The sequence below is a fragment of the Hemitrygon akajei genome, chromosome 16, assembly GCF_048418815.1.
Source record: "Hemitrygon akajei chromosome 16, sHemAka1.3, whole genome shotgun sequence".
NCBI classification, from domain to species: domain Eukaryota; kingdom Metazoa; phylum Chordata; class Chondrichthyes; order Myliobatiformes; family Dasyatidae; genus Hemitrygon; species Hemitrygon akajei.
This window is the reverse complement of record NC_133139.1, coordinates 83098382-83170470: the sequence shown is the minus strand read 5'-3', so window position 1 is coordinate 83170470 and position 72089 is coordinate 83098382. Positions and strand designations below refer to the sequence as shown.

The 72089-nt window shown below is 43.2% G+C and overlaps 2 protein-coding genes across 2 annotated transcripts in view; both read left to right on the top strand.

The window, feature by feature from the left end:
• LOC140740242 (intercellular adhesion molecule 5-like) overlaps nt 1–8867 on the top strand; it is a 12984-nt gene extending 4117 nt beyond the window's left edge. Inside the window, exons 3-6 of the mRNA XM_073069343.1 lie at nt 330–641; nt 2241–2534; nt 4086–4367; nt 6447–8867. Coding sequence (XP_072925444.1) covers nt 330–641; nt 2241–2534; nt 4086–4367; nt 6447–6556 — 998 coding nt within the window. The 3' untranslated portion in view covers nt 6557–8867. The remainder of the gene's footprint in view (nt 1–329; nt 642–2240; nt 2535–4085; nt 4368–6446) is intronic.
• An 11264-nt stretch (nt 8868–20131) lies between these two features.
• LOC140740241 (vascular cell adhesion protein 1-like) lies at nt 20132–58842 on the top strand. Its single transcript, XM_073069342.1, has 9 exons — nt 20132–20317; nt 33146–33421; nt 39323–39634; nt 40987–41298; nt 44252–44545; nt 46038–46319; nt 53477–53722; nt 55116–55406; nt 58527–58842. Exons 1-9 carry the CDS (start codon nt 20251–20253, stop codon nt 58802–58804), a joined length of 2358 nt encoding a protein of 785 aa, XP_072925443.1. The 5' UTR covers nt 20132–20250; the 3' UTR covers nt 58805–58842.
• Nucleotides 58843–72089: the final 13247 nt, after the last annotated feature.

Below are 72089 nucleotides of genomic sequence, written 5' to 3'. Positions count from 1 at the left end.
ATGTCAGAGAAATATATACAATATACATCCTGAAATGCTTTTTCTTTGCAACCAGTCACAAAAACAGAGGAGTGCCCCAAAGAATGAATGACAGTTAAATATTAGAACCCCAAAGTCCCCCAGCTCCCCCCTCACATGCATAAGCAGCAGCAACGTAACAACCCCCCTCCCCACCAGTAAAAAAAGCTGACTTTTGGTGCAGACTGAAGAGATTCATCAAACTGGGAATGTCACAGGGTGGGAAGATCTACAGGCACATTGGTTGTTGGGTTAATTTTCATTTTGGAATGTTCCAATCTCTACTGTCAGTCATGATTCTCCTTTAACAGATCGAAACTTAAGTGTTGTTCCACCTCCTGAAGTGCTGGAAGTTAACAAACCATATCAGCTGGAGTGCACTGGCCCGAAGGTCTATCCAAAGAACTATCTCGTACTCACCTGGCTCAGAGGGAGGGAGGTTGTTCAACGTAATTCCACAGAGGACCCAGGTTTCCCGGAAGATGGTCCATTGAAGAATGTCCTGAATGTCACTCCAAGTATTTCAGACGATGGAATGGTGTACACCTGCTTGGCAGAGTTGAACTTGGACTCTAACTCCACCAAATGGATCGCAAATGCATCTGTAACTCTGCAAACTTACTGTGAGTTCCACATAACAATAAATTTACTCCTGCTTTTGGGGATAGTTTAAACTGAAGTATTTTGTTAAAAATAAATACATTACTAAGATGCTACCTTCTGATCATTTTCTCATCATTCCTATTTGATCCATTCCATCCGATCCGGGGAAGTGAGAACCTGGGTAATTTTGCAGCTATCCAAAAGATAGTTTTCCTCTGTGTAAATATAACTGACTTGCATATTTATTTAAATCCTGACCAAACTCTGGTTGATTAAGCAACTATGATAATTTTCAAGTATTTAAGCCTTTTTCTTGGCCCGTAGGTTGAGAGTTCAAACACTGAACTCAAGCATTGCCTCAATGTCCATGTATCTCATGTTGTGGACCACGTGAGCTACCAACATGGTCTGCCCAAACCAGTCCTGTTCTTATGAGGTTCTCACCATTGGCAAAGGTGGCCTAACTTCAAATGGAGGAATGGAGATTTGTGTCATAATGTACAACCAAGAGTGATCTTTATGGAACAGAGGTTGTAGTTACAAGCTGGCTAATCCAATAGAGGAAGTGAGATCCAGGCTTCCTGTAGGAGCAGGAAATAGGATGAAATAGAAAAGAAGGGAAAAGAGTAAATCTGAAGATAAAAACAAAAGTTAACACCATGAAGGGATTGAAAACTCTGCAGATGTGTAAATCGTATGTGGGTTCTGAAGGTGGACTGGAATCACTCAGAAAGCATGAAAGTGATCTGTGCCTACAGGCAGAGGGAATGGAATACGGAATGAATACTTTGTTCACTCTTTACCAAGGGGGAATATGATGCCAACACTCAGAGAAAGCAGAGGGAAGAATGAGAATGGATGGGTAAATATGAATGGGAAGTTATTAGTAAGATAACCATGCTTGAAGTTTGTAACTCACCTGGTGCAGAGAGGATAGAGAAGGATGGAGAGTGTGGAAGGGCTTGACATAATCTCCCAATTCTCCCCGAATAGGGAAGGTGCAGGGAGGTGGGAAATGACAGAAAGGTCATAAGGAGGCCATCAGCAGCTGCTGGTCCATCGCTATAGTCGCAGTGATGGGGAAGATGTTGGAAACATTAATATGGGAATACTTGAAGACAATTGAGTTTATAAAATAACCAGCAGGCTTTGTAGATGAAATTGAGTTATTTGATGAAGTAATAACGGGGATTGATGAAATTGAGTGATATCCTCTTGAGGATTTTCACACTGTTTGACATAGTTCCATATTGAAGTGTGGTGAGTGAAAGAGGCTCATGGAATATTCTGCTCAGTTGGACTAAGGAGCGAAAGTTGGCTTGAGGACAGAAAGAGGAAATTTAAATCTCATCTGTGATGCTAAAACAAGATTCAAGTTAAGGTTACATTGAGATTGATTCATGAGGGCATGATGTTGTACGTACCACAGCTTGTGGTGAGCATCAGACAGAGTGAGAAGCTGAAAATTAGGGAAAATGATCTAATGAAGCATGTGGCCATTAAGTGGTGGATTAGGTATAAAGGGCTCCCAGATGTGTGACCTGGCCAGTCTCCAGCTCCGTCCATCAGTATTTACCAGTGCAAACTGAACTGCAGTGAATTTCTTGTGTGTCTTGCAGCCTTTCCAGACCCTCCGAGGATCCTCGGCAGAGACGTTGTAGAAGTGAATCAGGAGGTCACATTAACATGTGAGGTCCCAAACGTCTATCCAGCTGCGAAGATGAGAGTACGATTGTTTTGGAGTGGTGAACAACAGAATTCAGTAACAAATCGGTCAGATGCCACCACTGTCAGGGCAACAACTACATGGACACCACGAGAGACCGGTCTGACTGAAGTCTCCTGCACGGCAGATTTTGAGGATTATCCTTCAATTCCACCGAAGATCGATAGCATTTCCATTGAGGTTTACAGTGAGTATGTTCACTGCACTCAGACAAGGACCAGAACTTAGTTTCCTGTTGTTCGTTGGTGGTGTTTCCTCAAGCGATTGTGTCTCTGTTGATTGAACTGGTAGCCTGAGTCACAAAACATCCCCAGTCAATGGGACCATTTCCCAGTGAAATTACTAGTTTTTAATTGTAAAATGGTGATCAAGGAAGATGAGCATAAAGCCGCTGATCTATATTGAATTATGATCTTACAGAGTGGTGGAGCAGGCTCAATGGGCCGTGTGACTAGGTTCTGTTCCTAGTTTTATCTTTGGTTGATGATGTTTCCTGAATATACTTATCTGAGAAGCAGTTAACTGTAAGTAAATTTCTCCACAACTTCCACCATCTTTAGCGGTATCCTTGCGCGAGGGACATCTATACCTTCGCACGCCCACACCCCACTCTCCACATTTCACAGGATTCACTGTTTATGTGATCCCCTTGTCCATTCATCCCTCCCCATTGATCTCCCTCCTGGCATGTACCCCTGCACGTGGAACAAGTGCAACATCTGCCCATTCACCTCTTCCTTCACTACCACTGAGGTCCCGAAACAGTCCTTCCAGGTGACTCAACACTTCAGCTGCACGTCTGTCAGGGTTGTCTACAGTATCCGGTGTTCCCAGTGTGTCCTCCTCTCCATCAGTGAGACCTGATGTACTTTGGGGGATCACTTTGTCGAGCACCTTTCATCCGTCCACAACAGGGATGACTCTCCGGTGGAAAACCATTTTAATTCAACTCCCCATTCCTATTATGACAGGTCGGTCCCTCTCTATGACACGATGAGGCCACACTCATGTTGGAGAAGCAACATCTGGTATTCCATTCGAGTAGCCTCCAATCTAACAGCATGAACATCCCCCCCTCCAACTTCTGGTCATTTATTTCCTCTCCCCCTTCTTTCCATTTTCATTTCCCCTTCAGGATCCCCTCATACCCCCTCTCTTTGTCTCACCTGCAAATTATCTGCCTCTGTTCCCCCTTCCTCCTTTCCTTTCTTCCATGATCCACTCTCCTCTCCCAGCAGATTCCTCCTTCAGCCCTTTCCATTCTCCACCTCTCACCTGACAGCTTCTTACTTCATCCCCATCCACCTTCTCCCTCGCCTGGCTTCACCGATCGCTTTCCAGCCTGTACTACGTCCCTCTCCCCAACTTCTTATTCTGGCTTTTTCTCTCTTCCTATCCCATCATGATGAAGAGCCTTGACCCAAATTTCAACTGTTTATTCCTCTCCATTGATTGTGGCTGATCACTGAGATCCTGAATTTTGTGTGTGTTGCCAGTAAGAACTGTAAATCAGTCACAATTTCCCACGTAATGAAAGCTAAAATTGTACACCAGGACATCAGCATGCAGGAGTCTCAACTGAACGTTATTGATAACCCTCTGCTTGTACAGTATGTGAACTCCTCACACATGGGAGAGGCTGACCGCACAGTTGCTTTAGCAACATTAGTCCAGTCAGGCACAGGGAACGCAAGACTTGTTTTGAGAAAGTTTCTAACAATGTTTTCTGTTGTTACAGTTTTCTCCAACCCTGAAATCCACATCCTGACCACCACTGAGGGTATTCCGGTGAATATTACCTGCAGTGTGTTTAACGTCTCAGGGGAACTTCAACTCAGACTGAAGAAGGGAAGTGAGATATTAGTGAGCAGGTCAGCCAGTACTGGGCTGACTATCTACCACACTGTGAATCCAGGAGCAGAGCTGAATGGACAGCAGTTCACCTGCGAGGCCGAGCTGACACGTCACCATCACTCCAACACCATTGTTAAACAACAGTCCACTGCTCTCGCTGTCCATGGTGAGTAGCAGCAACAGATCGGCACTAAGGACTTGCGATGGTCTGAGGTTATCTTTTCTAAGGTTCAGGGACAAGAGAGGAAAAGACTTTCAGGATCCACATCCCATCAGCCCAACAGGTGCATGGTTGTCAGCACAAACTTCACAGTGGCCTATAGTATTTGTATATTAACACAAAGATTTTATTTTAAGGAAATGAGATTTCCAAGTAGTAAGGCTTATTTATTCTCTGCCTGGGCACCGTTATTGCACAGTCCAACCCAATAAGGGAAAAATTATTGATCAGAATATAAGGAAGGGATTCTCTTGTCTTTTACATAATGTAATCTTAATTTAGCATCTTATCAAAAGACAGCACTTAGTAATCCCTCAGTACCACATTGGATATTCAGCTGAGATTTTACGCTCAAGTTGCTAGAATGTGACTGAAATCAGAAACAACTGACTGAGAGATGACAGAGTTCCCGGACACAACAGCCGACAGATTTGTATGTTTCATTGTTGAGTCTCAGCATGTTCGATGTTTTACATCCTGACGCTAATCAAAGTTCAAAGTAAATTTGTCATCAAAGTATGTATATGTTGCCAAGTGTTACCTTGAGATCCATTTCCCTGCAGGAATTTACGAGGGAAAAGTAGAAATATAGTGGAATTTCATGAAGTACTATGCATAACTTCACAAAAACTAAAAAAAGTTCAAAAGAAGGAAAGTAGTGCAAATAAAAGAATACTGAGAACAAGAGTTGTAAAGGGTCATTAAAATTGAGTCTGTAGGTTGTAGAACCAGTTCAGATTAGTGATGATTGAAGTTATCCTCCCTGGTTCCGGAACTAATGGTTGGTTGTAGGGTAATAACTTCCTGAACCTGGGGATGTGGTACGTAAGGCTTCTGTAGCTCCTGTCCGATGGTTGGGGAAAGAAGAGAGCATGGTCTGCATGATGAGTGCAGCACTCCACATCATCATTCCAGTGTAGATCAGACATTTGGCGTACAGGATGACTTCCTCAGTCTCCTCTATCTCCACTTGACACTACATCCTGTGCATGTGGAGTGAATTAATGGTCCCAAAGTTCAACAACCTATATCAGTTATACTTAAGATTAATGGAAACATTCATGGAATTGGAGGCCAAGTATGGTATAAATCAGTGAGCAACCATCAAGCAACATACACAAAATGTGTTGCTTGAATTTCCAGCATCTACAGATTTCCTTGTGTTTGAGTAGCGATCAATTATGTTTTAAAATTTTTTATTGAGATATGGAATAAGCCATTCTGGTCCTTCAAGACACATTGCTCAGCCATCCCTTGATTTAATCTGAGCCTAATCAGGGGAGGACTCACAATGACCAATTAACTGACCAACCGGTACATCTTTGGAATGTGGGAGGAAACCAGAGAACCCAGAAGATACCCATGCAGTCATGGGGAGAATGTACAAACTCCTTCAGACAGTGTCAGGAATTGATCAATGAAGGAACTGAGCTTGCTTAACCTGAATATGGAAAGTAGTAGATGATTAACCTCATTTATATCTGACTATCTGGGAGCCTCATTGGGTAGTCCATTTCCCCAATATGTTTGTGGGTGGCATGGTAGTGTAATGGTTAGCACAACACTTTACAGTTCCAGTGACCCAGGTTCAATTCCTGTCATGGTCGATAAGGAGTTTGTCCATTTTCCCTGTGAACATGTGGGTTTCTTCCAGGTGCTCCAGTTTCCTCCCACAGTCCAATGATGTACAGGTTGGTAGGTTAACTGGTCTTAGTGAATCGTCCTCTGATTAGGTGCAGATTAAATCAGAACTGATAGGCAGCCTGGCTCAAAGGGCTATCCAGGCCTATTCTGCACTGGATCTGAATAAGGAAGTAAGCAAATAGATAAATAAACAAACAAATAAATATATAGATAGATTGATTGTTTAATACTTGATCATTATAAGCTCGCCTGACACTTGAGTCTACTGAGGAAGCATTCTCAGAGGTAAGAGTGATCAGAAGAGAAGAGTACTTCTGTTATAAAGTGTTCACCTGGGACTGTCAATGACCTGTACTGTTGATTTTGTGATTGTTTTTATAGATCAACCTGGATCTTCAGTTTGGATATATGTGGTGGCTATCTTTACATGTTTAGCTGGTGCTTGTCTGATATTCTACCTTTGGAAGATAATAACCCAACAAAGAGCATAAACAAAGGCCAACAGTAGTGGGACAAAACCCAATGGAAGCATCTCCTTGAAAGAAAATTATATCTGGAAGATACTGTACTGTCATCTACAAATATTCAGACAAAATTTAAATTTAAAATGGTAAAACAGATAAATTCCAGACTGGTACTCCAATGATGTTACTGAGCTGTAAATCTTAAAAAATTTCATTGTCTTCAATAAGTACATGTTACAAAGTAGACAAGATGAAGATGAATTGTGAGATGATATATTTCACGTGTCTCTGTAATAATGAAGCCTTTTATAATTATTTGAATTCCCAGTATTCTGTAATCTCTTCCAGCTATTCAACTTTCCCAGGAGTCAGTCCTGCTCAAATTCTGATCTCTGAACTTGAAGAACAGCAAGTCCTGGTTTTTGCCACTTTTCCACAAGGAGGCTTTCAGCTGCTGACGTTTTAAGTCTCTGTGCCTCTCTCTCCTGTTTTAACATTCTCATTTAAACCCATCTTCTTGACAAAGGCCTTATCACTGCAAGTAATTTCCCCTTGTGTGGAATGGTATCTAACTTTAAGAGCCCAAGAAATTCAAGCAGGTGACCATTCTGTTCCTCAGACTGAGCTCACTGCCCACAAATCGCAAGGGCGGGTGATGCGTAACCCTCACATCCATCAATTCCCTTCGAAATATTTAACCTCTCACTTTCCCACATCCTAATGCATCTCCAACTTCCCTGAATACTTCTCAATTTGTTTAACACACACAAAATTCTGGAGGAACTTGGCAGGCCAGGCAGCATCTATGGGAATGAGTATCTATGGGAATGAGCATCTATGGGAATGAGTCACCGTTTCAGCTGGTTTGGCACAACATTGTGGGACGAAGGGCCTGTTCCTGTGCTGTACTCTTCTCGGTTCTATAACACAAGTGGGTAGTTTTAGCTGAGTGATTATTTCTTGAAGTTGAGGTGAACTTATTTTCTTAAAGGACTTTCGCTCACAGTGATGACGTGTTTGAGGTTCAACAAGGTTTATTCTTGATGACTGTATTACATTACATCTTTTATTATTTGTTTTTGTTGTGTTAAAAATGCAGCAAAAGTCTCACGTTTAGCCTCATCTGCTTTCAGCAACCGTTCCCTCAAAGGAGCTGGGTTTAACAGATGATCAGTAGTTGAAAACAATACTCTTGGATTACCCGGACTGTCATTAATAACTTTAGAAGAGTACGACTGCCTCTCAAGATGAACTGCTGTGTTGTATTTCGTTAAATGAGCCATCAAGATTTCATAGTGAACTGTTAGTTTAGTTCACGCTCAGCCTTAAGAACATTCTCTTTTGAATTGACAGACTACTTGAGTCTCCCATGGTATGATGACAGTAGATGATATTTCACAGCAAACTCTGTCGGCCACTGCCCTCGGTTTGGCATTAAAATTTTCTACCTTATTTACAAAGCAGGCTGGATTCAGGTAAACACTAACTTCAGACTGACTGTTAAGAATATTAGAAAACCTAGAAGCAGTTGTGATATTGTACAGAATGTCTCTTTAATACTAAATAGTGAGCACAATCCAATCTGTTAATTCTAACATCTGCAGCTAAAAAGTAAATCAAAAAAACACCCAAACACGAATCTCTCCTACCTTCACAATGTTCATACTCTTCCATTTTCCTTACAGTACATCCATGTGTCGATCCAAACGTCCCTTAAAAGCATCCAATGTATTTGCCTCCACCACCACACCAGGCAGCGTATTCCAGGCATCTGCCACTGTCTGAGTAACAATCAATTTTTAGATTGAATCATAGTTCAGCAATTGCATTGCTTAAAGTGGTCAATGACCAATGGCTTAATGCCAACACAGGTAACATCAGGTTTTGTTCTCTTCGATTAGAGCACAGCTTTTGATACCATAGATCACAGCGCTCTCATAAACCATCTTAGTTAATGGATAGGTCTTTCTCATACTGTCTTAAGCTGGTTTCAATCTTATATAACAAGAAGAAAATTCTTTGTTAGTTGTGGTGATTGTGTGTCCAAAATCCATGAGATAGTGTTTGGTGTGCCACAAAGATCGATTCTTGGGCCGTTGCTGTTCCCACTCTTCATGCTCCCAATAGGTCAGAATATTTCAAAACATGAAATGAATTACCAGAGCTATTCAGGTTTGTCTCCCATTTGCTGTGAAATCGGTGGCATCGCTCTGTCGAGACAGACAGAGAGACAGAGGCATGTGGAAGTGCTGGGAAACTATAGTTTGTGTTGACTGTAGATCATGGTCTCTGTTTGGGTGCTTGGCTGTTGTGTGGTGGGTGGTGGGTGCTGATGATTTTTGCTGGAATGGGTGCTGGGGGTGGGGGGTGTTGATGCTTTGCTGTTGCTTGTGTGGGGGAGGGGGAGAGGGGGCTTTGGTTTTTCTGTTGTTTATTCTTTTGGAGGTTCTTCTGTTTTTCGTGGATATCTGCAAAGACTAAATACTTCAGGTTGCATACCATATACTTTCTCTGATAATAAACAGAACCTTTTCGACCACATGAACACACAACTGCACCTGAAACCCTGCGGCTGTAGTCCAAACCTGCTGCTCTGGTGCCTTAACATTAAAGAATGGATGAGTTTCAATTTCAACAAAAAAGAGAAATTTTGGTTATTGGTAGCAATAAAAAGCATGAAGCTTAGAAATAAATCAAGCCAGAAGTAAAGAATTTGGGTGTTATTATTGACTCTGAGCTAAATTTCCAATCGCATATTAGCCCTAATATTAAGACTGCATTCTTTCATTGAAGAAACATTGCAAGAGAAGTTTGATTTCTTATAACATCTCAAGATGCAGAATAGCTGATGAAGGCTTTTGTATTTAGCCGATTAGATGACTGTAATGCACTCTTTTCTGGATTTCCCAAGAATGATATTTTGGCTGTAGCTTGTTCAAAATGAAGCAGTAAGAATCTTAACCAAAGAAAGAAAATCTGAGCACATTTCACCAGTTTTGACATCATTACACTGGCTGCCTGTGTCCGTTGGGACCAATTGTATACAAGGCTCTGAATAATCTGGCTCCTTCGAATACAATGGAGTGTCTATCCCCTTACATCCCTAGTCGTAATCTCAGATCCATGAATACTGGTTTACTTAGTGTTCCTGCAGCCAAGCAAATAAACACTGGTGATGCGGCCTTTTGCTCTTGTGCACCAAAAATCTGGAATACTCTACCGACTGAGATATGCCAGGATGATACTGTTTAACGTTTCAAAACACTTCTAAAACCCTTCTTAGTTTCAAAGGAAGTTTCTTGGTCTAACGAGGATGATGACTCTCCCCCCCCTTTGAATCAACACCTTTACAGCATAGATCCTCATTGCCTCCTCTGCCTCCGGGCTTGCTCCCTTTGAGTTACTTTTGGACATATGGCTTGGCTGCATCTCGTGGAGCATTGATTGGTGCAGCATGGGGAGGATTGTTTGGACTATTTCTTTCCTACTTTTCTCCAGACTCCACTTGGGCTCCTCCAATTTAATGCTCGCCCAATCACAGGACAATTTGCAATGACCAATTAGTCTACCACCCAGAATACCTTTGGGCTGTGGGTGGAAACCGGAGTACCCAGAGGACACCCAAATGGTCACGGGGGAATGTACAAACTCCTTACTTGCATTAATTCATGCTGAGACACCTGTTATACCTGAAAATATTTGCTTTGTTATCAATTATGTTATATTAAAGCCAGTGATTTGATTAGTGAAAGGTGTCAGTATAAGACACTAGTCAGGCCGCACTTGGAATATTGTCAACAGCTTTGGACCAAATATCTCAGAAAGGATGTGTTGTCACTGGAGAGAGTCCAGAGGAGGCTCACAAGGATGATTCTGGGAATGAGGAGGTTAACATATGAGGAGCATTTGTCAGCTTTGGACCTGTACTCACTGGAATTTAGAAGAATGTGTGGGGATCTCATTGAAACCTACGGAATGAATAAATGACAGAAAATGTTAGAACCCCTCAAAAGCCCTCCCCATCCCATATGCAAGCAGCAGATATAGAATCAACCTAATAATGGCCTTCTGTGCCTTCTCATTCAGGGAGGTGACGTTAGGAATCTGAAATAGAGACAGGAAACATCAGGTCAGGCAGCATCTATGGAAGGAGAGAGGCCAACACTTCAGACCAGAGACCTTTTGATCTTCAAATGAAAATGATAACTGATGCAGTCTGATTTTCTATGTGTTTCCAGAACTTTCTGTTTTAGTTGAGAATAATGAGCAGTGTCTTGTGGAGTATTTGATTTAGTTTTTTTTTAAAGTTGAGAATACAGTATTGTAAATGTAGTATTTGATCCATTAGCTGAAGGGAAGTGTGGTCTTTATTCTGGCTGATTATAACTTTGAATAAACAAGTTGCTGCCTAGTCTACTGAGTTTACCACAGTTTTCTGCTTCCCCAGCTTGTAGATGAAAACGAATGAACCTTCATTTGTCCCAGTCGGCAAAATTCAACATTGTGGTAGAACAACGTTTAGGCAGAAAAGTGGCTTAAGAATCCCTCCACACTGAAAAATGGAGATGCACGGGAACTCACTCTTCCTGCTCTTGTGCAACAGTCTGGATTTCGAAGGTCGAATGGTCAAGATACGAAAGTCAGAATGCCTAGAGCTCAAAGGCCTGACGACTGCAAGTCCGGGCCAGTATCAGACGTTGAAGGTTTGTGTGTGAGAGTGGGTGGACTGAGGGTGAGAAACGAGCTTGTTTTGTTGTTTCTGTTGTGTTGTTCTTGTTGCTTGTCTGCTGCTGAACATTGTGGCCGTTCTACATTGGCACCGGAATGTGTGTTAACATTTGCAGACTGCTCCCTGCATGCCCTTGGGCTGTGTTGGCTGCTAAAGGAAATTTCACTGCCTGTTACATGTGATAAACGAATGCATCAGAACCTGGATCTGACAGTTATGAAAGCTCTCTCTCTGGAGGAGCCGTTAGCAGTCAGAGCCAAGAGGAATTATGCTGAGTTTCTTTCAGTTCAAGGCAGCCTGTCACTCGACTGTATAAAATAACACTTCACTGGGTAAACCAAATTTTACCTGAACTTGGACTTCAATGAAACAAAGGTACCAGACCTGCTCTGAAATCCCTCCTGACAGATGAATCGGTATGTTGTTAGTTTGGACTTCATACTTACCAGAGGACAGATGTCGTGAGGTATCGTTGAGAAGGGCTGCTAATTTTGTATCCGTTTTACTTTCCTTAGAAAACCACAAAACTGTCAGGGTTTCCAGTGAAAGCGATGAATGTAATGATGAGATTACAGAGGCCTGCAGTTCCAGCAGCAACACTTTTATTCCCCCAACATTCTCCTGTTCAAGTCAGCATCATGGAAGCTGACCTAGATGATTTCTTCACATTTCCTGAGCAATATAGATGTCAAGGCAGAAATAAGACACAATTTGTGTGAAAGAATTGCAATGATATTTTCAAATTATTGAAGATCCATTTTAAGTTGATATCTTATTCACAATGCACATACCTCCAAGAGGAACACACCCTTATCGTGGTTTGAGGCTTCTGTGCCTCAGTAATGCAGTCAGCCACATTGGCAGGAATCAGGGCTTTATGTTTTGGCTCTTGGTAGGGTCACCCATGCCAAGCAGGTCAAAGGGTAGAGGCCAGACTAAGAGTGGTCCACCGATTCTTCAGTCTCAGGGGTTCAGCTCAGGGCCAACAACCCTGACTTGTAAAACAAAACTGTTCCAGAGACAGCAGTGAAGAATCCTTCTACATCTGAGTCCAAAGGTATTCCTGAGTCACCACCCAGGACCTGCGTGACCGACAGCAGAGAAAACCGAGAGGAAGCTCCTGACATGATGAAGGAAGCCCTGAACAGCACCAGAGGTGGAAAACCTTCATTGCTGCTCTAAACACCAGTGATGTAATGGGCAGTAAGTAAGACACAATTCACATAAAGTAACATGGCTGCCACCACAATCAATCCGGAGAGCTGAGCTGTTTTTACAAAGTTCTTCTTTACCCATATTTTCCTTATCTTCTATTTTCATGGACAGGAAGTAGAACACTAACAGGGCTGATTTGTAACTCACCCTAAGGCTTTTCTACCTGTGCCCCTGGAGCCTTCCTGCCTGCATTGCTCATCAGGCAGAGAAGTTCCTCACTGCTGCAGAGTTTCTGGGTTTGAACTCTGCAGGAGAGGGTTTGAGGCTATGAACTGATTCAGGGCTAGTGTATGGAACGCACAGATGAGTTGTGTGATCACTTGCTGGCTGTCTATTTCTGGGTCCTCAGGCGGCTGTGGAGGCCAATCTGGGATCCACATGTTCTGGTGCAGTGTAGACACGAGCAAGGGGTGGTTGTGGTTAGTGGTTGTGACTTTTGGTCGTTCAGTCTCTCCTTTTGCAGTGGACGCTTGTTTTCTGCAGCTCAGCGAAGTTCGCTGTCATGTGGCGCAGCTCCCTCTTGAACAGATTTCCTCCAGGTGTCTCTACTGAGTACAATAGCTTCTCAGATCTTAGATGTAACATTGAATTCCTTCAGGCTGATGTCAATGTAACCTTCAAAGTGTTTTCTTTACACGCCAAGGGCTTGTTGATCTTTCTTCAACTGGAAGTAAAGGATCTGATTGGGGAGACGTGAGTTAGACATTTGGATGACATCACCTATCCATCGGAGATGGTGTTGCTTTATCATGGTGGAGATGCTGTTCATGTTGGCCTCATCCAGTACCCTGGTACTTGTGTCTGTCATTCCAGCTGATCCTCAAAACCTTTCATAAATTCTACGGTGGAATTGTTGCAGAGTTTTCCGGTTGCTGTCTGTTGCCGGTATATGATTCAGCTGCATATGCTAATGTAGGAAGGATGACTGCTCAAAAGACCTGTAGGTCATGGTCTTCAAAGGCTCTTCCTTAATCTTGCATTGATCCAAAAGCACGACTCAGGCAGTGGTTGATCTTGGAGTTGATGTCTGCTTTTGAGACTCCGCCTACTGGCTAAGAGAGTGCCACACAGTTTGTGTGGCTGCAATTAATTCTTCCTTTTCCCCAGCTTAATCTTTGAATTTTTAACTTTTATTTGTCAGATCTTAGAAGGGAATAGTTGTTACTATGTCGCAATTTTTAGGAAGTGGAAGGCAGCTTCCTGAAAGCAGCAATGGAAAGGGGGAAAGAGCAGAGGAAATGTCGGTTTGGGCTGAGCATCTAGAACGTTCGCTGATGGTTCTCAACAAGAAAATAGATGTCAACACGGTAAAACTTGATGCTGCCTCTTCTGAGATGAAGTCGTTATGAGTGAGTTTTCAATTTTTGCAGGAAAATATTATTTCCCTGAATTCTAAACTTAAGGAGATGAAGCATCAAATAGAGGATATTTCAGCCCACTTGGAAAAGTCTCAACATGAGATTATCGATTTGGAAGCAAGATCTCATTGGAATAATATTCGAATTGTTGGACTGAAGGAAGGATCTGAGAGTGGGGATCTATTGGACTATTTTGCTAACTTGTTTAAATCTCTGTTTCCGGATATTTTACCTCAACCTCCTGATATCGAAAGAGCGCATAGAAATTTCACTTGGAAATCTTTGGATCCGAATAAACCAAGGTCAGTTTTGGTCTGCTTCCTTCACTTCAAAGTTAAAGACCAAATCATAAAATACGCAAGGAAACTCAGAGTTTTTAAATTTAAGGGTTCCAAGATTCATTTTTATGAAGATTATCCACGGGAAGTTATGGACCTGCTGTCTAAATTCAACCATGTAGGTAGCTTATTAGAAAGGATTATTCCCATCACTTCAATATCCAGCCCGATTAAAATGATTTCCCAAAGATTAGACTCCATGTGTTTTTCTGGACCCCAAAGAGGCATTGGACTATGTTAGCTCTATTTTGGTTGTAGCCGAGGTTTGAATGGTTTTAGGTCTGCTGAATAATTGTTATTTCGGAACGAAAATAAGCTTTGAAGATTTCTGATTTGCTTAAGATGTCCTTTGATCGATCGACCATTTAAAGAAGATGTGAAATTTTTGAGGTAAATGATGAATGATGAATGATTGATAGCCCGCACTGGTATGTGTGTATTTCTGTGTTAAACAAAATAAAAATTGTTATGGTAACTAAACAGATAAACATTATAAGTTGGAATGTATATGGTTGTAATCATCCTATTAAGCAAAAGAAGACTTTTAAAATCATTAATCGATTCCAACCTGATATAATTTTTGCTCAAGAAATGCATATCAAAACGGGCAATCAAAATAGATTTTTTAAAATGTGGAAGGACCTTCAATTTCATGCTACTTGTCAAAATTAAACAAGGGGAGTATCTATTTTTTATTAAATCTAATATTTTATTCATCCAAGAAGACATTGTGTCAGATATTAATGGCAGAATTTTAATTGTTAAAGGAACAATTTGTCATAGAAAAATTGTTCTGGTTAACCTATATTGACCTAATGTAGATGGTCCTTTTAAAAAAAAAGTATTTGCTTTATTGCCGGATTTAAATGAATGTACGTTGTTAATAGGTGGTGATTTCAACTTTTGTTTAAATCCTTTGATTGACAAGAGTTCAAACAATTAGTGGGGGCTTCCGAGTTGTTCTGCATCATTTGTTAACTCTTTTTTAATTGATTTTGTCCTGGTTGAAGTTTGGAGACATTTACATCCAAATGACAGAGATTATTCTTTCTTTCACATGTTCACAAAAAATATTCGAGAATCGATTATTTTATAGCTGATCCCTGATTTTTGTCCGAAGTCCAGAAATGTGAATATGATGCTATGGTTCTCTCAGATCATGCACTTTTAAGCTTAGCTTTTGAATTAAATGATGTCGTTATTGCAAATTTGCCTTGGCGGTTTCCAGAAAATGTATTATAAAGTTCAGACTTTGTCAAATTTATTGCGACTCAGATAAAAGTTTTTTTCTTTTTAGTAATACGGGAGATGTATCAAAATTGATTATATGGGACCATTTAAAGCATATTTGTGTGGTCAGATAATCTCCTATTTAACTAAGCTTAAGAAACAGACAAAAACAGAGTTAGATAAGATTTCCAAACAAATTAAATTCTTGGATAATATTTACAAAATCTCTCCTAACATTGATTTATTCAAACAAAGAGTTGAACTCCAATCACAATATAATTTATTATTAACTTATCCTATTGAAAGAAATTTGCTTAAATTGAAAAGTCAATTTTATGAGTTTGGAGATACAAATAATAAGCTATTAGCATCTCAATTAAAAGCAGTTAGAGCTAAAAGACAAATTTTAAAAATTCGTAAGGGAGATGGTAGTTTAGCATGTAATTATGAAGATATTTCAAGACTTTCATATTGAACTTTATAAATTGCAGTTTCCAGTTGATTCTTCTAAAATGAATGTGTCAGGGTCCGATCCGGAACCGCGTTCCGGGTTTTGATCCGGTACGGGGGCTCCGGACTCCGGATCCTGCAGTTGTCCCTCCCGTCACCAGAGATCTAGTTAGGACCCTCCTGGCTCAAGGAGGCACACCTGTGGCTCATTGAGCTGCAGGTGTATATAAGGGGCCTTGGGACTGGGACCAGATGGGTGGTCGTTTTGTTCTGTTTCTCCGCTGGCTCTGTATTCTGTGATCCCGCCCGGGCTCAGATCTTCTCTTCATCATGATTCTTTTCCCCGTGCCAGTACTACCAGGTTGGTCCGCTCCCCCACCTTTCTTCCCTTGTGCTGGTCCCGCTTCTCCGCTCGTTTGTTTTGTTCGCGCCGTCGCGCTGTCTGTCGGCCGTTTTCCGATTTCCCCGTTATCATGATTGTGCTGTTGGTCAACCTGGACCTATGCCCGTTCCTACCCCTTGCCCCTGTCGGGCACGTCTGGCCGACCTGCTTCGGCTCGGCAGGGGTTCTGCCTGTTCCTATCCCTTGCTTCCGTCTGGCGGCACCGGCCGATGGGCCGTGGCCCGGCGGAGGTTCTGCCCCCTCGTTCTCTTCTGCCCGAACTCTGGGATAGTGCCCGCACCCGCCTAGGGGTTCGCGTCGTGTCCAGGCCTCCGGTTTTTCGCCTGGGAGGCGTCCCTACCCGGGATACATGTGGCCTGCCTAGGGAGGGCTCTCTGCTAGTCTATCGCCACCTAGACCTGCCTGCCTGAACCTCGGGGACCTGCCTGCCTGGACTCTATCTGCCTGAACCCCAGCTACCCTTAAGTGCCATAGCATTCCCGTCCTGTCCTCCCCCTAGTACTTCAGTGCCTGTGTCCTGTTTGGATCCATCTGGCCCCTCATGACAGAATGCCTTTTTACAAAAGATTGATTTTCCTTGAATTTCTGTTGCAGATCAACAAACTCTTGATGCTCCTATTACTGAAAACGAAATTCAGAAAGCTATTTTTCAATGCAATCTGGTAAAGCCTATGGACTGAATGGTTATTCTGTAGGATTTTATTAAAAATTTGAAAAATTGCTTCATGTATGTTGGAAATGCTTAAAGATTCTTTTTTGATAGGAGTTGCCTTCCACATTTTATGAAGCTTGTATTTTTCTTTCCTAAGAAAGATAAAGACCCTACTGACTGGCTTAATATAGACCTATTTAATTAAATGTGGATGCTAAAATTCTTTCAAATATAATGGCTAATTGGCTGGAGAATTTTGTAGCTACAATTATCTCTCAAGACCAAGCAGGTTTTGTAAAGGGCTGTTATTCCTTCTCTAATGTTCTGAGACTGCTAAATGTTATATATTCATCCTTTTCAAAGACTCTCCAATGTGTTGTCTCTCTCAATGCTGAAAAGGCATTTGACAGAGTTGAATGGAAATACTTTAATGTTTTAGAGAAATTTGGCTTTGGTATTAATTTTAATAAGTGGATCAGAATGATATATAAAAGCCCTTTTGCTACTGTTATTACTAATAATTGCAGATCTTTTTTCAGCTTTTGTGGGTTACGAGACAAAGATTCGAGCAAGTGGCAAAATCTGATGTCAGTTTGACTACAGTTTACTTAAATATATTTCTGTCTTAATGAATGCAGTTACATTTTCTACCTTTTCAGTTTACTGAGGCTGTTCTAGAGTCGTGGGGATTTTGGGGCACCATAAAAATGCACCCATTTGCTCTGCAGCCACTTCTTTAACTCCCCGGGATAAAGACTGTCAGCCAGTGGGACTGGTCAGGTTTTAGTCTCCTCACTCTCTCTGGAATTCAATCCTTTGTGATAGTAATCACTTTAAGGTCTACATGGTCCTTTTCAATCTCCCCAAGGTGAAAGCCAGGAATAGCACAGGCTTTTTTCTTCTAAAAAAAGAGCTGGCAAAAATGTTACTGCAATGAACCAGTGTGTCTTGTTCAAGCTGGTAGATCTATTCTGACCCCTTCCAATCCTTCTCTGTTCTCCCCATTTTGTCCCCTTTCCCTCAAGTGCAATAACCCTCACTGCCCCTTCAGTCCATCACTCCATGATCTATCTATATTCTCTTCACCATCCTTGTTCCATCCACACACAGTTGGCCCATACACTTGCTCCGTCTCCCCTATCTAGTCCACCATCTGCCATTCACCTCCCCACTAATGGATCCCATTCTCACCAGATACCAGCACTGGTGACCCTTTGTGTTTCTGCTCATCTACCTGCTGTAGAAGTCTCCAGACCTCACACTCCCCTCCTCCCACCTTGCTCCATCTGCCTCTCATTTTCCTTTTTTTTCTGCCTCCATCTTAATCACCTTCCATTGTCTCCTAACTCCACTCCAAACCATTCCCTGGTGCAGCTGCCAGTCTAATTCATCTGCCATTGCCTCTTAGCTCCACCCCAGCCACTTTCCTCCTTGACTTAGCACAGCTGTCTATCATTGTACACCTCTCCTGAGCCCAGTAATCATTTTGGACTGCTGCTTCATCATTCTCCCTGAGAGACCATCTCACTTCTCCCACTTTCAGTCCTGATGAAGGACTTCAACTCGAAACAACACCATTTTCTTCTCTCCCACACACTGCTGGGCCAACCTGTAGATTTCCACCAGTTTGTTTGATTCAGGCTGTTATTTTAATTTCTTCTTTCTCTGGTTTATTCTTGTTCTAAATACTCTTTATCTTATCATGGTAAACATCCCTGCTTAAGCTGCTTTCAGTCCTCGGGTTTATAGATTTCCTGGGACATGTGTGCTTTTTGATAAGCTTATCTAAGGAACTTGCAAAAGTTGAAAATATTTAATGCAGAAGCTGGTTACTCTATTGCATATTGTATTTACTTTGGCTTTAAAATAGTTGCCATATAAAAATAATGTGAATCTTTACTGTTATGAAGTACTGTATATTTTATTAAGGTCTTGTCCACAGATGAGTCTGTTTTAAAGGCTAATCAATTGTCCCTGTGGGTGAAAATAAAACATGGGAAGCATTGGTGACCTTGAAGGATGAGTTATTGTACATTTAGTGAAAAATAGAAAGGCAGCATATGTACAATTTAGGAATCTAAAATCCGACAAAGCCCTTGGAATATAAAGGGAGCAGGAAAGAAATTCAAACAGAAACTTGGTGGATTTCAAAGAGCTAAGAAATGTCCTTGCCAGGTAGAATGAAGGAGAATCAGAAGGCATTTTATAGGTGCATTGTGTGCAAGATAATTGGCATCAAATGGGTAGATCCAATCATGGACAATGGAGGGCACTTGACTCCCATTGTGCTCCCAATACACCTGTAAAATTCCTTGAGGTTCTCCTGTTGCTGCCATTGTTTAGGGCATTGAGTATAAAGATTGGGAAATCATGTGGCAGCTGTATTAACCTTTGCTTTGGCCACATTTGGAATATTGTGTAAAGTTCTGGTTTCCACCTTATAGGAAAGATGTGGAGCATTGTAGAGGGCACAGAACAGGTTCACCAGCATGATGCCTGGATTGGAGTGTATTACCTGTAAGGAGAGAATGGACCAACAAGTGTAGCAGTTAGCGTGACACTATTACAGCTTCAAGTGTTAGACTTTGGAGTTCAATTCCAGCACTATCTGTTCTCCCTGTGACTGCCTTGGTTTCCTCCAGATTCCCAACACAGTCCAACAATGTACCAGACAGTAGGTTAATTAGTCATTTAACACTATCCTGGGGTTAGGCTGGTGTTTTAAAAAAAAAAAAAAAAAAGTGGGCTGCTGGGTGGTGTGACTCATTGATCTGGATGGGCCTGTTTCATGCTGTAACTCTGAAAGTATTTAAAATCAAAGTGGAACTGTTTTCACTGGTATATCACAGAAGAGATGGGTGTGTAGTCAGAGACTTTACCCTAGGTGAAAAAGATCGGTGCAGACAATGTGGGTCAAAAGGCCTGTTTCTGTGTTCTACTGGTCTATCTTGGAGGAATGCTTACTTTTGAGGTGCATATGAATTACTTTGCTGCAGTTTAACCAGTATTTGTAGGGTTAATCGAGGATTACGGATGGACGAAGTTGCTGGTATTTTCAATCAGAAAGTTCGATGAAGTTAACAAAGAATTCAACTTTTGACTCCCTGCCTGGATTAGAGCGTTAACGCGAGTGTGAGCTGGAGATACGCAGGTGGTTGTAAAACAGTCAGCTCCCGGCAGTTCCGTGTATTTTCGCTTGAAGGAACTTCCTAGACCGTTGGAGCTTCGTAAACTCACTGAGACGCTATTACGTGACAAACGGATTTCTCTTCGGGAGCTTTCTGACGTTTATCAAAGTCTGAGTGTTTTGACAAAACAACATATCCCGCTGGCGAGTTCAGAAGCTATGAATTTCAGGCCGATTTCACTGAACGAAACAATTTTCGTTTTCATTTTACTCTTTATCGTAATAGGTAGGTAAAATGTTTTAAAATATTCAATATACATGTATTTACGCGGACTCACCCAGTATTAGATGGTAACTGTACTTAGTAACTGCGTATTTTTGCGTCGTGTTTTATTCTGCGGACCGTTACTCGTTTCTCGTTTTTATTCGTCATCTCTGGCTTGGCAGAACAAAAGAGAAATTTCACATTGGCTTGTACTTAAACTGCGGAACGGCTGGAGAGAGAAAAATGGGGAAAAATGGGCACTGAGTAAATATTTGCACAATTCACGGACCGGCTTTCAAACAATGTCACATTTAGAGAATTTTACACGTCATTTTGCCCGTGATATCGGAAGCGTGACATTTTGTTTCACGGTTACTGCTCTCTCCTCCCATGTTCAGTACTGAGGACCGGCCGCGGGCTGATGTGTTCCAGACCAAGTGCCTCTTGATGATCCATTCCGACTCCCTGTCCGAGCATAAGCCGCCAAGATCCAAATGATCCCAGAGGATCGGCAGTTTCTGAGATACTCAAACCATCCCAAATGGCACCAGCAATATTTCCATAGTCAGTCACTTAGACCACATCTCTTTCCCATTCTGTTGGTTGGTCTGAACAACCACTGAACTTCTTGCAACTCACACAAAATGCTGGAGGAACTCAACAGGCCAGGACGCATCTATATAAGCTAGTAAGCGTCAATGTTTCAGATTGAGACCCTTCATCAGGTCTGGGGAGGAAGGGGAGAAGTCAGAAGTACAAGGTGGCAGCTGATAGGTGAAACCGGGAGAGGGGGAAGGGGTGAAGTAAGGAGTTGGGAATTTGACTGGGGGAAGAGATAAAGGGCTGGAGAAGGGGGCATAGAACATAGAAATCTACAGCACATTACAGGCCCTTCGTTTTGCCTATCATGTAACCTCCTCTAGAAACTGCCTAGAATTTCCCTACCGTAAAGCCCTCTATTTTTCTCAGCTCCATGTACCTATCGAAGAGTCTTTAAAAACCCTATTGTATCCATCTCCACCACCATTGCTGGCAGTGCATTCCACACACCCACCACTCTCTGAGCAAAACTTAACCTTGGCATTCCCTCTGTACCTAATCCCAAGCACTTTGAAACTATGCTCCCTCATGTTAGACTTTTCAGCCCTGGGAAAAAACCTCTGGCTATCCTCATGATCAATGCCCCTCATCATCCTATACACCTCTATCAGGTTATCTCTCATCCTCTGTCACTCCAAGGAGAAAAGGCCAAGGTCACTCAATCTATTCTCATAAGGCTTGCTCTGCAATCCAGGCAACATCCTTGTAAATCTCCTCTGGACTCTCTCTATAGTATCCACATCCTTCCTGTAGTGATGTGACTGGAACCAAACTCCGTACTCTGAGTGGGGTCTGACCAAGGTCTTGTATAGCTGTAACATTACCTTGCAGCTCCTGAACTCAGTCGCATGGTTGATGAATACCAACAGACCATATGCCTTAACAATGCTGACAACCTGTGCAGCAGCTTTGAGTATCCCATGGACACGATCCCAAGATCTCTCTGATCCTCTACACTGCCAAGAGTCTTACCATTAAGGCTATATTCTGTCTTCAAATTTGACCTACCAAAATGAACCACTTCACGGTAATCTGGGTTGAACTTCATTTGCCTCTTCTCAGCCCAGTTCTGCATCCTATCAATGACCTGCTGTAATCTCTGACAACCCTCCAGACTATCCACAGCACCCCCAACTGTTGTGTCATCAGCAAACATGCTAACCCACCCTTCATCTGGGTCATTTAAAAAAAAAAAAAAAAAAATCACAGAAGGGGTCCTAGAAAAGATCTCTGCAGAACACCACTGGTCTTTGACTTCCATGCAGAATACGAACCATCTACAACCACTCTTTGTCTTCTATGGACAATCAAGTTCTGGATCCACAAAGCAAGGTCTCCTTTGATCCCATACCTCCTTCCTTTCTGAATAGGCCTCACATGGGGAACCTTATCAAATGCCTGGCTAAAATCCATATGCACTATATCTGCTGCTCTACCTTCATCAATGTGTTTTGTTACATCCCCAAAGAATTCAATCATGCTTGTTGGGCAAAGCCATGGGAATACTGAAGCAAAGTATTCATTCAATACCTCTGCTCCATCCTTCGACTCCATGCACACGTTTCCACTATCACACCTGATTGGTCCTATTCTCACACAGCTCATCCTCTTGCTCTTCGCATACTTGTAGAATGCCTTGTGGTTTACATAATCCTGCTCACCAAGGCCTCCTCATGGCCCCTACTAGCTCTCCTAATTTCATTCTTAAGCTCCTTCCTAGCAACCATGTAATTTTCTAGAGCTCTAACGGTACCAAGTTTCTTGAACCTTTTGTAAGCATTTTTCTTGTTAACTAGATTTTCCACACCCTTTGTACAGCATGGTCCTTTTACCCTACCATCCTTTCCTTGCCTCAATGGAACATATCTATGCATAATGCCATATGCCACATTGTTGCCATGCATTTCCTTGAGAACATCTGCTCTCAATTTATGTCCCCAAGTTCCTGCCTAATAGCATATTTCCCACTACCCAAATTAAATACTTTCCCAAATTGTCTGCTCCTATCCCTCTCCAGCACTATGGTAAAGGAGAGAGCTGTGATCTCTACCTCAAAAATGCTCTCCCACTGAGAAATCTGGAACCTCTCCATGTTCATTTCTGAACGCCAGATCAAGTACAGCCTTTCTTCTTGTTGGCTTATCTCCATATTTCATCAGGAACCTTCTTGAACACACCTAACAAACTCCACCCCATCTAAATCCTCTAGCTTCTATCAGATGCCAGTCAATATCAGGAAAGTTAAAATCTCTCATCACGACAACCCTATTATTGCACTGCTCCAGAATCTGCCTCACAATCTGCTTCTTGCTATCCTTGTTACAGTTGGGGGTCTGTTTTTTATTTATTAAAAAAAAACACCCAGTAGAGCTATTGCTCCTTCCTGATTCTGATCATGAAAAGGGAAAGAGGTGTCAGGCATAGATGAAGTAAATTTGAGGGCAGGGTGGAAATTGGAGGCAAAGATGATGAAATTGACAAGCTCAGCATGGATGCAGGAAGCAGCAGCAATGCAGTTGTCAATGTAGTATTAGAAGAGTTGGGGAGCAATGCAGTGCAGGCTTGGAACATGGACTGTCCAACGTAGTCAACTAAAAGGCAGGCATAGCTGGGACCCACGTGGCTGACCATGGCTATACCTCGGGTTTGAAGGAACCGGGAGAACTCGAAGGACAAATTGTTGAGGGTGATGACCAATTCCACCAGATGGAGGAGATTGGTGGTGGATTGGAACTGATCGGGCCTGGTGTTCAGAAAGAAATGGAGAGCTTTAAGGCCCTCCTGATGGGAGATAGAGATGGCTTCTTGGCCATGTCTGCATACTTTTATGCATCGAGTTGCTGCCACATGATTGACTAATTAGATAAATGCATTAATGAACAGGTGACCAGGTGTGCTGAATAAAGTGGCCACTTGAGTGTATATGACCACTAACCACAATGTGTGAACAATCTGCTCTGGTGCAGCAACACTTACACAGTCACATTGAAAAGGCTAAATTACTGTGACTTTTTACCAGCCTTCCAGAGCAATCTATTGACAAACTTCAACTCAGTCAGAGCACCACTGTTCACAAAAACCAGGATGAGTAAGCATATCACTCTGATACTAGCAACTCTGCATTTGTTTCCTGTACAATTTAGAATTAATTTTAAAGACTCTTGTTTTTAAATGTTCTGGGACCAAGAACATCACAGAATCTCTTTTGTTTTATAATCCTACTGAGCTCTCAGGTCTTCTGCCAGCCTCTGAAATTTAAACAACCTCCCTCAAAAGATAATTGGCAGGTCAACTTTAAAAAAAAACACTCAAACTGTGGAATTCAGTCCCTAAAAGTATAAGGGGTACACTTTTAAACACCAACTCAAAGCCTATTTAATGAAGCCTGCTCTTAACCAACATCTTTTTGTCTTTTACTTAATGTTTATTTTTATTTTATCTTCATATTTGTACTTTTATCACATTGTAAAACACTTTGAACTACATAAATGATTTTTATTATTAATCATGTACCTAATCTGTCACTTGCTGTACCAGAACCCTGAGTGGTGTGCAGTCCTGATGAGTCTGTTATTTCTGAAGATCGCTAGTTTTCTGATGCTGAGATACATCTGAGGATGTGTTCGGACATGTCGGGTGTTTCTCATCTTCAACATCACACACTCTCACCCAGGCAACCTCGCCAGGGTGCTCAGGCCCTGATTTGCTTCCAGCAGCATTGGTCCCCGGGCCTCAGCTCTTGATCTATGGCCATCCAGAGGCTCGCTCAGCAGCCTCCGTGATACTCCTGATGAATCTTTTCTTTACAACCAACCACCCCACTACCCTCCCCGGCATAATGCCAAGGAGATGGACTTTCAACAATGTTGCTAACTGCAGAGTCTGTGGCTGCAGATTTCAGCTGTTTAGTTTTAAACAAGAATACTTGATGATTGATATGGGAGCTGCAAACAAAATGTCTCCACTCTCTGGCACCATTCTGTGACATTGTTCCTTCCTTCTGTGTGGGAAATCCCTACAAAACAAATCTTCACTACAGACTCGCCTGTGTTAGAAGTCAGTGGCATTTTTACAATCTGATGACTGACAATATTTTTTGTTTTAATGTGGAAGGGGCATTGGTATACTGACAAACATTTATATTGTGCGGAAATAGAAACGGGGTGCAGGCATCTAACTGCATTGACCCTGGCAAACAAATTCCTGCTTCTCTGTCTGAATACACCACTGTGCAACTGGGTGATGGACTTCCAAACAAACAGATATCAGAGTCCGAATACACAACCATTCCTCCTTCACTATCATCCACAGCATGGCTGCTCTCACCACCCCCACCCCCGGGGAGCCCATTGCTGTACTCTCTGCTCACACATGACTGCACCGCCAAACACCCCAGAAATCACATTGTCAAGTTCACCGATGACACAACAGTGGTGGGATTCATCACCAACAACGATGAGATGACCTACAGAAAGGAGGTCGAAGAGCTCAGGGACTGGTGTCAGGAAAATAAACTGGTCCTTAATGTCAACAAGACAAAGGAGATGGTTATGGACTTCAGGAGAACTCACCCTTTTTTACATCAGTGGCACAGCGATGGAAACTGCGATCAGTTTCAAACTCCTGGGAGAGTTCATCACTCGTAACCTCTCGTGGTCCCACAACACATCCTCCACCATCACAAACGCTCATCAACACCTTCTACTTTCTGAGGAGGTGGAAGAGAGTTGAGCTTTGTACATCCATACCAATGGCATTCTGCAGATGCGCAGTGGAGAGCATCCTGTCAAACTGTATCACCACATAGTACAGAAACTGTACCGTGACGGACAGGAAGGCCCTACAACAGAGTCAGGGTTGTCCATTGCACCGGCCGCACCAGCCTAGGTGCCGGAAAAGGGCCAGTAACATCTTGAAGGATACCACCCACCCTGCTCATGGACTGTTTGTCCCACTCCCATCAGGGAGGAGGCTACGTAGCATCCATACCAGGACCACCAACCATTTCAGTTTTTCCAGATCTTTTTATCCTAATTTTGTTTTTGATGCTGTTGGAGCCTGTGACTTCCTGTCTGTAGTTCAATTGAGTGAGCTCACTCCCTGCTGTCCCTGAGAGAACTCCAGGAGTGAAGCGCAAACACAAGCTACCACGAGGAGAAGCTCGGAGATGAGACCAGGGGCTGTGATCGACTCCATATCTGGCTGATTAGACCATAAGTTATAGGAGCAAAAGTAAGGCATTCAGCCCATCGAGTATACTCCACCATTCAATCGTGGGCTGATCCACTTCATCCAGTCACCTGCACTCCCCTGCTTTCTCCCCATACTCTTTGATGTCCTGGCTAATCAAGAACCTATCTCCCTCTGCCTTAAATACACTCAATGACTTGGTCTCCACAGCTGCTCGTGGCAACAAATTCCACAGACTTACCACCCCTGACTAAAGTAATTTCTCTGCATCTCTGTTCTAAATGGGTGTTCTTCAATCCTGAAGTTGTGCCCTCTTGTCCTAGATTCCCCTACCATGAGAAATAACTTTGCCATATCTAATCTGTTCAGGCCTTTTAACATTCAGAATGTTTCTTTGAGATCCCCCCCTCATTCTCCTGAACTCCAGGGAATACAGCCCAAGAGCTGCCTGATGTTCCTCATATGGTAACCTTTTCATTCCTGGAATCATTCTCATTAATCTTCTCTGAACCCTCTCCAATATCAGTATATCCTTTCTAAAATAAGGAGCCCAAAACTGCACACAGTTCTCCAAGTGTGGTCTCATGAGTGCCTTATAGGAGCCTCAACATCACATCCCTGGTCTTTTATTCAATACCTCTAGAAATGAATGAAAACATTGCATTCACCTGCTTCACAACCGACTCAACCTGGAGGTTAACCTTTAGGGTATCTGGCACAAAGACTCCCAAGTCTCTTTGCATTTCTGCATTTTGAATTCTCTCCCCATCTAAATAATAGTCTGCCTGTTTATTTCTTCCACCATAGTGCATGACCATACACTTTCCAACATTGTATTTCATTTGCCTCCTTTTTGCCCATTCCCCTAAACTATCTAAATCTCTCTTCAGGCTCTCTGTTTCCTTAACACTACCTGCTGCTCCACCTATCTTTGTATCATCAGCAAATTTAGCCGTAGATCCATCAATACCATAGTCCAAATCATTGACATACATCGTAAAAAGTAATGGTCCCAGCACAGACCCCCTGTGGAACTCCATTGGTAACCGGCAGCCAGCCAGAATAGGATTTCTTTATTCCCACTGCCTATTTTCTGCTGATCAGCCAATGCTCCACCCATTCTAGAAACTTCCCTGCAATAGCATCGGCTCTTATCTTTCTAAGCAGCCTTATGTGCATCACCTTGTCAAAGGCCTTCTGAAATCGAAGTACACCACGTCTACTGCATCTCATTTGTCTACCCTGCTTGTAATTTCCTCAAAGAGTTGCAGTATGTTTGTCAGGCAGGATTTTCCTTTCTGGAAACCATGCTGGCTTTAGCCTGTCTTGTCATGTGCCTCCAGGTACTCAGTAACCTGTTATGGTCCGGTCTGTGAAGTCCGCATTCCAGCTCACAGTCCAATCCGTGGACTCCAGACACCGGGTCTTCTAGCTGTCCCTTGTCTCATTTGGGGCTTAATCGTCAGTACCTGATTCTCGTCTTGAGGCCGGCAATATAAGTGGCCCTGGGTTTGAGTGTAGGGGCTGGTTTGTCTTGTCAGTATCCTGTCCTTGTCTCTGTGGGGTTTGTCTCGTCAGTATCATGTTCTTGCCTCTGTGTGGGTTCATCTGGTTGGTATCCTGTCCTCGCCACTGTGGGGCAAGATAGGCTGTCCTTGCTGCTACCCTATGGTGGGATCTGTCCCTCCCAGTCCTTGCCTCTGTTGGGTAAGTCAGGCCATCATTGCTGTTACCCTGAGGCTGGACTGTTCCCTTCCTTCCCTCTGAAAGCCCTGCTTGCAACCTCTGTCTGGAACCTCTGCCTGGAGCCTCACCCAGTTGGGAACTGCCTCTCAGTGTCCACACCTTCGCTAGGTAGGTCCGGCCGTTTTGCTGCTACTTAGCGTTGGGAACTGTCTCGTCGTGTTCAGCGTTCTGTGTAATGAGTCCCGGCCCTACGTCCTGTTCCCAAGGAGAGATCCTGGCTCAATGTTCCATGTTCCTGTCTCTCCCTCAGCTTTGTGTTCTGCGTTCCTGTTCTCTCTTGACCCAGGCTCTGCGTTCTGCGTTCGTGTTCTCCCTCGACCCAGGCTCTGCGTTCTGCGTTCGTGTTCTCCCTCGACCCAGGCTCTGCGTTCTGCGTTCGTGTTCTCCCTCGACCCAGGCTCTGCGTTCTGCGTTCGTGTTCTCCCTCGACCCAGGCTCTGCGTTCTGCGTTCATGTTCTCCCTCGACCCAGGCTCTGCGTTCTGCGTTCGTGTTCTCCCTCGACCCAGGCTCTGCGTTCTGCGTTCGTGTTCTCCCTCGACCCAGGCTCTGCGTTCTGCGTTCGTGTTCTCCCTCGACCCAGGCTCTGCGTTCTGCGTTCGTGTTCTCCCTCGACCCAGGCTCTGCGTTCTGCGTTCGTGTTCTCCCTCGACCCAGGCTCTGCGTTCTGCGTTCGTGTTCTCCCTCGACCCAGGCTCTGCGTTCTGCGTTCGTGTTCTCCCTCGACCCAGGCTCTGCGTTCTGCGTTCGTGTTCTCCCTCGACCCAGGCTCTGCGTTCTGCGTTCGTGTTCTCCCTCGACCCAGGCTCTGCGTTCTGCGTTCGTGTTCTCCCTCGACCCAGGCTCTGCGTTCGTGTTCTCCCTCGACCCAGGCTCTGCGTTCTCGTCTTGTTGATGTGCCTCACCCAGCCCAGGATTACCATGCCCAGCCTGGTGCTGGGATTCCCTCGTCCTGTGCTGGGGTTCCCTTGTCCTGCCCATGAGTCTCACGTCCAGTCCTGTGCTTCACCTCGTCCTGTAGCCACGTCTTGTCCTTGCCTGGTTCTAGAGTCCGAGCCCGAGTCAGACCCAGGTTCTGGGTCCTTGTCCAGTCTCTGGCTCGGAGTCCAAGCCCGGGCTCCTAGTTCCCAGTTCCATATCCTGGTTCTGCTATCCTTGTCAAGTCCTAGCCCTGACCTGGAATCCTTCTCTCGTCTGGGGCCTTTGTCATGTCTAGCATCCGTTCTTCCTCACTTCCTTTGCTTCCTTCTCATGCCTAGTCCTGTTCCTGGTAGTTCAGTGTCTGTGTCTTGTTTTTAGGTCCGCTCCCAAAGCCTCCCATATGACATGATCTTATCCTTAACAATCGATTCCAACAACTTCTGAACCACTGATGTCAGGCTAACAGGTCTATAGTTTCCTTTCTGCTGCCTACCACCCTTCTTGAATAGCGGAGTAACATTTGCTATTTTCCAGTCATCCGGTACAATGCCAGAATCTATTGATTCTTGAAAGATCATTGTTAGCACCTCCACAATCTCTCCAGCTACTTTCTTCAGAACCCAAGAGTGCATTCCATCAGGTCCAGGAGATTTATCCACCCTCAGACCATTAAGCTTCCTGAGCACCTTTTCAGTCGCAATTTTCACTACACAAACCTCACGTCCCTGACACTCTTGAATGTCTGGTGTACTGCAGACATCTTCCACTGTAAAGACTGATGCAAAATACACATTCCGTTCCTCTGCCATCTCTCATTACAATATCTCTAGTATCATGTTGTATTGGTCCTATATCTATCCTCGACTCTTTTTTACCCTTTAATACTTAAAAAAGCTTTTAGTATCTCCTTTGATATTAGTCACCAGCTTCCTCTCATAATTCATCTTTTCCTTCTGAATGACCACCTTAGTTTCTTTCTGCAAGTTTTAAAAAGCTCCCCAATCCTTTATCTTCCCACTAGCTCTAGCTTCCTTGTATGCCTCTCTTTTGCTTTTACTTTAGCTCTGACTTCACTTGTCAGCCACGGTAGTGCCCTTTTTTCCTTTGAAAATTTCTTCTTATTTGGAATATATCTGCCCTAATTTTTCACAGAAACTCCAGCCATTGCTGCTCTGGTGTCCTTCCTACAATTGATCCTTTCCAGTCAACTTCGGCCAGTTCCCCTCTCATGCCATTGTAATTTCCTTTATTCCACTGAAATACCAACACATTAGATTTTATTTTTTCTCTCTCAAATTTCAATGTGAACTGGATCATATTGTGATCACTGTTCCCTAAGGGCTCCTTAACCTTAAGCTCTCTTATCACCTCTGGATCATTGCACAACACCCAATCCAGCACAGTCGATCCCCTAGTGGGCTCAACAACAAGCTGTTCTAAAAAACCATACCTCAGACATTCTACAAATTCTCTCTCGAGGTCCAGTACTGGCCTGGTTTTCCCAATCCACTTTCAAATTAAAAATCCCCAACAATGATCATGACATTGCCTTTCTGACATGCCCTTTCGATCTCCTGCTGTAATTTGTAATTCACATCCGAGCTGCTGTTTGGAGGCCTGTGTACAACTGCCATTAGGGTCCTGTTACCCTCGCCATTTCTTAACCCAACACATAGAGACTCTACACCTTCCGATCCTATGTCATCTCTTTCCAATGATTTAATATTATTTCTTATACACAGAGCCACACCAACCCCTCTGCCTACTAACCTATCTTTCTGATTCTCCGTATATCCTTGGACATTGATTGAAGCGTCTCAGAAGATTGAAATATCAAGGAAAATCTGGAGGAGATTGATTGGTTCTCATCATCTCAACACTGGTTCATGTTGCTGCCCTGAGAGTGGCCACTGATTCATGGCGCAGCTCTGGGAGGGGCCGCTGGTTTGTGTCGGTGCCCTGGGAGAGGCAGTTGGTTCATGTCACTGCCCTGAGAGGGGCTGGTTCATGTCACGTGTTCCAGACATGTTCCCCAAGAAGTGAGGCTGATCACCACTTCCACCTACTAACTCCACAGTACTTCATTATTTCTTGTAAATCTCCTTTGTATAGTCTAACATCACTTTATGGACATATAATCAATCTGTGTATACAAGCCATCTTATGCAGTTGTATTTATTGTGTTTTTAATTATTATTGTGTAGTTTTTTCTTTCATGTTTTCTTTTTCACCTGCATTGGATCCAGACTAACAATTACGTTTTTCCCCTTTACACTTGTGTACAGGAAATGATATTAAACAATCTTCAATCTAGAGTGTTGAACAAGTGTTCCGTGTTCTCTAAATAACTCTGTCAGTGATGTCTCAAATTTTAACTCTCCCCTCTTGAATACATTCAGTGACTTGACCTTTCTCTCCATCTGTCTGAAGATTTTTCTCTGCAGCTCGATCCCTCCATCCTGAAGGTGCAATTTGGCACGTCTCTGCAAATCAGATCTTGGGGAGGAGTCAAATCAGATGATAAGAAAAGAAAATGACAGAAAATATTCCTTTTGTTTCAACACACAAGGGCCAAAATTATGCTGATAAACATTTATATTATGTGGAAATAGACAGGAAACTAACTGCATAGAATAGGTGCCCTCCACCACAGCTTGACTGCTCACACATGACTGCACGGCCAAACACCCCAGCAATCACATTGTCAAGTTCACAGACCACACCACAGTGGTGGGACTCATCACCAACAACGATGAGATGACCCACAGAAAGGAGGTCGAAGAGCTCAAGGACTGGTGACAGGAAAATAAACTGGTCCTTAATGTCAACGACAAAGGCGATGGTTATGGACTTCAGGAGAACTCACACCCTTTATTACATCAGCGGCACAGCGATGGAAACTGCGATCCGTTTCAAACTCCTGGGAGTGTTTCAAGATATTCCATGAAAATCCTCGTCTCCGTGTCAAGACTCCATATCAGAGCTCTGGGTCAGGATTCCTCCTGTTTGCTGTTCTACATTCACACCTGCGCAAGCATCCCAACTCAATCCCCGTGCCTGTGTCCTGCACTTGGGTTCTCCTCAGTCGCTCCGTGTAACAGAAGCAGTATTCAGGACAAGCAGATGAGGCAAACTGAGGGTTCCTCAAACAAGGAGGCTCAATGTTTCACTCCTCGACAAGCAGTCCTGCTGAGGGACTACAGTGGCGATCAAAAGTGTGTATTTGGAAAGTATAGAATTGGACCATTTCTGCACAATGAAGATAACATCTGATACCATCTGGCAAGGACACATCGATCGGTTGAGGAGAGCAGGTCCATTGTTACAGAAGAGAGGTGGCCAGATCTGCCAGAACCACTTCTTACAGTCCCAGAGTCAAGTCTTACAACCACCTCAGAGGAGACAACACCTTATATTCCACCTGGGTAGCCTGCAACCTGATGGCATGAACATTGATTTCTCAGGAAATTACAACACCCTCCTTCACCATTCTTCTTGCCTGTTTCTCTCTTTTGCCTCATCTCCTTACCTGCCCACCAGCTCCCTCTAGTGCTCCTCCCCTTCCCCTTCTTCCATGGCCTTCATTCCTCTCGATCAAATTCCCCCTTCCTCAGCCCTTTATTTCTTTCACTACTCTGTTCCTTACTTCACCCCTCCCCACCTCCCGGTTTCACCTATCACCTACCACCTTATACTTCTTCCTCCCCTCCCTCCATCATTTACACTGACTTCTCATCTCCTTTTTCCAGTCCAGATGAAGGGTCTTGGCCGGAAGTATTGACTGGTCACTCTTTTCCATAAATGCTGCCCGGCCTGCTGAATTCTTCCAGCATTTTTGTGTGTGTGTTCCCTGGAAACTGAAAGGGTTTCACCGCCACAAGGTTCACATGCCAGGGAGAGTGAACCTACTCCCCCCCACCGTCAGGAAAATTTTTATTCCACAACAGTAAGAAATCTTTCATAATTAAAAATTTCCTCTGTTGTGGATATCTATGGTAGTTGTATTATATAGCATACTGTATATATTTATAAGATAACTAGAGAGCAATACATTACATATTTGAATTGAGATGCATTTTAGATTGAGTTGGAGTTTTTAGCTAAGCAGGGACGGGTGTAGTGGATTGAATATTTCAGTAATATTTGTTTGAGCATTCATTGTTTACATAATACATTCTGGTTGTATGTAGGACATTTGAGAATGACACACGTCATTATGTCACTGGAACATGTGAGTGCCCCATGAAAGAAAAATGAAAAGGAAGACTCGGGACTCAGTCTGGTGAATCTGCTCTTCACTGCCTTCACTGTACATCCACCGTCAGGTACAGAGATCCAAACTGTACCCACGACTACACTAAATGTTTTCCATTTCCTTGTGTGTCTCTGGCAGATAAACTGAATGGATTTGAAGTTTTGGTCAATACAAGCCCTCAAGCGGTGGAATTCGGAGAGTCTCTGGAGGTGACCTGCAGTACAACATGTAACAATGCATCGATCATTGTGGAATATAAAGCAGGGTTAAATCCCATCAGAACTCTCGGTGATAAGTGGATTACAGACAGATTTTCGAGTGTCCAGAAATGGGATCTGGCAATGCCCTGTACTGTAATCTGTCCATCTATAAAACCTACAGCGAAGGAGGATAAAAGGGTGGTCCCAGTGTACAGTAAGTGACATCTCTTGTTCTGAACACATCTCATAGCAGAGTACAACAGGATGAAAGGAAGTAAAATGAAATTATGTGTCATTTGAAAACGTTACACAGAAAGATGCTGTCATGTATCAGGTGAGGTAGAGAACGGCCTGCTGGGAAATGGATTTACACTTCACTCCCCCACAATGAGTTCACAGTCTGAAATAGGGTTTGATATTGGGTAGTCCATTTCCCCAAGATGTTTATGGGTGGCACGGGAGCGTAGTGGTTAGCACAATGTGTTACATGTACATGTGACCCACGTTCCATTCCCGTCACTGCCTGTAAGGAGTTTGTACTTTCTCCCTGTGACCATGGGGATTGCCTCTGTGTGCTCTGGTTTACTCCAACAGTGCAAAGACGTACTGGTTGGTAGGTAAATTGTCCTCTGATTAAATCAGGGGACTGCTGGGCAGCCTGGCTCGAAGAGCCAGAAAGGCCTATTCCATTCTCGATCTGAATAAGGAAGTGAGTAAGCAAATAGTTAAATAAATATATAAATAGATATTGATTACATACTTGGTTATTATAAGCTCGCCTGACACTTGAGTCTACTGAGGAAGCATTCTCAGAGATAAGAGTGATCAGAAGAGAAGAGTACTTCTGTTATAAAGTGTTTACCCGGGACTGTCAATGACCTGTACTATTGATTTTGTGATTGGTTTTATCGATCAATCTGGATCTCCAGCTTGGATATATGTGGTAACTATCATTGCATGTTCGTTTGTTATTGTTCTAATCTACTACTTTTAGAAGAAAAGAACCCAACTAACAGTAGAAACCAAGCCCAACAATAATGCAAAACTCTCACTGAACAGCCGCAAGCACCTTCTTTAAAGAAATTTAAATCTGGAAGATAACGTACTGTCAACTACAACAATTGAGACAAAATTTAAATTGAAAACGGTAAAACAGATAAATTCCAGACCGATATTCCAATGATATTATTGAGCTGCTGAATACAGTGCTGCAACTTAATCACACTCTATCATCTCATTCCTTGAATGCTCTGCATCCGGGCCATTACACCGATTCTCACAAACATTGTGTAGACACTGGACTGCTGGTATCAGCACTGAAAATCACCAAGATCCCAACTTCCCCGTTCACCAGCTGAACTGAACAAAGATCAAACTGAACGAAGGACTATCGACCAGAATTCATACCAGTTTTCTGTTCCACAGATACAAAGTGCTGGAGGAACACAGCAGGTCAGGAAATTAATAATTAGTAAATTAATGGAAACAGATATGAAAGGGGAGTCAATAAAGGTTGATTACCACTTATCCAAAATTACAAAATCTGAAAACATCCAAAATCTGATTATTTATTTATTTATTTATTTATTTATTTATGTGTTTGTTTTTGAATGCTGACATAACATTACAAATGGAAAACTCCCCAAGACGCTGTGAATGTTCCCAGGCAACGCACACATTTCTGTGCTTCACTGAATTCTGAGAAGTGACCTTGAATGTAATGAACAGAGTTAACAAATGTTAAAACACTGCATAAAGTGAAAAATGAAGCTCTCAAATCACCTTGAAAGAGTGGATTCATCAGTGTCAGTGAACACGTGCTGCTTGACGGTATGCTGATCATGAAACAAGCAAAGATGTATCATGCCAAACTGAAAATTGAAGGGATTTCTGAATATACAGCGATGTAATTACAGAGATTTAAGAAAAGACACAACATTATATTTTTAAAGAGTTAAAAATTTTAAGGATAAAGCATCTGCTGATCACAAAACGGCAGAAAAACTCAATTGTTAAGTTTGCCAAGGTGGTCGCTAATGAAAATCTAACACCAGAACAAGTTTGCAATGGTGATTTTTTTATATATAAAACCTAAAACAAGCACAATACAAGTACAGTGTACTGTAAACTTTTCATCAAACCACGGCACCATGGGTGAAGACTGAAAGCCCATCGTTGATTGTTATTGTTCAACAGCTGATTCAGGTATTCTCCCAATGCTGCTGTGTTACCCTGCACACATTATATTAATAGTATGGAATAATTCTTAGTGTTAAGTACATATGTGTGATGAACATTTTTAAGACAAAGACTGCTCTCATAAATTCAGACTTGGAAATGTTGCCGTTCCCAAGCTATCTCATTATATATTCCAAAATCCAAATTCCAAACTCTGAAACATTTGTGACCCCAAGCATTTCGGATAAGGGGTGGTCAACCAGTACTTTGTATTGTTGAGCAATTTTCCAGAGAGAAGGATATTCTGCTCACCAACATTCCTGCCTGTGCAGCAGATGAGAGAACATCAATGACAGGGAACTTCTGTGGAGATAAAAATTCCTGTTCCTAACATATTCACCATTCACTGTATAATTCAACATGTTGTCACAAAACACCTAAGTGATTGGCTGCACAAATCATGAAATGCTGTCACAGGTATCACAGTCGTAAATAACATCAAGTCTCATTCACTCAATTCTCGACTAGTTTAAGAGCTTTGTATTGAGAATGATGAACAGTTTGAACGCTTGCTGTTACACACAGAAGTCTCATGGCTCTCAAAAGGAGCCTCCTGAGATGCTTTTATGCATTTACTGAAACCATGATAAAATGCTTTGAAGCCTTGACTGCTTCATTTAGTAATCAACTCAAGAATATTCGGCATCACGTTGTTTATTTGTCAGAATGACAGTATTTGCAAAGTTTTGTGAAATCAGTCATCAATGACAAGGAAATGATATGAATCTTATCAAAGTCAAATCAGTCATCTCCACATTTCTGTCCAAGAGTCGACCTTTCCAATTTCCAAGCCCCTCTGAGTTGGAAGAGAAAGGCAGAATACCAGATGATGATCTTCAAGTAAACAGTACCCACCTGGGTGAGCTGTAAAAAGAATTGTCAGAGATTTCAGGATCTTCTGTCAATCCAAATTCCAGATTGAGAAATTAATCCATTCCTGAACACCTGAAATGAGCAATTAACTGGAAAGATGGAGGAAGAACTGATGACACTACAAAATGACTTTGAGGTGAAGCAACATATTTAGTGGACATTGTTTCAGTACAGTTGCCTATCTTCTTTCAAAGCAATGAAGCAGACTGCAAATGACTGAACGCAGAGATCTAAGGCTCCTTCTGAGCGACATTCTGCCTGATGTTGAGAAGCTGATGTCACTGCACATTAATGGAGTTTCTGGGAGATCACATAATGGATAGTCTCACCTGGTCCCTCAACACCACTTCTTTGGACAGGAAAGTACAGCAGCATCTCCATTTCCTGAGGAGATTGGAGCAAGCAAAACTTTCCATTTCCCACCACCCCACCCTGTCCCGCCACCCCATGCTGACAATTTTTACAAGAACACTATTGAGAGTGTCCTGACCAGCTGCATATCTCTCTGGTATGGGAATTGCAAGGGATCTGATCATAAGTCCGTACAAAGGATGTAAGGACTGCTGAAAGGATCATTAGGGTCTCTCTTCCACCCATGGGAGATATTTATCAGGAGTATCGTGTGTGCAGGGACCTTAGCATTGTCAATGATCCCTGCCATCTGTCCAACTGTCTCTTTGATCCCCTACCATCAGACAGGAGGTACCGTAGCATTAAAACAGCGATCGTTAGGATGGGAGACAGCTTCTTCCCCCGGGCCGTAAGATTACTGAACTCCCTGCCATGACCCAGGCCTCATCAGGTATGAAGCACCAGTAGCATTATACTGTTTACATTTTAACTTGTGTTGTAAATGCACCTTGTTAATTGTGGTAATATTACTTGGTGTTGTGTGTGAGTTTACTGTGTGTGTGCTGTGTTGTGCACCTTGCTCTGGAGGGATGTTGGTTTGTTTGGTGGTATATATGTGTATGGGTAAATAACTACTGTATATACAAGGGGTGATTGATAAGTTTGTGGCCTAAGGTAGAAGGAGTCAATTTTAGAAAACCTAGCACATTTATTTTTCAACATAGTCCCCTCCTACATTTACACACTTAGTCCAGCAGTCGTGGAGCATACATAGCAAAAGGATTTGAGTACAGGAGCAGGGAGGTTCTACTGCAGTTGTACAAGGCCTTGGTGAGACCGCACCTAGAGTATTGTGTGCAGTTTTGGTCCCCTAATCTGAGGAAAGACATTCTTGCCATAGAGGGAGTACAAAGAAGGTTCACCAGATTGATTCCTGGGATGGCAGGACTTTCATATGAAGAAAGACTGGATCGACTAGGCTTATACTCACTTGAATTTAGAAGATTGAGGGGGGATCTTATTGAAATGTATAAAATTCTAAAGGGATTGGACAGGCTAGATGCAGGAAGATTGTTTCTGATGTTGGGGAAGTCCAGAACGAGGGGTCACAGTTTAAGGATAAAGGGGAAGCCTTTTAGGACTGAGATGAGGAAAAACTTCTTCACACAGAGAGTGGTGAATCTGTGGAATTCTCTGCCACAGGAAACAGTTGAGGCCGGTTCATTGGCTATATTTAAGAGGAAGTTAGATATGGCCCTTGTGGCTAAAGGGATCGGGGGTATGGAGAGAAAGCAGGTACAGGGTTCTGAGTTGGATGATCAGCCATGATCATACTGAATAGTGGTGCAGGCTCGAAGGGCCGAATGGCCTACTCCTGCACCTATTTTCTATGTTTCTATGTTTCTATACGGATCCCTTCTTTGTAGAAGTCAGAGTCTTGGACCTCCAGAAGTGGTCTACAGCAGGGGTGATTGATAAGTTTGTGTCCCAAGGTAGAAGGAGATGAGTTATTAACTTCAAACTTTCTGCATAATTACTCAAAGAATTGAACTGCACGTGCATGTAACAGAAGCTGTATAACTCAACTCCTTCTACCCCAGGCCACGAACTTGTCAATCACCCCCTGCTGTGGACGTTTCCTGGAGGTCCAAGATCCGTATGCTCCACGACCGCTGGACTAAGTGTGTAAATGTAGGAGGGGACTATGTTGAAAAATAAATGTGCTAGGTTTTCTAAAATCGACTCCTTCTACATTAGGGCACAAACTTATCAATCACCCCTCGTACTTGAGTGCCACTTGTTAGGGACATTCATGAAACTTTGAGAAACTTTTAAAGATGGTAGACTTAATATAAGGAGTATTTCAAAGTTCTGAAGTCACCTGAAATGACAGTGAATGGAAAGAAAGGTGGGCAAGTACAAAATGCTGGAGGAACTCAGCAGGGCAGGCAGCATCTGTGGAAAAGAGTAAACATTCAACATTTTGGGCCGAGACCCTTCTTCAGGACAGAGGGAAGGAGAGAAGTCAGAATGAGAAGTTGGGGGAGGGAAGAAGGAAGTACAAGGTGGCAGATGATGGGTGAAACTGGGCAGGCAAGGAGATCAGATGAAACAAATATTGTCTGGGTAACCTTCAATGTTATGGCATGAACAGTGAATTGCCCCCTCCTCTCCTTCACCATTCCCCATTCCTGTTTCCCTCTCTCACCTCATCTCCCTACCTGCTCATCACCTCCCTGTGGTGCTCCTCCCCCTCCCCTTTCTTCCCTCGTCTTCAGTCCTCTCCTGTCAGATTCCACCTTCCCCAGCCCTTTACTATATCCCTTTCTCTAATCACCTTCCTTGCTCTTAACTTCACCCCTCCCCCTCTCTCGGTTTCCCCTATCACTCACTATCTTGTACACCTTTCTCCCCTCCTCCTACCTTCTTGTTCAGACTTCACCCCTTTTACCAAACCTGATGAAGGGTCTCGACTCGAAGCATCGACTGTTTCCTCTTTTCCATAGATGCTGCCTGGCCTGCTGAGTTCCTCCAGCATTTTCTGTGTGTTGCTGCGGATTTCCAGCCTCTGCAGATTTTCTTGTGTTTGACACAAGTATAATCTAGATTTGTAATCTGAATGAATTTTGTTAACATGATTCTCCTTTGACAGATCGAAACTTAAGCATTGTTCCACCTCCTGAAGTGCTGGAAGTTAACAAACCATATCAGCTGGAGTGCACTGGCCCAAAGGTCTTTCCAAATAACAGACTCGTACTCACCTGGCTCAGAGGGAGTGAGACTGTTCAACATAATTCCACAGAGGACCTAGGTCTCCCGGAAGATGGTCCATTGAAGAATGTCCTTAATTTCATTGCAAGTATTTCTGACGATGGAATGGTGTACACCTGCTTGGCAGATTTGATCTTGGACTCTAACACGACCATACAGATCGCAAATGCCTCTGTGACTCTGCAAACGTATTGTGAGTTCCATTTTGAAATTGATCTGCCCCCCTCACTCCCCACATTGGTTAAGAATTGGCAAAAATAAACAATGAGTGGCCCTGTTTTAAAAGCTTTCACATTCCTTGTTTTATCTGTTCAGCAAAAATTATTTATCTTGAACTAAGACTGAAAGTTTACAACTTCAGGGAATCATGGAAGTGGAAGATATTATTTGGCTGCAGATCACTGAAACAATTCCAAACGCCTGCAAATTCTGCACTTTTACCCAATACTCCCATGTCCCTCTTGGTGGTCAGTGCAGGTGGTGGGTATTGGATAGGGTCATAGAAAAGTACAGACCATCTAGTCTGCGCTGAACCACTTAGTCTACCTACTCTCATCAATCTGCATCAGTGCCATAGCCCTCCATACCACTACCATCCAGGTACCTACAGGCAGTCCCCGAGTTATGAATGTCCGACTTATAGACAACTCGTACTTACAATCCGAGGAAGGAGAACGCCGTCCGCCATTTTAAGTCAGATCGAGATGCCGTCCACCATTTTAAGTTGTTGCCGTCGACACTGTGTTGAGTGTTTATCTTTATATTTGGCTTAAATTTTTCTTAGTAAGATTTACCCTGACCCCCCCCCCCCCCCATTTTTAAGACAAAGATTGCTCTCATTAATTCAAAGTTGGAAATGTTGCCATTCCCAAGCTATCTCATTATATATTCCAAAATCCAAATTCCAAACTCTGAAACACTTGTGACCCCAAGCATTTCGGATAGGGGTGGTCAACCAGTACTTTGTATTGTTGAGCAATTTTCCAGAGAGAAGGATATTCCGCTTACCAACATTCCTGCCTGTGCAGCAGATGAGAGAACATCGATGAATTGCCCCCTCCTCTCCTTCACCATTCCCCATTCCTGTTTCCCTCTCTCACCTCATCTCCCTACCTGCCCATCACCTCCCTGTGGTGCTCCTCCCCCTCCCCTTTCTTCCCTCGTCTTCAGTCCTCTCCTGTCAGATTCCACCTTCCCCAGCCCTTTACTATATCCCTTTCTCCAATCACCTTCCTTGCTCTTAACTTCACCCCTCCCCCTCTCTGTTTCCCCTATCACTCACTATCTTGTACACCTTTCTCCCCTCCTCCTACCTTCTTGTTCAGACTTCACCCCTTCTTTTACCAAACCTGATGAAGGGTCTCGACTCGAAGCATCGACTGTTTACTCTTTTCCATAGATGCTGCCTGGCCTGCTGAGTTCCTCCAGCATTTTCTGTGTGTTGCTGCGGATTTCCAGCCTCTGCAGATTTTCTTGTGTTTGACACAAGTATAATCTAGATTTGTAATCTGAATGAATTTTGTTAACATGATTCTCCTTTGACAGATCGAAACTTGAGCATTGCTCCACCTCCTGAAGTGCTGGAAGTTAACAAATCATATCAGCTGGAGTGCACTGGCCCGAAGGTCTTTCCAAATAACAGACTCGTACTCACCTGGCTCAGAGGGAGTGAGACTGTTCAACATAATTCCACAGCGGACCCAGGTCTCCCGGAAGATGGTCCATTGAAGAATGTCCTGAATTTCAATGCAAGTATTTCTGACGATGGAATGGTGTACACCTGCTTGGCAGAGTTGATCTTGGACTCTTACGCGACCAGACAGATCGCAAATGCCTCTGTGACTCTGCAAACGTATTGTGAGTTCCATTTTGAAATTGATCTGCCTCCCTCACTCCCCACATTGGTTAAGAATTGGCAAAAATAAACAATGAGTGGCCCTGTTTTAAAAGCTTTCACATTCCTTGTTTTATCTGTTCAGCAAAAATTATTTATCTTGAACTAAGACTGAAAGTTTACAACTTCAGGGAATCATGGAAGTGGAAGATATTATTTGGCTGCAGATCACTGAAACAATTCCAAACGCCTGCAAATTCTGCACTTTTACCCAATACTCCCATGTCCCTCTTGGTGGTCAGTGCAGGTGGTGGGTATTGGATAGGGTCATAGAAAAGTACAGACCATCTAGTCTGCGCTGAACCACTTAGTCTACCTACTCTCATCAATCTGCATCAGTGCCATAGCCCTCCATACCACTACCATCCAGGTACCTACAGGCAGTCCCCGAGTTATGAATGTCCGACTTATAGACAACTCGTACTTACAATCCGAGGAAGGAGAACGCCGTCCGCCATTTTAAGTCAGATCGAGATGCCGTCCACCATTTTAAGTTGTTGCCGTCGACACTGTGTTGAGTGTTTATCTTTATATTTGGCTTAAATTTTTCTTAGTAAGATTTACCCTGACCCCCCCCCCCCCATTTTTAAGACAAAGATTGCTCTCATTAATTCAAAGTTGGAAATGTTGCCATTCCCAAGCTATCTCATTATATATTCCAAAATCCAAATTCCAAACTCTGAAACACTTGTGACCCCAAGCATTTCGGATAGGGGTGGTCAACCAGTACTTTGTATTGTTGAGCAATTTTCCAGAGAGAAGGATATTCCGCTTACCAACATTCCTGCCTGTGCAGCAGATGAGAGAACATCGATGAATTGCCCCCTCCTCTCCTTCACCATTCCCCATTCCTGTTTCCCTCTCTCACCTCATCTCCCTACCTGCCCATCACCTCCCTGTGGTGCTCCTCCCCCTCCCCTTTCTTCCCTCGTCTTCAGTCCTCTCCTGTCAGATTCCACCTTCCCCAGCCCTTTACTATATCCCTTTCTCCAATCACCTTCCTTGCTCTTAACTTCACCCCTCCCCAATACCAATACCAATCCAATACCCACCACTGCATCTGTCGGCTGGTGGCGCAGTCAGATCAGCACCAGGCTAGAGAATGGAGGTTCCCGAGTTCGATTTAGTGACAGACTACTCCCGTGCCGGGTTGATGTTGAGCTCACAACTCGACCTCGTTAAAAAAAAAACACTGCCACCTCCAGTTTAAATTCCCATGCGGAACATTGTGGAGGATCAAATACCCAAACCCAGCACAGCCCCCACTTGTCCCATTTAACCTGTCTCAGTGCGTTGCAGTTTAGCACCCGAAGAATTCAGTGTTGTCCTTGGGACCCAGTGGACCTCAGGAGCCATTGCAGGACGGGACCCGCCGCCCGCAGTGTTTCTGTTCCATTGATGGGAAGCAATCGCGATTGAAAACAAAGTGGAAGTAATAAAGCATTGGGAAAGAGATGAAACGCCATCAGTCATTGGAAAAGCATTAGGTTACAGTCGGTCAAAGATCGGAACAATTTTAAAGGATAACGGATAAAGTGAAAATAATGGAGCATGTGAAAGGCCCTGCCCCGATGAAAGCTACAATTGTTACTAAGCAATGCAGTGGTTTAATTATTGGATTACATACATTTCTTAAGTATTTTATATGCATGGAAAGGTAAAATATATACTATATACTGAGACAAACGTTTGGCTAACTGATGCTAAATAATACCAGATGTACTTGTTCCGACTTACATACAAATCTGACTTAAAGACGGACTCAGGAATGGAACTCGTACGTAACCCGGGGACTGCCTGTATCCTAACTTCTCTTAAGTGTTGAAATCAAGCTCAATGCACCACTTGACTGGCAGCTCATTCCACATTCTCACAACCATTTGAATGAAGTAGTTTCCCCTCGTATTCCCCTTAAACTTTTCACCTTTCACCCTTAACCCATCACCTCTGGTTGTGCAAAAAGCCTGCTAGCATTTACCCTATCTATACCCCTCATAATTTTGTATCATTCTATGAAATATCCACTCAATCTTCTACATTCCAAGAAATAAAGTGCAAACCTATTCATTCTTTCCTCATAACCCAGGTCCTGCAGTCTAGGGCAAATTCCTTGTAAATTTTATCTGCACTTTTCCAACCTTATTTACATCTTTCCAATAGGTAGGTGACCAGAACTGCACACAATACTCATACTCCAAATTAGGCCTTACCAATGCCTTATGAAGCTTCAACATAACATCCCATCTCCTGTACGCAATACTTGGATTTATGAAGGTAAATGTCCCAAAAGCTTTCTTTATGACCCTTCTTTAAGGATCAGCTCTTCTCTTGGGCCAGTATGGGTGGAACAAAATAGATTGAAAGACTACAACACGGAATAGGTCCTCCTGGCCCTTTGAATCACGCTCCCCCCCCCCCCCCCCCCCCAATCCACCATTTTAACCCGCCTAATCGCTGGACAATTTACAATGACCAGTTAATGCACCAACCAGTACATCTTTGGACTGTGGGAGGAAACCCACAAGGTCACGGAAAACATATAAACTCCTTACAGGTAGCATCAGGAATTGAATATGGATCACCCGCACTGTGAAGTGTTGTGCTAACCACTACACCACTGTGCCGCCCCAAACTAGCCACTCATTGAGATCACACTCTTGATAAATCAGTGAGAGTTTGCTCCTGTATCACTGCCCACAGGAGGAGCAAAGAGTTGGATCTTTGGGATGCCTGAAGAGCTGGAAGAGTTCAGAGAAAGGGCAAAGTGTGGAAACTGTTGATACTGATGTGGGTTTGATGAACTCCTGGTTGTGTACAGAGGCTTGTAAAGGTTTGGTCAGTTTTGCATCATTCCATCAGTATCTGAAAGACGCCAAGGCAAACCAATGTACAGTGAATTTCTTGTGTGTATTGCAGCTTTTCCAGAGCCTCCAATGATCCTCAACAGAGACCCTGTAGAAGTAAATCGGGAGACCACATTGACATGTGAGGTCTCAAACATCTACCCTACCGAGAAGGTGAGATTAAGGTGGTTTCAGGATGGTAAGGAATGGAATTCAGTTGCCATTAGATCAAATTCCACCACAGTCCAGGCAACAGCTACGTGGACACCACGAGAGATCGGTGTGACTGAACTCAACTGCATGGCAGATTTTGAGAACTATCCATCAGTTTCATCAAAGAATGATAGCATCACCATTGACATGTACGGTAAGTACGCTGGATAATTGAGCACTTTGACTAGACAGTTATCTTTCAGAGTTTCCCCCCTGCTCCTAAACAGTTAACAGGCAGCAACACAGAGCAGATTTCTTTTTTGTGTGGGGAGGGGTGGGTGGGTGGGAGGTGGTCAATGTCTTTTCTTTCAACAATGTCCACAGTTTTTCTGAATGTCATGGCTATCTGGAAAAGATGAATATGAGAGTTATATTCCGCAAGCACACTTCGACTATAAAATGAACCTTCGAACCCTTGAAGCAGATGTAGTTATTTAGCCGAGGGTTTATTAATGGAGCGGGTTCAATGGAGCATGTGACTAAGCCTGGCCATTAATCAGAATCCTGTTCAACACCATTGGCATATGTCATGAAATTTATTGTTTTGCAACAGCAGTACAATGTCATGTAGAATAACGAGAACAAGTTATAAATTACAAAAAGATATACATATCTGTATAGTATTGCAAAAAGAGAGCAAAAACTCAAATACTGAGGTAGTGTTCATCCATTCAGAAATCTGTGTACCAGGATAAGATCCTGTTGCAGAAGCAGCGACCGGCAATTGAATTTGTCAGAGATAGAAACTGAACGTGGGGTCAAAGTCTGCCAGCAAACGGATCATTAGATAGAAAGGAGACAGAAGTTTGCAGCAAAGTTAAATCAGAATCAGGTTTATTATTATTGACATGTGTTGTGAAATTTGTTGATTTGTAGCAGCAATTAGATGTGTGTGTGTGTGTGTGTGTGTGTGTGCGCGTACACATGTACCAAACTACTTCAGACCCAAGGAATTAATTCTGTGGATTATTTACCATTGCTTTGAAGGCAAAGTGCCATCTGAAAGTTACTAGCCAAGCCAACCCTGTTGTGGTGGTGAATGACAGCTTTACCAGGATTGCTCAGACTCAAAGACATTGTAGATAAGTGTGTGTGTTTAGTGTGTGTGTTTAGTGTGTGTGTTTAGTGTGTGTGTTTAGTGTGTGTGTTTAGTGTGTGTGTTTAGTGTGTGTGTTTAGTGTGTGTGTTTAGTGTGTGTGTTTAGTGTGTGTGTTTAGTGTGTGTGTTTAGTGTGTGTGTTTAGTGTGTGTGTTTAGTGTGTGTGTTTAGTGTGTGTGTTTAGTGTGTGTGTGTGTGTTTAGTGTGTGTGTGTGTGTTTAGTGTGTGTGTGTGTGTTTAGTGTGTGTGTGTGTGTGTGTGTGTGTGTGTGTGTGCTGCAAAGTTCCACTCAGCAGGATGCTCTGAACCAATGTGTCATTTGCTTTGATGAGATTGGGTCAGGAGTGAATGACACTGGGAACTGTGGGAGGGGATTTTGATAATTCCGGCAGCACCTTCTTTAGCCACTGGACACACAGTGAGGTAGGCGGGTGCTGTACCACAGACAGACTTCAACAGAGTCGCATTTGCTACCTCAGTCTAGTGGCGCAGAAGGGCTGCAGAACTCACTTTGAGAAAGTTCCTAACAATGTTTTCTGTTGTTACAGTTTTCTCCAACCCTGAAATCCACATCCCGATCACCACTGAGGGTATTCCGGTGAATATTACCTGCAGTGTGCTTGACGTCTCAGGGGAACTTCAACTCAGACTGAAGAAGGGAAGTGAGATATTAGTGAACAGGTCAGCCAGTACTGGGCTGACTATCTACCACACTGTGAATCCACGTGCAGACCTGAATGGACAGCAGTTCACCTGCGAGGCCGAGCTGACACTTGACCATCACTCCAACACCATTGTTAAGCAACAGTCCACCGCTCTCATTGTCTGGTGTAAGTGATCTGATTATTGACACTAAAGGCTGTTGAGTTATTTATTTCAAATGCAGATGAATGAACAACCAGCTCTCCTCCCACTCCATGCAGAACTCCTTAAACTACGGGAGTGTCCTGCAGTCTTCCCCCTTCCTTTCCAGTGCAGTTTTATCCAACTCTGAAATCCTCAGCTGCCTGACCTGCTGAGTCCCTCCAGCATTGTGTGTGAGTTGCTTTAGGAGTGTTTGACTGGATCAATCATCTCTCCTATTTTGATGTATCAGTACTGTGGAGACTCATGGGGCCATTGTACGTTAGTGTCCTGTTGTACAATTGGGAACAGTATTCTCTGTCCACACACAGCAAGGTCCCAATGCTGACATGACCGTTTGTGGGATGGGGGATAGGGTGAATGGCAGAGTGAAGACTTTAAGGTGTGCAAGGTCATTTTTTGTTACATAGAGAGTGGTAGCTTCCTGGAATGTGCTCACAGAAGCAGATATGATTTAACTTTTAATAATATTTAGACAGGCAGTGAATAGAGGGACACAGACCTTGTGCAGGCTGTTAGAATGGTATCTTGGTCAGTGTGCACAAGATGGGCTGAAGGGCTGTACTGAGTTATGTTTTATTTTTATTTTGTACTGTGTTATATTTATTTTTATCTATTGAGATACAGCACAGAATAGGCCGTTCTGGCCCTTCGAGCCACACCGCCCAGTAATCCCCTGATTTAACCCTTGCCTGATCAGAGGACAGTTTACAATGACCAATTAACCTCCCAACCGGTACGTCTTTGGACTGTTGGAGGAAACCAGGGCACCCAGAGGAAACCCATGCGGTGACAGGGAGAATGTACAGACTCCTTACAGACTGTAGCAGGAATTGATCCCTGGTTGCCTGTACTGTAGAGCATTGTGCTAACCGTTCTGTCCTGTGTTAAATTAGCTCAGGTTCATTAGAAGGAAATATTAAAGGAATTCATACAATTTGGGTTAATATGACAAATAATAAGGGAACACATCCGACATCAGTGTTGGGATGGGAATCTGGGGTTTGGATGGACAAGGTATGATTTGGGAGAATCAGTAGGGCTCTGTGAGTAGCAAATCTTGTCTGACAAATCGGTTGGAGTTTTTCGAAGAGGGGACCATGAGGATGGTGGTCAGGAGGGACAGGGCAGAGATGGTTAACTGGATTCACAAATGGTTTGCCAGTGGGAAGCAAAGGGGAATGGTGGAAACCTGTTTCTTCGGCTGAAGGCCTGTGATTAATGATATCCCGCAGAGACTGCTACTGGCATCTTTGTTGTTCGTTATTTATACAAGTAGAAACTATTTGGGTGTGAATGTACCAGGCCTGAGTTTGCAGATGGTACCAATGATATTGTAGGCAGTAAATACAGTTATCAGTAACTACAGGGACATCCTGGTTATCAAAGAGTGGGCCGAGGGCTGGCCAATGGTGTTCAATCCTGATCCGTTTGAGGGTGGGACTCACACAGTGAATGGAACCACCCTGGTGAGTGTAGTGGAACAAGTATTGAACAGGCAGGGACTGCCAAAGAGTCACCTTCATAGACACAGATATGTATTCACATGTGAGTGATTGGGTGGTGTAGGATCGTAGACCCCGAATGGCCTGTAACCGTACTATATCTCTAAATAAAATAAAAATTATATCCTTGAATCGTTACAATGAGGCCACTCAGCCCGTCAAGACCTTCCCTGCTCTTTTCAAATTAATCCATTTAGCTCCATTAGCCTTCCAACCTACGTTCCCTCGAGTCCATCCTTCAGCCTGATTGATTCCATTCCCCTCAGCCTTCAGGAACAGAGTTCCACATCAGAAACACTCCACATGAACAAGTTCCGCTCAACTCCCCACGGTTGCCTGGGACTCTGACTCGAAGGACTTTGAACCATCCACTGACAGGGTCACCTGATCACTATTTGCTCCGTCTAAATCTAAACCAAGTGAAATCTTCTTCAGTCCAATTCAAGTTTAATTGTCATTCAACCATAGATGAATACAGGCAAAGGAGAGAGCGTTAATAATGGGGTCAAGGTGCTAAAACACATTACAGACAGTCACACACAAGAACACATTCACGGAATAAGAGAGTCCAGGTTTGCCTCCTACACTCCTCCCACCCCCACCCAGAAGCACCTCGGCTTGATGTCCAGTTCTTGCATGTACTAATTAACAAACCCATATAGGTCATCAGTAAATTACAACGACACAGATTATGCACGTATATAGTCCAACCCCCCAGTCACTGTGATCATCTCTCGACTGACCCTGATGCCCAATGTCTGCTAGGCGATACCATGGCTTAGAGGCCCAGTCCTCACAAATACAGGAATATAATGAATAGTAATAAAGACACAAGCAGACAAATCTAAATGCATATAGTCCAGACCCCTCGGTTCAAATGGAATCTTCAATCAACCACTACAGCGCTATGCTGCCCCCGGTAGAGCACGACGGCTCAGACGCCTCACCCCCAGTGGCTGAAAAGCAAGTGAGCCCGTGGCTTGAGTCCCAAGTCCACTCATTGCCCCCTCTCTGACTCCCGGTGCCCTCTGACCCCCTTCCCATGCCCCCTGTCTGAACCCCTCCGTGCCCTCTCTCTGCCTCCCTGTGTCCTCTCTGAATTCCCACCCACAACCCCTCTCTGCCTTCCACCTCCCGTTCCCCCTCTGTGACCCCCCCCACCTCCAACGTGTCAATTTCCTGATTTCCCCCACCACCCCCCACCCTCCCAATGAAAATGTTGTATATTTTGTTTTGCTGATTAGTTTCTTTGGAGCCAGGCAACACTGACATGGCCAATTTCTGTTACCTGTTTCTGATTTCCCTTACGACACTGCTAAGCTTCCCTCGTGAACTAATGCCGTCCGTCTGGGGAAGGTGATTGTGCAAAGCTTTTGGTGACTCAGTAACCGGTGAACAACTGGAATAAACAGTATTCCCATGTCAGGGAGCAAACACCAAATGACTGTGTTGGTTTTGTTCTGCTCTTTGTGGGTGGAGCATACTTGGACAGCTTTCCACGTTGTGATCCTGTAACTCACTGAAACATTTTGTCTCGAGGTTTCCTGTCACCTGGCCAGCCTGTTAACAAAGGTCAACATAACTCTGTCCTTCGTAGGTTCCCTTTTGAACCCCAAGTTCCCCTCTTCTGTGACAACTGGTTTTGTAACGTCACTAACTAGAGAAACACATCTCGTGTTCCCACTCATCTCAGACATGTGCCCTCGTGTTCAAAGTAAATTTACTGTCAGAGTTCATACACGTCACCACATAGAACCCTGAGGTTCATTTGCCTCTGGGCATCTTCAGCAAATCCACAGAATAGTCACTAGAACAGGATCAATGAGAGATCAGAAGGCAGTAAACCACAAATACAAATTGAAATAAATAGCAATAAATAACCAGAACATGAGATAATAGTTGTGATTTTATACACCTTTATAAGATCAGTCTCACACACTCCAGATAATACAGTCTGAGCCTGTCTGACATGTCTCTGAGACTCAGCTCAACAGGACTTTTCAAGGAGTAAATGAAGAGGTGGGGAAGCACTGGGACAATTCAGAAACAAAAACACAATGTTGGCAACACACAAGTCGGGCCAAGTTAACACTTCAGATCTCTAACTCTTCGTCAGGCACTTTTGGGGACCTCAGGTTAGCTAATGCTGGATGTTCCAGAGAGTATGGAGTGGGGAGAGGGGAGAGGTTTGGGGAATAAGAGATCCTGAATCCAGTCTGAGATGGGTTCTGATACCTGCCCAAAACTTCTAGAAGGTGGTATCTGATTTCTAAATGACATTGAACCCATGAACACTACCTCATGACTTTTTATTCTGCACTACTTATTTTAATTTAACTATTTAATAGACATATACTTGGTGTAATTCAGCTTCCTTTATATTTAACAAATCGTCATTGAGCTATACTGGTGATATTAAATCTGATTCTGATCTGTAACTTGTCACCTTTCCTTTCTGTTGCTATTTCCAAGGTGGAGTACTGGAATTATACAATTTCCACCAATATTGAAATAACAATGCTCATTATCTCTCCTTTGAGGATCTCAGGGAAGGAATGGGCTCAGTGCAGGGAGGGTTAAAAGAGTTGAGGCTCAATATCAAAATGCATGATGCACTGCCACCCTGTGGAATTGCTATGAACTGCAGGCTTCCTCAGCTCTCCTCGAAAGCAGGATGTTACCAATGCTCAACAGGCATTCATACTGTAACGCACATCTTTCACTGTTCTAAATGTGAACCACTGCCAACTACAGGCATGAAGCTTACTGCTGTCAACCCCTGACAGAGATCAGCAAATTACTCAGTAGATGACAAAGTAATTCCATTAGGGATAACGGAGCCACTGTTATACTGTATTGTTATTGATTGTGATGCTTATCCCAGGTTGGGACCCTAGAACTTGCAGGCATTGGTTTAAGCTGAGAGGGGGGAGGTGCAATAGGACCCTGAGGAGAAACTTTGTCACCGAGAGGCTATATGGAATGAGCTACCAGATGAAAAAACTCTCAAAGGTTCATTTGTTATCACAGTATGTACGCAGATATAACTGTGAGATTCATCTTCTTCAGACAGCCAGGAAATAAAGAAAAATATGGAAGCCACTCATGCCCCTCCCCCACACAACAAAACTTGCAAATCACCCCAAATTTCAATGGTAACAGCAACAAGAGCATAAAATCCTCCCTCCCCCACACAGAAAAACAAAATCACTGAACTGCAAGAACATCAACCCCCTCGCAAAGAAAAACTTACAAATCGGGCCAAATTTAATTTGCACAGTGGCAACAAGAGCATCAAACTTCAAAATTAAACCACTTATACGGCAGGAAGAAAGAATGTGCAAAAACACAGATTATAAAAGACATAAAGCTGAAAAAGAGTCACTATATCACAGAGCTTTGGTAACTATGCTAATTACATTTAATAAACCATAAGATAAAGGAGCAGAATTAGGCCATTTGGCCCAATGATTTTGCTCTGTCATTTCATCAATGCTGATCCATTTTCCCTCTCAGTCCCAATCACCTGCTTTCTCCCTGCGTCCTTTCATGCCGTGACCAATCGAGAATCTGTCAACCTCCGCTTTAAATATACCCAATGACTTGGCCTCCATAGTTTCCTGTGGCAACAAATTCCACAGATTCACCACTCTCAGGCTGAAGAACTTCTTCCTCATCTGCAATCTAAAAGGACATCCCTCTATTCCGTGGCTGTGTCCTTTGGCCCCGGACTCTGCCACTCTCCTCTCCAAAATCCACTCTATTGAGGCCTTTCAACACTCGATAGGTGTCAACGAGATTCCCCTCATTCTTTTGAATTCCAGTGAGTACAGACCCAGAGCGGTCAAACGCTCCTCCTATGACAAGCCTCTCAATGCAGGAATCATTTTCATGAAGCTCCTTTGAGCCTTCTCCAGTTTCAATTAAGAAGGCAAGTCATTTGATAAGGTACCCCATACAAGGCTTATTGAGAAAGTAAGGAGGAATGGGATCCAAGGGGACATTGCTTTGTGGATCCAGAATTGGCTTGCCCACAGAAGGCAAAGAATGGTTGTAGATGGGTCATATTCTGTATGGAGGCCGGTGACCAGTGGTGTGCCTCAGGGATCTGTTCTGGGACCCCTACTCTTTGTGATTTTTATAAATAATCTTGGTGAGGAAGTGGAGGGATGGGTTAGTAAATTAGCTGATGACACAAAGATTGGAGGTGTTGAGGATAGTGTTGAGGGCTGTCAGAGGTTATGGCGGGATATTGATAGGATGCAAAACTGGGCTGAGAAGTGGAAGATGGAGTTCAACCCAGATAAGTGTGAAGTGGTTCATTTTGGTAGGTCAAATATGATGGCAGAATATAGCATTAATGTTAAGACTCTTAGCAGTGTGGAGAATCAGAGGGACCTTGTGGTCAGAGTCCGTAGTACACTCAAAGCTGCCACGGAGGTTGACTCTGTGGTTAAGAAGGCATATGGTGCATTGGCCTTCATCAATCGTGGGATTGAGTTTAAGAGCCGAGAGGTAATGTTACAGCTATATAGGACCCTTGTCAGACCCCACTTGGAGTACTGTGCTCAATTCTGGACACCTCACTACAAGAAAGACATAGAAACCATAGAAAGGGTGCAGAGGAGATTTACAAGGATGCTGCCTGGATTGGGGAGCATGCCTTATGAGAATAGATTGAGTGAACTCGGCCTTTTCTCCTTGGAGCAACGGAGGATGAGAGGTGACCTGATAGAGGTGTACAAGATAATGAGAGGAATTGATTGTGTGGATAGTCAGAGGCTTTTTCCCAGGACTGAAATGGCTAGCATGAGAGGGCGATAGTTTTAAGGTGCTTGGAAGTAGGTACAGAGGAGATGTCAGGGCTAAGTATTTTACTCGGAGAGTGATGAGTGCGTGGAATGGGCTACTGGCAGATAAGGGGCCTAAAACTGCTCACAATACTCCAAGTGAGGCCTCACCAGTGCTTCATAAAGCCTCAACATTACCTTCTTGCTTTTATATTTTAGTCCTCTCAAAATGGTCTGAAAATCACTTGGACAGGTCCATAGATAGGAAAGTTTATTCGCATTTCGATCAAATATTAGCATGTAAGTGACTCTGACTGTGGAATGATTGTTGGTGCCAGACAGGGTGGTTTGAGTATCTCAAGCTGCTGACCTACTGAGATTTTCAGGCACAACAAGAGTTGCCGAGAATGGTGTGAAAAACAAAACACATCCAGTGGGTGGTGATTCTGTGGACAAAAGCAGCTTGTTAACAAGAAAAGTCAGAGGAGACTGGCCAGAGTGGTTCAAGCTGACAGGAAAGTGACAGTAACTCAAATAACCACTTGTTAAACAGTGGTGTGCAGAAGAGCATCTCTGAATGCACAACACGTCGAACCATGAAGTGGATGGGCTACAGCAGCAGAAGACCACACTGGGCTCTTCAGGTATACCTAATAAAGTGGCCACTGAGTGTGTTTGACTTGCTGTGCTTGGTGGTAGCACAGGGTATTAAAGTAAAAGTCTCTCTTACTCTGAGAAGTGGAACTTCGTCAGCACCAAAATCACCAAGGAACAATTCTGTGCTCTTAACTTTCAGCTTTTAATTTCTATTTTTAACCAAATTTACAGATTCTCCAAAGAAAGCACAGATCTCCGGAAAGCAGGACTGGATTGAAGGGGAATCCCAGATTTTAACCTGTCGCGCAGATGCCAACCCAGTTCCTGATGTGCACTGGATCAAAGATGGAAAAACGATCAGTCGTGGTGAGAGACTGCATGTCCCCTCGGTCCAGCTGGGAGACAGTGGTCGGTACATTTGCGGAGTCAGCAATGATATTGGTTCCACCAGCTCCTCTCATGATGTAGAGATCTTGTGTAAGTTCAGGAGGTTTCTTTGTGGAATAGACCATAAGACATAGGAGCAGAATAAGTTGCTTTATTCCCTGCCTGTACAATATCATCACATAGTCAGATCAAAAACAAACAAAATATGCCCAGGGCACAAGGGATTGGCAGCTCTGCAAAATGGAACTTCAGTTTAATGTCTGAGTTAAAGGACAGCACTGGGCCAGTGTAGGACCTCCTCAGAACCCCACTGTAAAGTCAGCCTAAATGAGGGGTGCCAAACCCCTTTGGGGGTCGTGTGTCCAAATTGGTGATGATCTTCTGAAAAATGTCTGTTGCGTGTCATGGTAATTTTGTGCCGAGATTATCAGGGATCAGCTTCATTCACCATATACAAAGCATGGATTAGGAATTTGCGGTGGTGTGTGGGTGAGGGTGTGACCGTGACAAAATACAACAACATTCAACATTTATAGAGAATTATGTAAAAATAAAGTTGAAAGCATGAATGTGGAGTAAAACGTGCATAAATATTGAAACACAAGCATGGATTTACAATGTGAACAACATGATCAAAAATGGTTTAAAGTGTTTACAGTGCAGTGATATGATGGGGTTAATAGATATCATTGATTATTAAATCAGTTAATGACTCCATAATAATTTGTAATTGTTACTTACACATAAATTACAATTTGTACATTCATTATGTAACCATTAATAAAAGTATAACAGACAAGATTGAAAGAAATGAAAAAAATCAAAAGAATCAGGGGGCATTGCTGCATGCCAACAGAGTTTCTGCATTTGCCATCCTGGGCACACAGGCCATAGGTTCACCAACACCCCTGGCCTCGATTTTGTGCTCCACTCTCTGGCGTACAACTTAAATCCAGAACAGTTTGAAACGAGACTGGCGGTGCTCCCGTGAGCCACAGTGGACACGGTGAGTTAGTGCTGAGATTCTTCACCTCATGTTTCCTGGAGAAAACTGTGGGCTGGGGCCAAATCCCACCCACCAGAGAAGCAGACAGTGGGATTGCTCCCTGCACAAGGCTCTCTTAAAATGCTTCTGGTTGAGAGGAGCTCATGTGGCTCGAGAGAGAATCTGTTGTTTCTCAGCCTGACAACGACGAGAGTTCTGGGCTCATCACATAGAGAGATGATTTGTTTACTGAGAGAGGACTCTGGAATGAAGGCTCTCAGGACTTTGACCACAGCTGCTCAGGAGTGAGCTCAGCACACAGTCCAATGTGATTTTCCAGCCCTCTGAATACACAGTGTAGTGATGTCTAGGGAGGGGTTGGGTTGTTGATGGAATAGGTTTATAAAGGTCAGTACAACATCATGGGACAAAGGGCCCACCCTGTTCTGTGTCCTATGGGAGGGGCTGGTTAATTTCACTCTTTTCACTCTTTTCCAGATAAACCACGAAACACAACTATATCAGTAAATAACAAAACCGTGTCCGGGCTTACAGTCTTCATCAGAGAAGATGATGAAGTTACAATGACCTGTCACTCCATTGGAAACCCCCAAGTAACACTGGAATGGGAAAAGCCCGGTCAGGGCGTCAAAGGGTTCTCCACATTTCCCGGCAGTCCTGGGGTTCTCCACATTTCCCAGGCAACATCAGAACACAAAGGAATTTACAAGTGTAGAGCCAGCAATGAACTTGGAACAGATGAGGAGCAAGTGGAAATCAAGATGGAAGGTCAGTTAGTTACCTTGGTCACAGTGCATGGATGAGAAAATAAATAATTAACCCTTTCAGAGCCGAGATATCATCCCCGTGTGATCACGAGTAAATGCTGAGAGTTATGACATGCCCAGGATTAACAAAGGTGTACAGTTTCTCTCTACATCAGACCGTGCGTGGCTCGTTGGATGGTACTCCTGCCTCGAGTCAGGAGATTAGCGGTTCAATCCCTCTCAAGTAACTTGGGCATTAAAACCAGGCTAGTGTCCTGTGCAGTACTGAGAAAGCAGTCTCAGACATACCAGCTGTCAGGTGGAGTGTTAAACTGAGCTTCTGTCTGGTTCCTGAGATTGACGTCCTGTTATTCATTATTTTCCCCTATTCCTCTGCACACTAACAGCAAAGGAGCAAATGGGCAAAAACAAGCAAGTCTGTAGATGCTGGAAATCCAAAGCAACACTAACAAAGTTCTGGAGGAACTCAGCAGGCCAGGCAGCATCCATGGAAGAGTAAACAGTTGATGTTTCGGGCCAGGACCCAACGTGATGTCCCTTCGTGAGTCCTGCTGAAGGGTCTCTGTCCGAAACCTTGACTGTTTACTCTTTTCCATAGATGCTGCCTGGCCTGTTGAGTTCCTCCCACATTTTGTGTGTGTTGAAATAGGCAAACTACCTTTAAGAGTAATGAAGAAAGAAAATGTTGGGATACTCAGCAGGTCCAGCAGCATCTTGGAAGAGAGAAACAGAGCTTCAAGTCGGATCTAATGAATGGTCATTGGTCTGGAAGGTTAACCCTGTTTACTGCCAAGTACTCCTATTCCTGTGTTTTTATTTCCGATTTCCAGCATCTGTACTGTTTTGCTTTGAGATCTCTGCCTCAAACAGTGCTGCTGTGTAAATGGCCCTTGACTGTTTGTACCCGTCTACGTTTCGGGCTGACATCCTTCCTCAGGACTGAGAACGAAGGGGGAAGACACCAGACTAAAACTGTGGGTGGAGGGGAGGGATAGCTAGAAGGTGATAGGTGAAGCTAGGTGGATGGGAAAGATGAAGGACTGGAGAGGAAGGAATCCGATAGAAGATTGTGGACCGCAGGAGAAAGGGAATGAGGAGGGGACCCAAGGGGAGCTGATAGGCAAGTCAGAAGAGGTAACAGCTCTCAGGAGGGAATAGCAAAAGAGGAAAGTGGAAGGGAATTCTTTTTGAACTGAAAGGAGAATTCGAGATTTATGCCATCAGGTTGGAGGCTACCCAGGGGGAATACAAGGTGATGTTCCTTCACCCTGAGGGTGGCCTCATCTTGGTACAAAGTAGACCATGGATGGACATGAATGGGAGTCAGAATTAAAATGTTTTGGTAGATGGAGTGGAGGTGCTCGACAAAGCTGTCCCCTGATGAACGGTGGATCTCATCAATGTAGAAGAGGCCACATTGGGAGCACCGGACACAATAGACAACCCAGTAGATTCACAGGGGACGTGTTGCCTCACCTGGAAGGACTGTCTGGGGCCCTGAACGGACATGAAGGAGGACGTGAATGGGCAGCTCTAGCACTTTGCAGGGATACGTGCCAGGAGAAAGTTTAACGAGGAGAGAAAAATGAGGGAATTACTGAGGGAGTGATCTCTGCAGAGAGAGTGAGGAGGTAAAGATATGTTTAGTTGTAGAATCCTTTGAGATGGTGGACATTGATGAGAATGATGTGTTGGATGCAGAGACTCACGGGGTTGTAGGTAAGGACAAGAGGACCTCGATCACTGTTAAGGTGGTGGGACGATGGAGTGAGCACAGATGGTCGGAAAATGCAGGAGATGCGGGTGAGGGTGGCAACATCTTTCATACGAAAGGACAAGCAGAAGGGAACACTATTCCAAATGTGGCCCCACTGACATCCTGTACAGCTGCTACCCTCGATGCTCTGACTGAAGAAGCCTTTGTCCCCATACCGTCTGCCTGTGACACCACTTTAACGGAACTGAGATCTCTGGATCTCTCTGTTCCACAGCACACCCCAGGGCTCTGCCGTTCACTGTGAAAAGTCCTACACTGATTTCACTTTCCAAAATGCAACACCTCGCACTGATTGATCAATTGAGTTCCAGCACGGGACAGTCCTTTCCGGCCCTTCGAGCTGCGGCGCCTAGCAACCCCCGATTTAACCCGAGCCCAATCACGGGACAGTTTGCAATGACCAATTAACCTACCAGCTGGTACGTCTTTGGACAGTGGGAGGAACTCCATGCAATCTCCATAGAGACAGTTGAACCTGGGTCGCTGGTCCTGTAAAGCTGTGCTAACCACTATGTTAACTTGCCACCATATCAGAATTAAACTCCATTTGCTATTCCTCTGTTTACTTGCATAGCTGATCAAGATCTCTCTGCAATTCCTGATAACCATCTTCACTGTCTATAACCAGCTGTGCCTCTTGTCATCTGCAAGCTTTCTAAACATGTCCCTGTATGTTCTCAACCAAATAGCGACGGGCCTCACTCTGAACCCTGGGCACACAGCTCATCACGGGCTTCCAACCCGAGGGAGCACTCTCTGAGGTGCTGCCTTTCAGCCGAGGAATTAAACAGCCTGCTTTTTTTTGCTGGGGGGGTGGAGGGGGATCATTGCTTGCTGCCACTGACGTTCAGGAGGTGGAGCTGGGAGGTAGGACTTTGGGGTTCTCACGTTTAACTGTCATTCATTCTTTCGGGCACTTCTCTGTTTTCGTGGATGTTTGCAAAGAAAAAGCACTTCAGATAGTATATTGCATGCATTTCTCTGACAATAAATTGGGCCTTTGGACCTTTGAAACTTTGCAAACAAAATGACAAACTCCAAGAAGAGCAGATGCATTCCAGTGGGATCCTGGTCACTGTTTGCTCCTCAACCAGCGTTATTAAAGCAGATTATGGCATTGCCTTGTGTTTGTTTCTAGGACTTGCTGGGTGAAATTTGGCAAGAATGATTGTGATGTCAAAATGTTTGTTGTGTAGTATGTGTTTTTTTAGAAAATGAGGAAGCATGGGAGATAAACCAGTAATGTCCATGAAATGTACAACATTGTGGGATTTTCAGAAGGTATTGATGTATTTGCCTGAGACAGTTAATGATTGTGTCATGGCTTTTGTGCATGTTCCCCAGGTGATGATTGGAAGATGGCGCTGATTATCTCGCTAGCCATCGTAATACCGTTACTCTTGCTGGTAGTCGCCTACGTCCGAATAAACAGGGCTCGGAAAACAGGGCATTACAAGGTCATGAATGCAGTACCCCACAAAAATCAGGAAATCCCTTCTGGGAATGATCAGGTATCTTTTCCTTTAAAAGAAGTGAATTCAGACAAAGTTCTAAACAATAACCACTCACAGACTAATATAAATGGTGTTACATCGATCAATTCTGCACAGATAAAACAATAATTTAATGACTATTGTTATTGAGGGACTCTGCTGATTCCAATACTACAGTCCATCGGCAACATATACTGTGCTAAATGCAAGGACACTTCACTCCCAAGAGTGTTGAATTCCGGGCTGTTTTTGAATCAATTCATCAAAAAGTTGATTTGGATTTCTACAAAGATGGAGTCACCACCTGAACATGGCCATCGGGGCTAATTCAGCAGTAAGAGCATTTGAGCCCGGCAACTTTCCGTCCCGCTCATGGAAATTACCGTTGGATCACAGACTTGTTCACGTGTTGCAAACATCTACTTCCGTGGTAACTATTTGCATAAATGACACAAATATTGTCTTTATATTCTGTTACAAGTGGATAAAATGTGAGAAAATACCTTTTGCAGCATTCTCATCCTCTTGTTTAAATAGTCGATATCCGATCACTTTCTATCCCTGTAATCTCCTCCAGTGACACAACTCCCCGAGGACTTTCTGGCTGTCCATTGCTGATTCATCCCTGCACTAGGGGGAGCTGTGCTTGCAGCTGCCTTCAGTGTTAAACTCTGCAGTTCCCGGCCCCGACCACACGGTGTCTCTCTCTTGTTTAGCATCCCCTGATGTCCATCGATGTACGGTTCTGGGAGTGTTATAAATAGAAGTCAGGGGCGTTCTGGCCGAGTGCACTCCTAAATAAATTTGTGTTCTAATCCTACCCAGACCGAATTCCATCGAATATATTTAGTGATGGCGCATCCACAACCTGTGCATGAAGAATTCCGTCAATTTACAGCTGGAGAGAAGAAATTCCTCCCTAATTCAGTCCCGAATGACCACCCACTCACCCCGAAACTTTGCCTCTCGTTGCATATTCTTCCATTTTTAGAAAGTGCAGCCATCCTGATTCCTCTCACATTGAGATGGGTTCTTCTAACCTCTAGTGGTTAGTGGTGCACCACCTGTTTGTGGAGAGTTGTATTTACAATCTTCACAAATTAACTTTTTTTCTCTAAATCATTCAGAAAAATATGGAAAAAACTGGTCAGTTTCTCCGTAAAAGCTGGCTGTACACAATTCTCAGGGCTAACATTTCTCATTTCACACAGTCAACAAGCAGGGATATATCGTAAGCAACACAGAAACATTTAGGAGGAACACAGCAAGTCCCACAGCACCTCTGGAAATGAATAAACACTCAACGTTTCAGGCCGAGATCCTTCATCAGGACTGGAAAGGAAGGGGGAAGACAACAGCATTAAATGGTAGGGTGAGGGGAAGCAGGATAGCCTGAAAATGAGATGTGAAGGCAGGTGGGAAAGGTAACGGGCTGGAGAGTGGATCAAAGGAGAAAGGGAAAGAGGAGGACCAGGTGAGAAGAGCTAAGGAGTCAGAGTGGGGAACAGAAGAAGAGGAGGTGGGGGGTGGAGGGAAAATTCCTTTTACCTGAAGTGCAAATTGATATCCATTATAAAGAAATATCATAATAAAGAGAGAATCAATTTTATTTGTCCTATACAATTAGGAATTTGCTGTGGTGTGTCGGTGTGACAAGCAACTAAAGACAAATATAAAAATAAAGTTCAAAGTAGAGAGATGGTGTCAAATGTGCATAAATATTGGCATATATTTGTCCAGCCTTCTTAAACACTTGACTACCGTTCATGCTCTGCATCTAGAACAAGGTCAGATCTGGGAAGGAGAGTATTTCAAATAGTCTTGCAGCCAGAATAGTTCTGAGAGTCCATTGAAATTGTGGTTACTGCCAGAGGCCTCGTGCTCTGGAACTGGAATTGGAATGAGGGCAGTATCGTATGTAGAGAGATACAGTGAAAAGCTTGTCTTGCTGACTGTGCGTATAGATCAATTCACCACACGATGCACTGAGGTAGTACAAGGGAAAACAATATCAGAATGCAGAGTAACGTGTAACAGTGACAGTGGGTGCAGTGCAGGCAGAAAATAAGGTACAAGAGCATAACAAGGCAGGTTGTGAAGTCAAGAGTCTATTGTACTTATAACAGCGGGGTAGAAGCAGTCCCTGAGCCTGCTGCTCTGTGCTTTCAGACTCTTGTATCTCCGGCCCATATGGAGAGGGGAGAAGAGAGAATGTCCAGGGTGGGAGGGGTCTTTGATGATGCCAGTTGCTTTCTTCAGGGAGGGGGACGTGTAGACAGAGTCTCTGAAAGGGAGGCTGGTTTCCATGATGTGCTGAGCTGTGTCCACACACTCTGCAGTTTCTTGTGTTGACGGGCAGAGCAGTTGTCGTACCAAGCCGAGAGAGGCTGCTTCCCATGATGCATCAATTAAAAATCGGTCAGTGTCAACGGGGACATATCTACTTTGTTTAGCCTCGGGGGAAGTAGAGGCATTGGTGACATTTCCTGGCCATGGGATCTGTGAGGATGGGCAAGGAGAGGCTCATCCGCACTGCGAGGAACTTGAAGTTCTTAACAGTCTCCATCACCGTTTGTGCAGACAGGTGTGAGTGCACCACACTACCCACCACCCCTCAACCCCCACCCAGACCTCCTAAAAGTCAATGAGCAGCTCTTTGGTGTTTCCTGCACTGGGAAAGGTTGTTGCCTATCTGTCTCCTTCCTGCATACTGACTCAGTTATTTGTCTATCTGTCTCCTTCCTGTACACTGACTCAGTGAGATACAGCCCACTATGCAACCTATCAGTCAGGTGTTCCCAACCTTTTTGATACCATGGACCCCTACCATTAACTGAGGGGTCCGTGAACCCCAGGGTGGGAGCCAGTGGTATGAGTGGAGTTGGAGCAGAATCTGGCAGAGTGTGGAATGTTATATACCAGTGTTAAACAGTGACAAACACACCCCCACCAGTACTGTACCCAGTGTTACACAATTACAGACCCTTCTCCTTCATTACCGTACCCCAGTGTTACACAATTACAGACCCTACCCCATCATTACCATACCCCAGTGTTACAGAATTAGACCTGTCCCCACCAGTACTGTACACCAATGTGATAAATTAACTGTCAGATGTCCATTTTATTCCTGTAGCTCCTAATTTTTGCTAAATTACTTTTCACATTACATTCTGACTCAGTTTTGGACTCACCCAGTTCTGTTTCTGAAATCTAAATAATCAGGCTCAGTACTTTTCCCTGCCTTGAGCTTTCTGACATTACGTAACTACATTGTGGACTCAATCGAATTGCAGATACTTTATACTGTATTCTAAACTGTTTCTGTTACAGTATATCAGTACCATATAAACTATATAACATATAACAATCACAGCACGGAAACAGGCCATTCCGGCCCTCCTAGTCCGTGCTGAACTCTTAATCTCACCTAGTCCCACCTACCCGCACTCAGCCCATAACCCTCCACTCCTTTCCTGTCCATATACCTATCCAATTTTACCTTAAATGACACAACTGAACTGGCCTCTACTACTTCTACAGGAAGCTCATTCCACACAGCTATCACTCTCTGAGTAAAGAAATACCCCCTCGTGTTTCCCTTAAACTTTTGCCCCCTAACTCTCAAATCATGTCCTCTCGTTTGAATCTCCCCTACTCTCAATGGAAACAGCCTATTCACATCAACTCTATCTATCCCTCTCAACATTTTAAATACCTCGATCAAATCCCCCCTCAACCTTCTACGCTCCGATGAATAGAGACCTAACTTGTTCAACCTCTCTCTGTAACTTAAGTGCTGAAACCCAGGTAACATCCTAGTAAATCGTCTCTGCACTCTCTCTAATTTATTGATATCTTTCCTATAATTCGGTGACCAGAACTGTACACAATTTGTGTACAAGTACGTGTTTCACTGTCATATTTTTAAGCTTTTGTTGCAGCCGCTGACTGATATTTACTGTGTGTTATATTACATAGACACCCATAAACCATGTCTTGTGCAGACAATATTTCAGCACTGGTATTCATGTTCCTACCGCTCAGCAACATTGTCGATACTGACATAAAAGGGTGTTTCTAGTCAACACGTTTGTATAAGTAAATTTTAATAAAGTGAATGTATATTTTGAAAAAATATATTTTGTCGGTGAAGCACGATTAAACATCAATGTTGGTAAGAAGAATCTTTTCACACAGTGCCTGGTGTTGGAAGCAACTGAAGCCATGTCTCAGTCCAGTGTGCTTGATCACACATCAGGCACAATGTCCAACACCCACAGGGTTCTGCAGACGTTTCTCACTGTCTATTTTTGATTTATTGAGATACAGAACGGGACAGGTCCTTCTGGCCTTTTCAGCCACATCACCCAGCAACCCCCCCGATTTAACCCACTGATGGATGGCCCAAGGCCAAAAGACGCGTCATGGTTCCGGTCCTTTTTAGGATTTGTAAGCGACTATAACAGGTTCCTGCCAAACCTGCTCCACCTCTTGAACTCATTCCTATAGATCGAGAAGAAATGGCAATGGACAAAGCAGTGTGAGGTGGCTTTCAAAAAGGTAAGGGAAATGGTGACATCAGATGCTGTACTCACACACTATGATCCCATCCTCATCACCATCGTTAAGTTTTGTAGCTTCAGAACATTAAACTAATTCAAAGAAGTTGCAAGTGTCCGGGAATATGTGTGTAACTTCGCATTTCCCTTAAGCAAAGGACACACATATCACATGGTAGTGTGATGACAAGTGTGATTGACGTAATTATACACACAACTTGTAATTAATTATTTAATGAACAAGAATCCCTAATTAAACAACATATATACATTACAGCACAGAATGAGGGTCTTTGGCCCTTCCAGTACATGTTGGCTTGATTTGGTGCCTTATCCCATCTACCCCCTCCAACTCATAGCCCTCCACAGCCCTCCACAGCCCTCCAATACCTATCTAAACTTCTCTGCAACTTTGCAATTCAACCTGCATCTATTATTTCCACTGGCAGCTTGTTCTACATTCCATACCCTCTGAGTGAAGAAGTTCTCCCTCAGGTGGATCTCTCACTCTTTGACAAGGGTTCCCAATTTTTTTCTTGCCATGGACCAATACCATAAGGCAAGGAGTCTGTGGACCCTAGGTTGTGAACCCCTGATGTATGACTTCCAGTCTTAGAAAAAGTCTGTATGCATTTGAGAACTGATTATTTTATAGTTGATCTCTGATTTTTGTCCAAAGTACAGAATTGTGAATATGATGCTATCATTCTCTCGAATCATGTGCCTTTAAGCTTAGCTTTTGAATTGAATGATGTTGTTATCGTAAATTTGCCTTGGTGTTTTCCAGAAAATTTATTACGAAGTTCGGACTTTGTCAAATTTATTGAGACACAGATAAAAGATTTTTTTCTTTTTAATAATACGGGAGATGTGTTGAAATTGATTATATGGGATACATTTAAAGATATTTTTGCCCAGTCAGATAATCTCCTTAAGAGATAATCTAAGCTTAAGAAACAGACAAAAACAGAGTTAGATAAGATTTCAAAACAAATTAAAGACTTGGATAATATTTATGCAATCTCTCCTAACATTGATTTTTTCAAACAACCATTGAACTCCAATCACAATATAATTTATTATTAACATCCTATTGATAGAAATTTGCTTAAATTGAAAAGTCAATTTTAAGTGTTTGCTGATAAAATAATAAGCTATTAGCATCTCAATGAAAAGCTGCTAGAGCTAAAAGACACATTTCATAAATTCATAAGGGAGATGGTAGTTTAGCATGTAATTATGAAGATATGAATAAAGTTTTTCAAGACTTTTACATTGAACTTTATAAATCTGTTTCCAGTTGATTCTTCTGAAATGAATGCCTTTTTACAAAAGATCAATTTTCCTCGAATTTCTGTTGAAGATCTACAAACTCTTGATGCTCCTATTACTGAAAATGAAATTCAGAAAGCCAATTTTTCAATGCAATCCAGTAAAGCTCATGGACTGGATGGTTGTTATGTCAGATTTTATTTAAAAATTTTGAAAAATTGCTTTCTCCATATATGTTGGAAATGCTTGAAGATTCTTTTTTGATAGAAGAGTTAGCTCCCACATTTTATGAAGCTTCTATTTCTTTAATTCTTAAGAAAGATAAAGACCCTACTGACTGTGCTTCATATAGACATATTTCATCATTAAATGTAGATGCTAAAATTCTTTCAAAAATAATGGCTAATCGGCTGGAGAATTTTCCTGCTAAAATTATCTCGCAAGACTAAACAGATTTTGTAAAGGGCCGTTATTCCTTCTCTAATATTCAGAGACTGTTAAATGTTATATATTCATCCTCTTAGTTTATCAACGCATACAAACAAGCTGGATGAACTCAGCAGGTCGGGCAGCATCCGCTGAAATGAGCAGTCAACGTTTCAGGCCGAGACCCTTCACAGGGTCCGAGGATCTGACAAAGGGTCTCAGCCCAAAATGTTGACTGCTCATTTCAATGGATGCTGCCCGACCTGCTGAGTTCATCCAGCTTGTTAGTATGTGTTGATTTGACCACAGTTTCTGCAGTGTACTTTGTGTTTACTAATCTCTTAGCTTATATTTTGAATCCTGAAGAATCCATTCCTAGTTTATTGAAACTATTTAATGAATTTGGAAAGTTTTTGGGATTTGAACTAAACCTTCATAAAAGTGAATTATTTCCCCTAAATGATTCTGCTTCTATATATGATGACATTACTTTTAGAGTTACGGACTCTTTTAATTATTTAGGTATTATTATTACTAAAAATCATAAAGACCTTTATAAAGCTAGTTTGCTTCCTTTAGTGGATTTTATGAAGCAATTATATTGAAGATGGAATCTACTTACACTTTCATTAGCCAGCAGAATTCAGGCAATTAAAATGATGATTTTACCAAAATATTTATATGTATTTCAAAATATTCCTATTTTTTTAACTAAGAAGTTTTTTGATCAGTTTGACTCTATTATTTCATCTTTTGTTTGCAATAATAAAAGACCAAGAATTGGTAAATATCATTTACAAAAATTAAAAAAGGATGGAGGTCTTGCTTTGCCTAATTTAAGAATGTATTACTGGGCTATTAATATATGTTATATGTGTTTTTGGTTATATTGGACTTATAAAAAGGAACGACCACCTTGGGCTGGTTTGGAATTGAATGCTGTGAAACTGTTTCACTTAACCTTGTAATTAGGAGCTTCTCTACCTGTACAACTGGCCAAAATTAATGATTTAAATTTATACCCTGCAATTAAGCAGTCATTCTGAATTTGGTTCCAGTTCCGTAATTTTATCAATCTTAAAAGATCTAAACTTTTCAGTTTAATTTATCCAAAATATTCATTTAAATCTTCATTAAGTGATCCTACCTTTCTTCTTTGGAGGAATAAAGGAGTTTATTCCTTCATGGATATGTTCCAAGATGGCTCATTGATGTCTTTTGAGAAATTAGTAACTAAATACTCTCTCTTATATTCACATTTCCTGCAATATCTTCAGGTCAGACACTTCTTACAAGAATATTTAAGTAATTTACCATATAAACAGGATTCTGACCTGTTAGATATTATTTTTTAAATAAACCATTTAGTGAAAGGTTTTATTGGGAAAATTTGTAATTTATTGTTACAACAGCACAATTACCCTTCACTTAAGATTAAGCAAGATTGGGGGAGAGAGCTTAACGTGACCTTGATAACAGAGGATTTGTTGCTAATTTTGAAGTTGGTTCACTCTTCTTCAATCTGTGCTAGTCACTTTTTAATTCAATTTAAAATAGTACATCATTACTATTTGACAAAGGAGAGACTGTGTTAGATGTAAAACTGACACAGCCATATTGACACACATGTTTTGGTCATGTTCTGAATTGAAACATTTTTTGAAATCTATTTTCTCTACAATTTCTAAAGTTTTAAAAATTAATTTACAACCTAACAATTTGACAGTTCTGGTTGGTATAATCCCTCAATATATTCATGGTATTTCTCTATCAGACCAACATGTAATTGCATTCATTATATTATTGGCCAGAAGGACTATTTTGTTGAAATGGAAAGATGCTTCTGCTCCTACTTCGATTCAATGGTTTTCTATTGCCATTGAGCACTACAGCACAGAATGAGGCCCTTTGGCCCTTCAAGTCCATGTTGGCTTGATCTGGTGCCTTATTCCATCTACCCCCAGCCAGATCATAGCAGTCCACACCCCTCCAATACATATCTAAATTTCTCTTAAACTTTGCAATTGAACCTGCATCTACTATTTCCACTGACAGCTTTTTCTACATTCCCAACACCCACTGAGTGAAGAAGTTCTCCCGCAGGTTGATCTTTCACCCTGTGACATGGGTTCCCAACCTTTTTCATGCCATGGACTAATACTGTAAGGCATTCCAAAAGATGAAGTCCGAACCTATTCAACCTTTCCCTATAAATCAGGTCCTCAAATCCTGGCAACGTCCTTGAAAATTTTCTCTGCACTCTTTCAAGATTATTGCTGTGACAAGATCTGAAGGTTTATTCTAAATTGGACTTTTCCTTTAAAAAGAGAGAGAGGGAGCAAACAGCATGTGTGCTATTTCAGCAACGGAGAGAGTGAAAGTCTATGAGTTGCCTTGGAAACTGAAAGGCGGAGCTATATGATGGACAGCTAGTAGTCAGCGCTTGTGATAGATATACAAGGTCGACTGGATTTATAATCAGACACACCAGACACACCAGACACCAAGCAAGACACTGGTTGAGCTTTGTGTGCCCACGACAAGGGTGGGGTTTTTGCTCACAATGTGGACAAAGGAGTGACTGATGGGGAGCTATCGGTGTGTTTAACCCTCACTTGTGTTGATAGCTTACTGTGAAAAACTAGCATTTCTCTTTTGATGATCACAAGTCGGTGACTTTGATAAGTTCCAGGAGCAAGAGGACGACGTGGACGATCAATGGTATCGGCACTGGGAAGACAAAACAACTCTCTGTCTCTCTCTCCAATTCTACTCAAATCATTTCCAGAACTGAACTGATTACTTACCATACCATCGTAAGACTGTATCATCTAATCACCTGAGCTGGGAGAAGCTTGGGAACTTTATTTAATCACTTACATATATGCATGTACTTTGCTAACCTGTTTACTTTATCTTATTTCATATTACTTTATCATGTAGTTATTAATAAAATAGAGTTCATAACGTAAGACTCAGACTCCAGGTGTGTCCATTTCTGCTGGTTCTTTTTAACCCGTTATGGGGTATGTTGCAAAATTGGGAGCTCGTCCGGGATATGAACAAAAATTGGTGGGAGCCATTCTAAAACTTGTTGGGGGCTTGATTGACTAGTTGATTTGATTGGGGAAATTCCTTTTTGATTTGTGTGCGTGGATTATCAGCAAAAATGGAGTTTGAGGTTAGTCAGTTTGTGGTAGACCAACCCCAGAAGCTTTGGATGATGCTAAGAGGGATGTGCTGTTGGGAATTGCTCGTAAGTTAAAAGTTAAGGTGACCACTCGAATGAAGAAGGCTCATATACAGCTGTTAATAGCAGAGCATTTTGTAGCTGAAGGGAAATTCGAAGAGGAGGAGTTGGAAATGTTCACTGAAGGTAAAGTACTTACCAAGGCTGAGGTTCAGCTTCAGTTAACAAAATTAAAGTATGAGTATGAGTTGCAGTTAAAACAGTTCGAGGCTGATGAAGCAGAAAGGCAGAGGCAGCATAAGGCTATGGAGGCAGAAAAGTAGAGAAAGTTTGAAAGGAAGAAATGTATGTACTTCAATCGCTGGTATACCTAGTAAGGGGTAACTGAGGGTTTGGACAGCTTGAAAGAGCTGGTCTTGATTGAAGACTTTAAGAAGTCTGTTCCCGATGATGTAAGGGCATGCTGCTACCTAGTGGGAGTCTACAAGGTTAGCAGACAAGGTTGTTTTAACCCAAATGTTGAGTTTACTCCAGATGAGAGTTTCCCAGTGAGTAGCTGGGAAATCCAGGGGAATCTGGAATTTGAAACTGGGACTGGTATTGAAAGCCTAGAAGAGACAACTGTCCCGATTTCCTGTGATCAGTTTGTTGAAGCACCTGTGAATTCCCAGGGTGTTGAACCTTGTGTTGAAACTCAGTTTAAGGTCTGAGGTGTCTGACTCGGTTGAAAAAGAATGCAGTCCTTTTGTGTCATATGCACTTGGTTCAGTGAATAAAGGGTTAAACTTGGTACCAGTGGAAACTGAGGATTCTCAGTCACTTGTGTTAGACGGTGCTCTAAAAGCTGGTGAGTTAAATGTAATTGAAAGTATTGAGAAAGGTGCTGGTTCTGGATTTTTGAAAAAAGAACTTGTGAAGTGCGGACTGGTTTCACAACCTTTGACCCTGCGTTCAGGACAATGGCCTGTTGAAGTATGACTAGTTTGCTGAATTTTGTTTTAACATTTGGATGTTAACACCTTCAAGGTTATGGAGTTGCTTTTCACAATTGTGATGTGGAGGAAAATGATTGTTTTGGTTTTGAGAGTCTGGGTTACTATGGAGACGAATCCAGCTAAAGATCGTAGGAATAGGATAATGGATTGTTTGGAAATTTTCATAATGTACACTTGGTCTTTGCAAGTTTAGTGATGGTACTGAGTTTGGCAAACATTGGGGATAGGTTGGCACCTATCCAGGGTAAAATTTATTCAGCAGTACAGCTAGCAAGCAAGCCTGTGGCTGACGACCCACACAGGGATACTGATATTTACCCTGCGTGCACAGTATCCCGAAGCATGTCTGAAAAGCCTGCTGATGCAGATAGCAAAGACAGGGGTTTCACTTATGAGAATATGTCAGAGACTTTTCTACCTTCCATGTTACGTCAGGATTTGGGTAGTAAGGAGTACGAGGAAGGTTTGTCCTTGTCCAGGGTTGAATTTATAGAGGAGCAAAGTTGAGTTTCTGAAATTGCTGCATTAAAGGAGACAGCTCTCATAGAAGAGGAGGTTCAGAAAGAGTCAGTAGGATGTTATCTTAATGATGGGGTGTTAATGAGGAAGTGGAGATCACCTACTGTGCCTGCAAATGAGGATTAAGCCATTGGACATCAAGTTGTGGTCTCGAAAGTTTACAGGGCTGAGATTTTAAACACGGCTCATAGTATACCTTTAGGTGAACACTTTGGAGTGGGAAAGACAGTGAATAGGATTATGAAGGAATTCTACTGGCTTAATTTAAGAAAGGATGTTGTGAATTTTTACAAGACTTGCCATATCTGTCAAGTTGCGGGAAAACCTAATCAGGTGATTCCAGTAGCACTACTTAAACCAATACCTGCTTTTGGTGAACCTTTTTCAGGTCATAGAGGATTGTGTTGGCCAATTGCCAAAGACTGCAGTTGGTTATGAGTATCTGTTAACAATTATGTGTGTTGCGTCTGGGTTCCATGAAGCAGTGCCTCTCCGAAACATCAAGGCCAAGACTGTGGTAAAAGCTCTTATAAAATTTTTCACACTAGTAGGTGTTAAATAAATCCGATCTGACCAGGGTAGTAACTTTACTTCGAAAACATTCCAGGGGATAGTTAAAGAGTACTTTGAGCACACTGACTGGCACATGTTCAGGGAGGCTGCAACCGATGGCAACTCTACCAACTTAGAGGAGTACATGGCATCAGTGACCAGCTACATCAGCAAGTGCATTGATGATGTTACTCTGTCCAAGACCATCACCATACGCACTAACCAGAAGCCATGGATGACCACAGAAGTGCGTGCGCTGCTGAGGACCCATGACTCCGACTTCAGAGCAGGAGACAAGGCAGCTCTAACAACAGCAAGGGCCAAACTGTCCCGAGCCATCAGAGAGGCAAAGTGTGCACACGCCCAGCTAATCCGCAGCCACTTCCAGGACAGCGGCGACAAGCGGCGCATGTGGAAGGGCATCCAGGACATCACCGATTACAGGACAACACCTGACTGTGCAGGTGATGCCTCCTTTCAAGATGCGCTGAATAACTTCTATGCCCAGTTTGAGGTGGAAAATGATGTGGCAGCGAGGGAGTCCACCCCTCCTATAAATGGCCAGGTGTTGTGTCTCACCATGACCGATGTGAGAAGAACCCTCTGCAGGGTCAACCCACGGAAGGCTGCTGGACCAGGCAACATTCCTGGTAGAGTGTTCAGAGGATGTGCAGACCAGCTAGCAGATGTTCTCACTGACATCTTCAGCATCTCCCTGAGCAGCACCACCGTTCCAATGTGCTTCAAGCCCGCCACCATCACCCCATGCCAAAGAAGTCTTCAGTGTCCTGCCTAAATGACTACCGTCCCATTGCACCTATATCCATCATCATGAACTGTTTCGAGAGGCTCGTCATGAGGGATATCAAGACCCTGCTGCCCCCTCACTGGACCTCCTGCAGTATGCGTACCGTCCCAACTGCTCAACAGATGATGCCATTGCCACCACCCTCCACCTGGCCCTAACCCACCTGGGCAAAAAAGACCCATACGTTCGGACGCTGTTCATAGACTTCAGTTCAGCATTCAACACAATCATCCTTCAGAAACTGATTGGAAAGCTGAGCCTGCTGGGCCCAAGCACCTCTCTCTGCAACTGGATCCTAGACTTCCTAACTGGGAGACCTCAGTCAGTCCAGATCGATAGCAGCATCTCCAAACCATCACACTGAGCACGGGCACCCCCAGGGCTGTGTGCTCAGTCCACTGCTGTTCACTCTGCTGACCCATGACTGTGCTGCAGCACACAGCTTGAACCACATCATCAAGTTCGCCAATGACACGACTGTGGTGGGTCTCATCAGCGAGAACAACGAGTCAGCTTACAGAAAGGAGATGCAGCATCTAACGGACTGGTGCGGAACCAACAACCTGTCTCTGAATGTGAACAAAACAAAAGAGATGGCTGTTGACTTCAGGAAGGCACAGAATGGCCTCTCCCTGCTGAACATTGATGGCTCCTCAGTAGAGATCATTAACAGAACCAAATTTCTTGGTGTTCACCTGGCGGAGAATCTCACCTGGTCCCTCAAGACCAGCTCCATAGCAAAGAAAGCCCAGCAGTGTCTCTACTTTCTGCGAAGGCTGAGGAAAGTCTTTCTCCCACCCCCCATTCTCATCACATTCTGCAGGGTTTGAATTGAGAGCCCCCTGAGCAGCTGCATCACGGCCTAGTTCGGAAATTGCACCATCTCGGATCGCAAGACCCTGCAGCAGATAGTGAGGTCAGCTGAGAAGATCATCAGGGTCTCTCTTCCCACCATCACGGGCATTTTCACTACACACTGCATCTGCAAAGGAAACAACATTATGAAGGACACCATGTACCCCTCATACAATCTCTTCTCCCTCCTGCTGTCTGAGAAAAGGCTCCAAAGCATTCGGGCAGACACAACCAG

Coding starts and splice junctions, on each gene's coding strand:
- LOC140740241 (XM_073069342.1), top strand. CDS start 20,251: ATGAATTTCAGGCCGATTTCACTGAACGAAACAATTTTCGTTTTCATT. Junction 33,422..39,322: donor AAGGGTGGTCCCAGTGTACA/GTAAGTGACATC, acceptor CTCCTTTGACAG/ATCGAAACTTAAGCATTGTT. Junction 41,299..44,251: donor TGTGACTCTGCAAACGTATT/GTGAGTTCCATT, acceptor TGTGTATTGCAG/CTTTTCCAGAGCCTCCAATG.